Below are 51,874 nucleotides of genomic sequence, written 5' to 3'. Positions count from 1 at the left end.
GAACAAAGTCAAGCAGTGGAAATTGTTGCAGCTGAAAAGTAAACTGGAAAAAGAATAATTCTGTCTTGCTGCATCAGATAACCATGTGGTCAGGTGCAGAGAAGTATCAAAGCTCTTACGTAGGGGTGGGCTGGATGTAGACTCGATTATACCTCTCTACATAGCCCTTCTCATTCCAAATAGCCACAACTGAAAATAGTAGAACACTGAATGTAAAGTATAGCCTACTAGCTCTTGTTCTCCACTTCCCTCTCTGATGAGAATAAACATGTGGGAATGTCTGGTATTTCTTAGAGATATTACACTACCCAACATTAAGAAGTGCATTTTTTTTTATTTAGTATCAAAGAGGACAGGGTGATTTATTTTCTTGTGATTTAACTGTGCATAACTGTTTTGGTTTGGTTTTTGTTTGTTTGTTTGTTTGTTTTTTAATTAAAAGACATTTCATGTCCCCATTCCTCATATTTGAAGGCTGTTTCGGAACTTCCATGGATGATTAGAAATTTCCAGCTAGAACTCCAGCATCAGTTTATGCCTGATTTATTTTTTGCACACCCATATTATTTTATAACCTAAATGGATATATTCCCTTCAGGATATATCTGTGCAGAAATGTGTGTTGAATGGTTCTGTACACACACAGCTTTTCTTGTACTATGTGGAACTTACCAAGCTTCAGACTTCTCTTACAGGAGAATGGTGGTCTCCATTTACCCAATCATGTTTATCCACGTGTTTTGTTTTCTAATATATGAAACCAGAATTACACATGGTATTTCAGATGAGGCCTCAACAGTGCTTTGTACTACAGTCCCCCTACTTCTGTACCCCATGTACCTTTGTATTTGCAGGTGGTCCCTCCTGTGACCATCTTTGCTGATACCTCCTGGGATTCCTTTTGCCTTTTTGGCAAGTGCATTGTATTAGTAAGACAGACAAGTTTATAAAAACAGAATAAATAATGCCCTATGAGAGTGCAATTATAAAAATAGAGTTGTAGAAATTAAAAGGTAATCTGTGTGCTCTACAGACGCAGCACCAGTTGATATGCAGCTGGGCTTGTGAATGAAAAAAACCACTGAGAATTATCCCTCTGAGGACTTGGATTTCCTCAGCAGTCCGTGAAGGGCTGGGAAGCTCATTAAGGTCGTAGAAATTCTCGGTGACAGAACTCCTTCTTTCAGATCTCCACGCCAACATGCAGCAGCATGTGCTCTGAATACTCAGTGTAGAAAAAGGTTCTAAGCCTTACAGAGCACTAAGGCAGGAAATTAAAAACATACTAAAGATGGCCACATTGATGTTTTAACATCCTTTAGAATATATACACAATGCAATACGTTGTTCTTGCTGTGAATTTTGGCTTCTGCATTTGCAGGCCTTGTGGGTTTCCACCAAAGGCACCAAAAATAGTCTGGTGCCAGATGATATCAGTGATCCACTGTTCTATTATCAGCTGTATCCAAGAAGCAAAGGCTTCCAAAAATAGGTGAACATATTTTAGTATTGCCTAAAAATATATAGAGTGCCATAATAAATAAAGTTTGGAAGATTTTTGCCAGTTTAGTTTATACCATACAAGAATAAGATTTAATTGCCCTTCTCTTAATTCTCCTTAACTTGGTATGTGTGATAACTGCAGGTATTATTATCAGCCATAAAACTATTCATCCACAAAATTTACTTAACTGCCCAAAGCATTATTTTCCATACAACTATTGCAGGTAAAAATGCTTTTCTTTAATTTATTCTAAATTCAATGGACATAAATTTTATTGGATGAATTCCTTGGTTTTGCTGATAAGGGACATAAAAGTAGTGATTAATTTTTGGAAAAGGTTTCCGTAGGCTATGTCTATAGAAACACTTTATCTTATTTTTTTAATGCCTGTACTGCTTTCACTCACCTTGTGTTCATGCAGAAACAGCTCTTACTCATGTAAAACTGGAATTACCTTTGGGGTTTTGTAAAATTGTAAATTTTTAAATTCTCCATGGCTACTTCTGTGCCTGTTTCAGCTACTTCTTGAACTTTGAGCCTAAGCTTCTATCATGCAGTTTTTCTATCATCTCCCCTTCCCTCCCCAATTAAGACTGTGTTTCCCAATACAGTATTCAAAAAACCCCAAACCCTGTACTAATTACATTTAATTTTCTAACTTTTTTCTGATCTTGCTTATGCTTTCAGCAACTGCTTTAAAAGTGTGCTTTGTTCTTGTATTTGTATTCTGCTCTGTGATCCTTCCCATATGAAATTCAGATTTTTCCAGGGTCTTTTGGCCAGGTAAAACCTCTTATTTGTGAGCTTTTTATTCAAAGAGAAGCTTCAGGGTTGTTTTCTTTTTTTCTATTTTCTTTTTTTTTTTTCCCAATTACAACATCTAGTGAATTATGATAATTAGATTTGAACAGCTAGCCAAAGAAAGAATGCTGAAAAGCATCACAAAAGATAAAAAAGGGCAAGTTGAAATATACCAGAGAAGAACAGAAGTCCAGAATATTCCTGGAAGCAATTAAGGAGTTTGCTTTATAAAACAGTAAACAAGGGAGATGTTATTATAGGAAAAATAATTCTGGCAGAGATTTGAGTTTTGGCATCAGCTTTCTTGGTGGAAAAGTTTTTCTTCTTGGTGAAGGAAATATAAATGTCTGGCTGGCAGAAAGTGAACTACAAATAAGCCACGACCTTAAATTCATCAAAGGGGTTTTAAAGGTGATTTTTAAAAGTGGATTCTGAAGGTTCAAATATCTGGGTGTATTTTTCATTACAGTGTGGTGCTGCCTTGTATGAGGCTGTGGCAGAGCTGGTTTGGGGACACTTCAAGGATCACAAAGAAGTTGACCTTGAGCCAGTGACTTTATGCAGTTTAGCAAAGGAAGACAACGATTTATTGAACTAGAAGTGACCGTATCAGAGCTGCCATCTCAGGAGTTCCACTTGTCCACCCCTAAGGGTATATGAACAATATTGCAGGGGTTTTTATAAATAACATAGATCTGGGCAATTAATCCATGAGATTGTAAAATCAGTCAACCTACCTTTCAAACATTCCTTCAGTGTTTCTGCTTGTGTATACTTGTGTTTTCTACCTCTTCAAGCTTTCTGTTACCAAAGACAGTGGGAAACAAATACTTGTAAAGGTAAGCAGAGAGTTCCCTGTTCAATGAATAAGGTCTTGGACAAGTTTTTGACATTTACTCATTGTGGACAGCTTTTAACATGACTCTTAGTGATACGTTTGATAACATGATCAATAACTGCATAGTAATGGCTTCCCACTCTTTCTTTCTGATGTAGGTAGTTGCTGGTGGGGCCAGAAATAGTATTTCTGGTAAAAAGAGGAGGAAAGATGATTATCAGGAAAGCTATTAGTGTGGGAAACACTTTTAGAGAAACTAAAAAAAATATCCCAAGTTCTCTGGTTTTTTGCATTATAATGACTCGTAACAGACATTCAGAAAAGCTGCTGACTGGCTGTGTTGCTCACCCTAGGCATTCCTTTTATTCTGTAGATTAAATAAATTGCTGCAAAGCATGACCAAGTGATTTTTTAATTATTATTATTAAGAAGAGGGAGTTGGATTAGAAAAAGTCATTCCTCTGAGAAGTAACACCTCCAAAATAATCTTGCAATAAGAAAAAAACCCCAAACATCCCCCCCCCCCCAAAAAAAAACCCCAAAACCAAACAACCCAGAACCAAAAAGAGTCATAATTAACAGAGTAGCTGACATGCTGTTCTTTAAAAGTTAAAGACGTACATCAGTTGGAGCCAGGATATCAAATATCAGTAGGGAGAGCAGCAGGAAACTTTTTCCACTGGATGAAAGGGATAAAAAGAAGAAAAACAAGTCTCGGTTGCACGAACAGCTGACTAAGCTCCTGACATACTAGAAACACAGCCAATTGTAACGATACCAGGGAAAACAGTATCTTCCAAACAAAAATGCTGCTCACTTAGAAACTTAAAATCAAGATAAAAATGTAACTGTAAGAATAACACTGAGACAAAAGATACAGGGCTCACAAGGAAACAAAATGCTGCAGCTGCAACCGCTTGCAAAAGATTTTCTGCTGTACCCTGGGTGAACCTCAGCCTTAAGGATTGAGGGCAGGGAGGCCCAGCTGACATAGAAATGCAAAATTCCAGAGTGAGAAAGACTCAGAGGCATAGCTCTGCACCTCTGGGCTTTGGGGAGGGGGGTGCAGCCAGAATGAATATTCTTTCCTTTTCACATTTTAAAAGCTTTGTGGATTCAAACAAACACAAACCTTTCTGGTATGTCACATCTTCAAGTGCAAAGGCTGTAGAGTTGGATCTGCTGCACAAACCAAAATATTTTAAGGGAAGATGAGAAAGAAACAGAATCTAGGAAAGCTGGTAATGATTAAATATATGTTTGCTTACACAGCAATGAGGCTTCCAGTTTTCTTTCAGGGTGTTTTGATAAAACTTAAACTCTGAATTTCACTTGCACTGGGAGCTCCTAGTAAGACACAATGTTCTTGACACAGGGCAATTCTTGCTACCTTTCTCCTTGATAACCTTCCTGCTTGCTTAATGCTTGTTGTCCAAGCTGGAGGGAGCCAGGGAAGGAATTCTTCTCACCTGCAGTCTTCTGTGCTTCTGTGGTTGTTGAGCTCTACAACCCTATGGAAGGGAAGACAGAGAATTTGGCAAAGTTTGGCCCTTTACTTTTGGCATAGTTGCTATAATTTTCTTTTATTATATTTATTTTCTATCATATTATTGTTTTACTTTTCCAATAGGAATACATACCTTTATTATCCTTAAACTTGAAATGTAATTTAATTAATGTTCCAATCTCTCCCTTAACAAAAATACAAATGAAGCTGACTAATTCAGTAATTTTTCTATGCTTAGCAACAGTTGCAAATTGCAAACAGAGAAGTCTGTAAAAGATATTTACAGCCTATGATTAAATATCAGGCTGTTCTGAGCTGTTCTTCTGTTATGCCCACGGTACTTCTTTGGTAGGGCCCCCGAGACTCAACGCCTTGGGAGTAAATAAAATCTGTAGGATAAATAATGAAATAAACAATCCTGAAAACAATAATAACCTATAGGACTTTCAAAAGCAGCCTGAAACGATGACCTACAGCTTGTAGGCTCAGAATGGAAATGTGAGCCTGCCCCTCTGAAAGTCAGATTTCCTACTTCTCTATCCTCTTACGAGCAGGGTGTTTTGCCCTGGGGTGGAACCAGTGAGGTGCTGCCAAACTCTGGGGTTGCTCATGGGCTTTAGTGGCCTCCTCAGGACTCCCTTTCAGCCTCACCTGCCCTGCTCCTTGGCTGAAGAGTTGGGATGAAGCCTGCCCTGCCACCCCAAGGGGAGGCCCCACGCTCCCAAATCCCCGGAGCACTACGGGGTGCTGCACCCCAAGAGGTGGGTGGAATCTGTGCCCTCACTGGGTGAGGGGGATGGCAGTGAGGGAGCAGAGCTCTGCTCTGAACTTTAATCCAGGCTCATGTGACTGTACAGACGTAGGCAGCCTGCTTCACTTCATTTGGCTCCTAATGAAGTAAGCGCTGGTGGTGATCCTGGTGACGGCAATGGAAGCTGAACAGGCGGCTCAAAGGTCTGCTCCTCTGGCGTAACTGATTTTAACCATGCTGGGATACAACAAAAGAAGGAGAAGACTACAGGGAAACAGGAATTGGCTAAAAAAACCCCACAAACAACAACCCTCCCCCCACCCCGAGATGCAGTGAAAACCCAAGCTAAAAAAAAGTGTGTCTGTTATGGAGCAAACAAAAGAGCTCCAGAAAAAGAGAATGACTGCAGAGACATAGACTAACTTGGGGTGCTGTTGCTTGTTCCCTGGATGTAATGAACTCCTTCATTAAGGAGCTACTGCTCTACCAACAGGAAAGAACCAAAGCAGCAGAACACTACATGAGAAACAAGGCAAGGGGATCAAAACAAAGAAAAAGGAGGCATAGTCTGAACAGGTTATGCTAACTAAACTAGGTTATGCTAGTCAATTTTAATCTAGAGAAACTGAGATTACACACCTTTCAAAAGTGAAGGGATTTCTCCCTTCTACCCAGCTGAGAGAAAGTGGCAATTATAGAGACAAAATCTAAACAGGTTACTTCATTGGCAGTAAGAAAACTGGCAAAAGCTTAGCTTATTCTTCCTTGCAGTGAGAAATAATAGTAATTGTTTTCACCTGTTCAGTAATTTGCAGTTGCAGGATTTAAAACTGTCTTTGAGATTTAAAATCCCAGTGAAATTCTGAAGTTGCTCCTTCTCAAGTTACTAAGGGAGGGCAGACACAAAGAGACATTAACCTTAATTCAGGCTATAAACAAGGCTGGAAGTAAGGCTTAGAGAAAAGGTGCACACAAGTGCACCAAAACAGCATCCATCTTGGAGTCTACTGGACACACAAGACTCAGCACACAAACTCGAATGCTTATGAAAAGGATGTAGTGGTGTTGCCTCAGGGTCCTCCCAGTTCTCTGTCAACTTAATGTCAAGGAATTGGACATAAACACAATAATGCAACATAACTTCTGCATATTTTTGGTGGGTTTTTTTCAGTCCTTCACTTATTGAAACTACCAAGAATGTTGCTGGGAATAGTGTTTTTGTGAGGAAGACACTTAAGCCAGTTTAGTAATTTCTTCACAGGGCTGCAACAATTTCCTGCTCTTTTCTTCCCCTATTGTCTCTCATCTCCCCCCTTTGCCACCCTTCCTTTCCTTTCACAGAATCATGGAATGGCTGGGCTTGGAATGCGCCTCTGGAGATCCTCTAGACCAACCGCTCTGCTCAAGCAGGGACACCTGAAGCAGGTTGCACAAGATCAAGTTCAGGTGAGTTTTGAATATCTCCGGAGACAGGGACTCTATAGCCCCTCTGGGCAGCCTGTTCTAGTGCTCTGTCACCTTTAAAGTAAAGAAGTTTTCCTTCCTAGTCGGATATTCTGTGTTTCAGTTTGTGCCCAGCACCCCTTGTCCTGTCTCAGAGCACCACTGATGAGAGCCTGGCTCCATCCTCTTGACACCTGTCCTTGATAAGAGGGTGTTGATAAGATCTCTTCTCTGAGTTAAACAGGCCCAGCTCTACCAGCCTGTCTTCATAACAGAGAATCTCCAAGCTCCTAATGATGTCTATAGCACTCTGCTGGACTGTCTTAAGTAGTTTCTTGCCTTTCTTGATCTGGGGAGCGCAGAACTGGACACAACATTCCAGATGCAGCCTCACCAGGGCTGAGTAAAGGGGGAGGATAAAACCCCCCTTGACCTGCTGGCCTTCCTAATGCACCCCAGGATCCCATTGGCCTTTTTGGTCACAAGGGCACTGCTGGCCCATGGACAGCCTGTTGTCCACCAGGGCCCCCAGGTTCTTCTCTGCAGAGCTGTTTCCTAGCAGGCCAGACCCCAGCCTGTGCTGGTGCAGGGGGTTATTCCTCCTCAGGTGCAGGACTCTGTGCTTGCCTTTTTTGAACTTTAAGTTCCTCTCCACCCAGTTCTCCAACATGTCCAGGTCTCTCTGAACAGCAGCACAGCCTTCTGGTGAGTCAGCCACTCCTCCCAGCTTTGTATCATCAGCAAATGTGGTGAGGGTACACTTTGTCCCTTCATCCAAGTCACTGATGAATAAGTTGAACAAGACTGGCCCCAGCACTGACCCCTGGGGACACCAGTAAACCACAGGCCTCCAGCTGGACTCTGCACCACTGTTCACAAACTCCTGAGCTCTGCCATTCAGCCGGTTCTCAAAACACCAGATTTCTCTCTTCTTCATTATTGATTCAGTTTGAATGTGAAGTGGCAGTCATTTATATGTGATAACTGTACTCTCAGTCTCTTAAGATAATTCTGTACTCATTTTTTAATTGTTTTAATTTAGTTCAGCTATCTCGTCCCCCCACTCCTTTATGCTGTAAAATTGATTAGAGATTCACAAGAGAATACAGAATGACATTCTGATGGTACCTTAAAAATAGGAAAAAGCATTTTGTGCTTCTTCTACCAGCTTGCATGACATTTAAATTCATGTTTGATATTGTCTTTGTTCACAGACTGTGTTTTGAATTGCTGATGTTTGTAACTTTTCTTCATAGGAGGATGTTTGATTAGTCAATAAAATGTTAGAAAAGTGTAAATTTCTAGAAGATACAACTCCTCCTCCTATATTGCTGCAGGTGAATTTATTCATGTGTGCAAGGGATCCTAAATATGCTGAAGTAGACTCTTTTTGGGTACTTACACGGTATATGTACTTGTTGGCCTTGAGAAAAATATCAGGATATGGTAAATCATTGGACATGTGTACAGTTCGAGTTTAGTCAGGGATCAGTCAACTTGTAATTACTCTTTGTATTTTAAAATACAGATATGTCTACGAAAATGAATGAAGGCATTGGCCTTATTTGCAATTTTGTACTGCTTTATTTAACCTGTATTTTTGAGTGGTGTAATCAGTATGAAGATTTTTTTAATTCTTTCTTTATACCCAGTGGCTATATTGTTTTATAAATGTCCCTAAACAAATGCACAGCGTGGAGAAATTGCAGAATTCCTTGCTAAACTGCTCATTTTGATTTAGCACCTGCTTAAGCATAAGCATGTATGTGGTCCTACTGACCTAAGCAGGTTTTACCAGGTTTTGTCTGTTCCTGGTGTTGAGATTAATTAACAGATCTGTTTAAGGGTTGTGCTTAGTTAACAGGTTTCCTGCAGGACATGTAACTGGGTAACTTCTCACGGCAGTTCAGCCTATGAGTTCATGGACTTGGAGCCAGGGACAGCACAGAGGGAGGACTCCTGTGCATTCATCTGAAGAGGCCTGGGAGGTGACCAATCCTGTTGGCACAGATGTCCAGACTTCCACTAGAAACCTCTGAGATTTCCAGGTGAAACCCCAGAAAGTTGAAAGAGCTGGGAATGACTTTTCTATTCCCCATGTAATCACATCTGTTACTACATTACATTATGCACCACGCCAGTGCCACGTTGGAAAAAGGAGTTAGCTGGTCAGGAACTAGGTTATCATGTGGAATGTGTTAAATGAGTGTCACTAATTGGTAGCCCACTGGAAAAATAAGCCATAAAACTGCTGTGAGCATTGAGGCTTGTACTCTGCTGTTGTATATAGTTTTCAAAATATACTTGAAAAAGCTATAACCTATTATTGTGTCAAGCAGCTACACAAGAGAGCAGTTTTTACCATTTCAACAGCAAACCAAGCAGTATTGATCTTAGAGAAATTTCTAAACTGTCAAGATTCCTATAAAATAAACTATTGCAAGCTCGTCTTCACCAAGATTAAAATGAAATCTGTTTACTGAGTACAACAAATGTGACAGAATGATCAACTTTGTGTGTTGAGTGTTGCTGCTGGTAAATCAATACAGATGCTAGGCCACCACAAGCTTTAAAAACCATTATGATAAATAAATAAATAAAAGCATTGACTTACAGTTTTACACTGTCTGTAGAGAGATGTGATTCATCTTGACACAAACAATACATGCAGGATAATGAACAGAAATGACATGCTTGAAAGCACTGAAGAAATCCTGTGATCAAAGGACTGGACTGGAAGTTAAAAAATTGTGTTCAGGCCAGTTGTCTGGCTAGTCTAATGGCAGATTTAACCTTCTGATGACTCAGGTTTTTTATTTGTGAGATTAGAACGACAGAAAGTATTTTGAGACTCTCTGCTATGTAAAATGTTATAAAAATTAATTATGGCTAGAAGGGGTGAATTTTCCATTTATAGTCACATTTATGCAACGAGTCCTCCTGAAGCAATTACTGAATCACTGGCTTTGGAAAGCAGCCAGGTGAACCGCACCTGGGAAGTTAAAACTGGTTCTGGGTCTGATGTTGCTCTTCGTGCCCTTTTTTTTTTTTTTTTTTTTTTAATTATTTATTCTTTTTTAAAGAGCTTATAAAGCATCCAGCACTGATGTAAAGACAAGGTGGAAAATGTAGGAATAGATTAAATCGCACAGCCTGGTTCCTGACCAGCAGAAAGGAAGAGAATGGTACAACAGTGAGGATAAGCAAACAGGCTGCCTGGTAGACAGGCAGAGCACCCTGTTTTCTTCAGTTCCATGCTGTGTACATCTATGGTCAGCCTCAGACTTTATTGGTCACCTCAGTATGGTGTACCTACAGATGTATAAGGCGTTAAGAGAAAACACACTCTCTTTAATCCTGAGCCCTCACTTCACGTAACATCAGGTTTTCTTAGGACAAGTCTACAGCCGACCTGAATATTTTGTAGCTACTAGAGTTCCTGCTAAGGAATTTCACAGTTTGTAGAGTACAGGTGTCTAGAGGGGGGAAAAAGAAAAATGAAAATAAATTTTTCAAAAAAAGGAAAAAAGTACTATTCTTGGAACCTTGAGAAAGAGTCCCAGCCTTCAGAAAATGTTTTCTAGGGTTTGATTTGGACACAGCAAATATTTGCAGGAAACAAAAGGTAAAAAGGAAAGGAAATTATGTAAGTACATAACTATAACTTCTATTGAACTGTTTTAAAACAGGAATTAAGAATCCCCAATGTTCCACAAAGACAAGCAAAAAAGATATGTCTTTCTACCATGACCAAAAAGATGAGGGTATTACTGCCAAAGTGTTCTTGGTTCTTTCATCTACTTCAGAAATTCAGCTCCCATCATTCAGAAAAAAAAATCTAAGCACTATGGCTGCTCTAACTTCCCCCCTCTATGTTTAAAATACACTCTAAAACAACTTATGGAAATCTAGTCGGACTCGGGTAAGTTAGCAAGGCTTCTCAGAGCCTATTATGCTCAGCATTATCGAGATTGAATCTCTGTTGAGACGAGCTCTTGTTGAAATTAACATTTGGAAGCTGGAGCATTCAACCTTTGATATTTTATTTCTACAAAAACGTCACTTTGCCCTTAATCCATAAATAAATCTTAGTTTATCATCTACCAAACTGCCTAAGCAGAAGCAGAGGTCACATCACCATGTATCACATGCTTGATCTGGTAGAATGATACCATGTTACTATGGTAATACTGACTTATAGGGCTGAACAATGTATAAAGGTGAGCGTGTTTAGAGAAATCTACCTTTCAAAGTGTTTAACTTCCAAAATACTTTTGCTTTCAAAGAACAAAAAGTGGAGTGGGCTAATGGAAGAAATGGGTAGGTCCAATCAGGTGAGATGGAGAAGGGAGATTCTAAGAAAGCGTTGAGTCAGTGTACATAAATGGCACAAAATCATAGGAAAGAGGGTTATAAAACCTGAAAGAGTCTTTTTAGGGAACAGATTTAAACAAAGGCATTTTACCACTAGAAATGTACTCAAGCTATAACATTTATATCTGGAAATTTTATGGCATTTGAAATTTGGTTCAGACTCCAATCTTCTTACCTTTTTAATCCTCGACAGAAAAAAGATATTAATGTAGAATAACATATTTACACTAATAACACCAACCCATAAACTTTAAATTTTCATTTAAAATACAACAGAAGGAAAACTAGTTTATTGAGCAACAGAAATAATAGGAATAGAAACAATGGTGCAGTTACGTAGTGAAGTCATGCAAAACCTTTTGGTGATAAGGAGACAGCAGTTGTTGGTAAAAGACAAGACCCATTCACAAGTTGGTCGTGGGTGACAGCATGGGAAATTTGACAATGCAGTGCACTTTTGGAGAGGAACACACATGAAATTCGTGAGAACTAAACCTGTAGAACTAGCTGCTCCCCTCACGGCACTGTACATTTTGAGCACAAATTGTTTCTCTTTCCCCTGACGTGTGCCTATTTAGAGTCACAACTCTTTAGGGAAGTGACCAACCATTACTCTATTTACATAGTTCTTGTGTCTTCAGCAAACTCAATAAAGCTGTTTTTACAGAACTTCTTGTTCAGCGCTTCCTACGTGGGAAGATCACACACTGTGATGGAAGGCAGGTACTCATAGGAATATTAGGGGAAGCATCAAAATATTTCTGAAAAGGATTGGATAGTATTTTTTCTTGGTTAGTAAAATCCTGTGGTATAGACTGGGCTCTTTTTTTTTTTTTTTTTGGCTGAAAATAACCTCAAGGCAACAGGGTTTTCAGCGTAAAACAAGGGGAAAAGAAAGGAAGGAAAGAAGGTAACTGTCCTGTAGAAGAAAAGAATATAACTGTTCTGTAGAAGGACAGAATGTAACTGTTCTGTGCTGCTCAGGGAAAGGGTGACCTTTGTTAGGATGTTAAAATCAGGAATACAGATCAGGTGCCCCGAGGGACCACGAACGGTACCGAACCGCACCCGGATGGACTCCGGGAGCAGAGCGAGGTGCCGAGCAGGTACGGGCCCCGCAGGGCACGGGCAAACAAAAGGGGAACGGAGGGGAGGTGTTACGAAGGCTGGCACGCCAATAATGACAAAAAAACCCCAAGCGCAGCCGATAACCCCGGAGCCCGATTAGGATCAGCCGCTTGCCCGGGGACTGGCTGGGCGGCGCCGCCGCAGCTGCCGGCCCCGCATTCCTTCACGCCCGGGGCCGCGCTCCCGCTCCAGCCCCGAGGAGATTTGGTTAATCCCCTCCATGGCAGCCCCACGGCGGGCGGGGTGGTTCCGAGGGGCACCGGGAGTGCCGAGGGGCCGGGCGGGCAGGTGAGGGGCCCGGCGGCGGGCGGAGGGCAGGGCTGGGCTGGGCTGGGCCCGGCCCGGCCCCGCCCGCTCTCCCAGCCTGCTCCGCGCCGCCGCCGGGGGAGGTGGAGCCGCTTTATCGGGAGCCCAAGTGGAAATTTCCCCCTCAGTTGCCGGCACCGCCGCGGAGGAGACGCCAGCGAGACCTGCCCGTCCTTGTCGCGCCGCGTCCCGCCCCGCCGTCATGTCCAACTACATCCACGTCCCGCCCGGCTCGCCGGAGGTGCCCAAGCTGGACATCACCGTCAGCGAGCAGGAGGGGCCCGGGTACCGCCAGGGCGCCCTGCAGCTCCTGCGCCGGCTGCGCCCGCACTGGAGACCCGAGGAGGTGACGCTGCAGGTACGGCGGGGCCCGCGGGGGATGCGGCGGCCCCAGCCCGGGGAGGGAGCGGGGCGGCGGAGGAAGGAAGGGGGGAGGGCGGGCGGCCATTGTGCGGGGGAGCTGCCGCCTCGCTTCCTCCCCCGCCCTCCCTCCCCCGCTCTCCGCCGCAGCCCCCTGCGCGGAGCCCCATTTGCCAGGCGGCCCGGCGGCGGGGCGGGGCGGCCAGGCAGCATCCCCGGCCCCCTCCTTCCCTCCTGCCTTCCCGGCGCTCCTCCTTCCCACCGCCCGCTTCCCCTTGCTTCCTCCGGTGCCCTCCGCGCTGGAAACTCGGCTGCCCGCGTTAGCTCTGGCGCTGGGAGGGAAGGGGGGATGTCCCTGAGCGTCGCCCTCGCTGTACCCGTGTTTGTAAACCCGTCGGGGACCTCCCTCCTCCCCGGGGCAGCGGTGGGATCGGGCCTCCGAGAAGGAGGATGTGGGGGGAGCGCTCTCCCGGGAGCCGTGGGCGGTGGAGCCCTTGTTGGACTCTCCCTTGTCGTGCTCTCGCCGTAATCAATAAATATAATGAGTACGTGTCATGTATTCTCAGCAGGGTTGGGTTTGGGGCTGACGATATCTCGGTACGCACCAGCCCCGCTAAGGTCATCGCTCGCTTTTCTTAGCAGAAGTACCGCCGCTGAAGTCTTTGATGTTCTCTAGGTGAGCAGTCATTTGTATTGATGACGACTCATCTGCCGGAGGATTGGCTGCTTTTGTGCTTCTAGAATATACTTAAACTGGCCCCAGACAAGTCCTCAGCCAGTTTACTTGGCTGAAATAGCAGTTCAGTTGCAGCCTGCGGTTAGTTGAGCATTTTATTATACGGTCTTAAACTGCGTTATTCAGCAGTTATTATGTGGTGGTGTCTTATTTCAGTGAAGTTCCTCTGAAGAGAGCTGCTGAACTAATTTGTATAGAAATTTGAGCATGTTGAGGTAATGGCATGTAATTTGACTGAAATTTTCTCAAGTGTCTTGAAAGGAAAATAAAACTTGACACATGCCAGTCCAATTAGTATGAAAATAAAGCTAATGAGCTTTTTCTAAGTAAGTTCTTTGGGATCAGTGGCCGTAAGTTATGCGCAGTTACAGTGTCTTGAGGTGCAATGAAAGTAGCTTTACAACATGTAACGCTAAATAAGGTTGTTAGAGTTCATAGAATATCACGAGTTGGAAGGGGCCCATAAGGATAATCCAACTCATTGCAGGACTACTTAAACATGTTTTTACTTTCTTAGTTCTCAACAGAATATTTGTCTTCCTTTCATTCAGGAATGCTAATAAATGAAACCAAAATATTTTCCTGTTAGGGAGGGATGACTAATCTTTGGGGAAAGTTCTAGTAGGCTTAAGGAAAAAAAAATCCTTCTATCACCCCCTTTGCAAGAGGCAATTAACAGAATAAAAACCACCAGTACCATTGGTGTGGAACAGGGACTCTTTTGACTGGTCATGCAGTAGTGAAGTAGTAGATTAGTGTCTGTGGTTAGAGACATTCTGTCTCATTTCAAGACATTCTGTCTGAAAAATGTCTTGAGTTTAGTTTTAACCAAGTTACTTTAAGACCAAAACTTTTCGACTCACTGTTTTTCCTTTTGGGCAGCGGAAGGAAGTTCTATTCACAAAGCCCTTCAGTGGCCTTTTATTTTTAACTCTTTAGTTTGTGTTTAAGCTCCTGTGAGTACTTAAGCAAGAATGCCTGTGATTTGAAACTGGTTCTATTGCCATCACTGCTGCTGGGACCTGTTACACATACATGTTGCACATGCATCACATGCAGAAAGACGTCGAAATGAAAGATGTTTTGGTGAAGAGGATAGAGTGAACAGAAGGATGCCTTGGAGTCCCCTCTTTAAAGAGGCATGTGTTTAGGAGGGGGATGAAAATGAGACTCATATGTTGCATAGAGAATATGCCTAATCTGAAACAGCAAAGTGGGCAAAGAACAGTGATAGGTGGAAAGAACCATTACTTGCCTTGGTGAACTCTGCCGTTCGCCACCTTTACTCTTACTAATTGTTCTGACCCAAGAATTATTGAGTTGAAGAGTCCAGAGTTTGACTTGAAAAAGTTAATTAACTTCTCTTGCAAAAATTTACTGTTGTGTGTTAATTGTTTAGTCAGCTGAACAATTTTGAAACAATGTAGTTAAAAAATGTTAATGCTCAGTCCCCACTTTCTCTAAGATTTTTATGTAATTAAAGTCGGGAATATATTTTAACATTTAAAATTTTTTTTTTGCACCATAGCATAGAACATAAGTGTAGGATGGAGGGTGAAAATAAAGTCTTCAGTGCTTAAATTATTCTTTTATTGCAGTATTTATCAGAAAATCTATAGTATCCAGAAGCATTGCTGATTATTTGATGAATTGGAAGCAGCTATACTGTAATGAATCTCCTCTATCTCAAGTTATATGTGAATTTTATCCCTACTACAACAAAAGAATAATTTTATCCCTACAAGCATAGTACAAATATTCAAATTATTATGTTTTGATAAGGACAAGTTTTTTTTCTCAACACTCATCTTCATGTAGGTACTTTATGCAGATGTCACCTAAAGATGTATTAGGAACTGCAGAGAACTTGTTGTTATATTTTCTAACACTTAAATTCTTAATTTTTCTGGGTTTTGCAGTAGTCACTTTTGATTCTGGAATGTCTCCTTTTAATAATAACATTTTTCAGGAGTCCAGGTTGGAAAGAATCTCTGGAGGCCTTTCTCCCAACCTCCTGCTGAAAAACCCACTGCTTGCTAAATTCAGAAACTGGCTGTGGTGAACATGAGAAGCAGTTTTTTTTTGATTTCATAAACAAAGCTATGCTTCTTCAAAACAGGGTCTCTGAGTTTTCTAAGCAGCTTGAATTGTGACAGTGGACGTTCCAATTTTTATGTTTTGAACTATTTTTATTAATGAAATATAAAAACATTATTGTTTTAACTCTCTTTACTGTTCTAAAGAGGTTGTATCACCTCTACAGTGCTAGTTTGGAATGTGTTGCCCACCTCAAGAATTTTTTGTTTTTTCCTCTTTTGTGGAGATTAATTTGTGTTAGTATTTGAAGAAGGATTAGTGTTTCCTTGCAGTAGGGATGGTTAGTTAGAGCTGCAGTAAGTGCAGATTTGGGATTCTTTTATCCCATGACCTGTTCTACCTCTTGTAGGTCTGGTTGTGATGAAAGATTCAGTAGGTTAATACATTATTTCCTCTCTGCAGTGTAGTGTTATGATGCAGGAAAACCAATTTCTATTTCTTACTATTCTGAAGTAATGTTTAATAGTGAGAATAAAGGCTTCCTGCTTTAATTGGTGAAAAGGCTTAATATTAATAGTGCTAATTTCTCCCACTATTTGGGTAGACCAGCATGATGTGTATGGAAAAAAAAAAATCGGCTGAAAAGTAATTCAAAGATCTAAAATGATAAAAATGTTAGGCTGACAAGCAGTGCTCTTGTCCTGGCTGAAACCTGAGGACAGGTGGAAAAAAATCTGTTTTCCAAATGGGATCAAATTCTTCAATAAGACATTCCACCCCCCCCCCCCCCCCCCCAAATCCTGCAAGCAGCTATCCAAATCATTGTGATTAGGTTTGCTTTTTTGGTTCTCTGACATAACTGGACCTTGGTTGTTTTCTGGTACTGTGTCTTTTTTGCAAGATTTACGTGTCTTTGCAGTTATCAACACTTTGCATGACTTTACTACTGCAGCATTTTACAATTCTTTGCAAAGATTTGTTCCTGGGGCTGTGAAACGTGGACACAGGACAAAGCCATGCTTATAAAAAATTGTCCTTCAACCAGCAAAACAACCACCCCCCTATTTTTATATATACCAGATTAGCTTTTGTCCTTGTCTCTTGGCTGCTTCTTTTTGACTTGCACTCAAGAGTTTTTCTTCAGGCAGTATTTTCTGGCTGCTACTCTAATTTATTTGATTGTGTTGGTCTTGGTATTCTCTTTATAACAAACTATTATTTGATTCAGATTTCTGAGCTAGTTGTAATATCTCACAGTTTATTTAAACAGGCTGAGCGTGGGATTTTAAAGCATCAAAATAATTGAAACAAAAAATGTTAGTCTCTGGGAAAGTAAGTAAATTGTTTCTCAGTGTTGTTACATTTTTTCAAGAGAAATGTTCGCTGCATGGCTGGTTTTGGCACATCGTGCTCTTCAGCACTTGGGAAAATAGTAGCCATGTAAAGAGGAAGAAGAGAAACATGCTGAAGTGCTAATACCTCTAAATGGAGAAGTGATGAGTGAAGGGAAGAATAAGAAAAGTTGCAGAATGGGCTGCATTGCTGATGTGTTGTGGAAAAACTGTAATTTGAGGTGTGCCTTGAATGCAATGTCACATTGGGAAATGCAGGCAGTATTGGGTGTCTTCTGAGGCTGGATTGGTTTCTCCATTCTTTTTAAGCTTCTGAAGAAGATTGATGATGATAATCTGTTTTAAAGGGTTTTTATGGTATCTGGGTGGGGCAGAAATTGTGCTGGCATTTCATGCAGTTGATGTGCTGTGTCACAGTGCATGATGTAATGCAGCTGTGCATGATAGAGGTGTATCTCTTGATGACTCTGGTTCTAATTACAGAGAATCAATATGTTTAGGCACAGCTTGGATGTGTCTGTGTAAAGGCATGTAACTTGTGCTATAGATTTGTAACATTGGGCAGGAAGGGAGCTATCCAAGATGATGCAGTTCCTGTTTTTCTCCTCCATGCTGTTACGTGGCCATTTCAAATCAAAATACTCCAGAGGGAGGAGCAGCAAATTAATTTTTGAGTTAGAGTAAATCAAATAGCTCTCTTTCCTATTACCTTTTTTTTAATTATTATAATATATCTGTACCTGTTTCCATCAATATCACAAAATTTGTAAAAAAATCTTTTTGCACTTTAATAATCACTTTAAAAGTGTTAACTGGTTGCCTAATGTTGACTGTTTTCAGGAGGGAGTATATTTTTCAGAAACAAGATAAAAAATATGTAACTTCTTGTTGTTTCTTTTCCCCTGACATTTAAAAAAAAAAAAGCTTTCACATCTTATGCATTTAGATCAGAATCAGCCCTTGCAAGGGGTGACGTATCTGTAGCATTTTATAATAGACTGTTGAATGTAATTTTAATTGGTATTTATGTAGAGAATATGGAGGATGCAAAACTTCAGTTAAGACCTTAAGGAAAAAAAAAATAAATTGAAAAACGCCCAAAACCAAAACCCACACACACCTTAAAGCTGAAGCATAGATGGTTTAGTAGCCAAAAAAGAAAAAAAAGTTAAAGTGATAGCACCACTATCTATGGAATACAGCATTGTTTTCTCCACACTGCTGTCACGCAGATCAGAAAGAGTTCAGAAAACTACTAGGTCAGCCTCTGGCCAAACTTACTGTAGAATAGAGCCCTGAATTTACTGGCTCCCTGCTTGCCTCGATAATCTTGATGCCAAATCATCTTCATGATCATCTGACCATCAATGTCATGCAGACGTGGCTTTCAGATACGGAGTGTAATGAACTAGAGGATGTGGCTCCAGAGCCTGGAGACCTTTGAATGACGTTTCTTGTAAGCCTTGCTGAGCATATGAGAATTTACCCAGGGCATTTTCCAGTAGTTGTACTTTGTCCTTGTTTTATAAATAGCTACAGAAAGAAGAGAGAGAGAGAAATAGCTCACCTTGTCTCTAGAAATTAAGTTCTTGACTTATATACTTACAGGTGTGTCTGTGTAGGCTATACTTTCCCAGGAAAAAACAAAGTTAGACCTTACAGCAATAACTTGAAGTTTTGTGAGTATTAAGGAAATACATTGTTAAAGTCTGTTCCTTTCTAGAGATCTTAATGTCAGTCTGGGTTTCAGTAGCAGAATCTGGGCAATCCCTATTTACTTAAGCTGAAACTTCACCTCACTGTTCTGTTTTTACAGCAGTACAATACCGTTTCCTATATTCTCCTCCTCTAAATGTAATAACACATTCTAGAAGGAGAAAATCTGCTTGGTTTGATATCTCTTCTGAGTCATAAGTTTTTTCTACTTTGCCCCATAACAGTTTTATTTCTGACTGTTAGTGCTTGTTACACGTGACTGCAATTTTGCCCTCATTCTTATCGTTCTTTTAAATACCTGGAAAGGTAGGATTAGATATAAGCTTTTCATGAATCACTTGCTCATGAGATGGTTAACAAATCTATCATTATATATTGTATATATTATCCGTATTAGATTCCTTTTCAGTAATCTAATAACCTGATAAGAGTTTTTTAGATAAACTCTGTCTCAAAGGTGCTTCATGTCATGGGTTTTCTCTTCCTGGCTCACCTGGCCTGTCTTGTTTGTACCACGTGCTGCACTCTGAGACTGCATTTGAGAAACTCAAGCTTGTTTGTAGCTTTCTTACCTTCTGTTTGCACTTCAGTAAAGAGTTTATTTGTTCCCAAGGCCAGAAAGACTCAGATTCAAAGTAGGTCTCTGATTGTGGGCAGTATAAATGCAATTTCCAGAAATGTTTTCAGAATTTAGTTTTAGCTGTGTCACCTCACCTGAAAGTGTGTATAACAATGTGTTAAGTACACAAAACAGTAATTAAATATTTACAGATTACAGGAGTATCAGAATCTTGCTGCTGGATTTTTTTTTTTTTAATTGCATTGTGTTCTTGACTTCTGTTGCCTCTTTGTGTTTATTGATTTATCCCTAGAATTTTCTACCTGCTATACATTACATTCTGTAGGTTGTTCCATCTTCTTCCACACGGCCCTGAGAGTTTACTGATTCTTGTCCACGCTTTTAGAGTCTATTCTGTGCTTAAGCTGCTCCACTGATGCTTTTATTACAGAATATTGTGCTCTGCTCCGTCTCAGGTTGTGTTTTGGGCAAGGCCCCCTTAGCTGATTCTTTAAATGCTGCAGTAAAGGCATTCTGAATAAAAGAATAAAAATTATGTTGTTTCTGAAAAAAACAACATAATAAATATGTTGTTTTACTGGTAGAAAACACTGGATGTTTTTTTATGGTGGAACATGGAAATCATCTACTCTGAATGTTATTAGAAAAGTAAGCAAACCCTTCTGCTTTTTTAAGAAGGAATAACTAAAATCCTCCTGGCTATAAATAATTAGTTGTAGCAGCATGTTACGAATAGATGCTAATAAGTAGAGTTGCTAAATTATCAGTTGAGGGAGTCCAATTTCCTTGTTGCAGATTTCTTCTTATTAGCACTAATGAGACTTGTTTTAAGGGGATAATAGACCTGTGAAAGAAGCTGTGCAGTGCCCAGCAAATTTCTGTTCAACATCATAACAGCTCAAATTCTTTCTGTATCTTTGCGTCAGCACTACTAACATCTGTTGGGGATTTTTTGGTAGTATTGGTATTTCTGATGTCTTTAAGTCCATGTCTTTTTTCATAGAGCAATTTTTCTTACAAGTCATACTTGTAAAAACTATATTTAAGTACTGCTTGTTGAAATTAGGTAGCACTGTTCAAACTGGGTATCTATGGTGCTAAATGGAACAGTTTTCTTGATGAACATTGTAACATTTAGTTGCTATGAAGACTTTAAGATGTTTCATTTCTTGTCTCCTGAGTTATTAAAATAATAATCACAAAATGTGCCTGTAAATTGTGAAGTCTTAATTTTAGAGTCAGTCAAGGAGGCTTTGTAAGCAGGTTTATTTGAATTTGTGGTTTCTGTGTCTGGATGAAAGTTCTGTAATTTGCTGAAGCTACTTCTGCAAGATTGAGTGTATGTAACAGTTCAAGAAAATGGAGTACCTTTCTATCTTCTGATATTCTGCATCTTTCCTCAGGAATGTGAGCTATTTCTTATTTGTGATGACAACTAAAGCTTGCCCAGTCCTTTTCTGCATTTATTGGTGAATCTGTTCACCTCATCACATAGGAGTGTTGAGGAAAACAAGGTGTAATAGCTGAACCACAGCATTTCTATTGTAAAAGTCTTGTCTTTCCTAAATAGGGAGATCTTGCCCAAGTTCAGAATTTGTTTCTTTAGTAATTCAAAACCAATTGTTCCTTATGCTTGACTTCCCTAAACCCCTGAGATTTGGAAATAAGCTGTCACTTGTGTTTGAGTGGTACCACTTTACTTTTCAAAGTAAAGGCTATCTCTTGAAGAGGAGAGAAGAAAGAGCCAAAGTTTCTGAACTGAGTTTTGCTTTAAAAAAAAAAAAAAAGGCAAAACCAAACATAAAAACTAAACTAAAAACCTCCCAAAATTCATAATAAAAAAAGTCACACCCCAACTGTCCAAGGTTCTAAGGGATGATGATGTCTGTAAAGAAGTTGCTTGTTGTTGACGTGTGTTTTTAGTAAAAATACTTTTTTATTAACTATTAGGGTTCAATATCAGATCTGAAATGCAGCAGATCACTGCATTTGTCTGTGTTTTTGTTCTGGGCCTCACTTAGGGCTTGAGGGAGAAGCCATGTTGGAGGATGCCTCGATGGACATCAGGAAATAAGAAATTCAGCCTGTTGTCATCGAATACTTAGTATTCCAATGCTGATTAATAGATTTTTTAAATTACAATTAAGAATTAAAAAAAACCCAACCAAACATGGTGTTGCTGTTACCTTAAAATAAAAGCTGCTTGTAGCTTCATGGACCTGTAGCTTCATTTGAAAACGTTCTAATAGCTGTCTCTTGGCATATACCAGAAGTGACAACTAAGTGAGAATTAATGATGAAAGCACTCCCTAAAGAAAGGTGTTAAAACTTGCAGGACAAAGGGAAAATGTTTCTGTCTAGCTGTGTATTTTAACCAAGTTGAAGCTAATTCTTGCTGTGCACGTTTTACTGTATGGTCCTGAATGGCTGGTTTATGTTTTGTGGGAGAGTTTATTCTTTCTGAATTAAGTTTTAATTAGGGTTTTGAGGGCAACAGAGTAGAAGAGATATGACTTCAGTATAAATTACAGTTGCTGTGAGAACCTTGACTTAAAATTCTTTACTACTGAAGACTGCATGTGACTTTGAGAAGGTATGAAAGCATTGGTGTTCTTGCTTCTGGTGTTGTGAGAATATTACTTGTCATTCAGTCACTTACTTAACAGCTGAAGATAATATGGTTAGTGCTCATCTAGCAAGTCCTTAACCATTCAGGCTGAGTTGACAGAGTGCAAAGAGTAGCCAACATCTGTTTTCTACTGTCCCAGATTGTGGGAGGAGATGAAGAACCGCTGTGTTACCCCTGCAGGCATTGAGTGATGTCAAATGCCTGACTACATGCAATGGGATACAAGGAGCCCAGTCAGTAGCTCAGGATCTAGTCTGATTGCCAGGCAGCCTCTGCAGGAGTTCAGCCTGTCTAATGACTATTTTAGGTGTTATCATCAAATGTGAAAGAAGTGGCAGTTAAAGAGTGGGAGATTTTTTTTTGTCCACCCCCTCCTTTCCCTATCTGGGAATGTGAAGTTTCCATACCTCCATCATTATTTGAAAGGCAGCGAGTAGGTTGTCATTAGATGTAAACATAGTGCTCAAATATTGCTCTTATTTTTGTAGCAAGTCACTTGCTTTGTGTTCAGTATGTTCAGGCATCTGACAAGACTGGTCAAAGTCTAGTAAAGTGCAGGATGTTAAATTGCATTTATGTACATCCCAATGCTAAGGACTTAAAATGCTCTTTAAACCTTTTAAATGGTTCATACCAGTTATGAAGTAAAATGGGAAGATAGTGGGTCTTGTCAGCAGCTTTTAAATTTGGAATGGTGTTTAAGGCTAAGGTCTTGAATTTCAAGTACAGTCTCAAAATTGTAGTGGAGCCAAAGTGACTTCAGGAATTGTTTGCAATCAGTAAAACCTGAAGGCTGGTGGGAAGGTGAGAAACACTGAACTTGAACTGTTTCTTACCTGAATTTTGTTTTTTAAAAGGACTAGTTGAGAACTCCAGAAGTATCTTTTTTACTAGTTGTGCACTGATTGACAGATACTGAAATTCTGAAGTGCATCAAATTTGTCTTGTTTTTGTGCTACCTGTATTGATGGCTGTTTTAATACTGGTTTAGGCTTGGTGCTTTGTTGGGCTTTGATTTCAGCCGTGTTAAACCATCAGTTTCATAGCATCATTCATGTTGGAAAAGACCTCTAAGATCAACAAATAACCCAGCACTGCGAAGTCCAACACTAAACCATGTCCCCAAGTGCCACATCCACAGGCCTTCTGAACACTTCCAGGGATGGTGATTCCACCACTTCCCCAGGCAGCCTATTTCAATGCTTGAGAACCCTTTTGGAGAAGAAATTTTTCCTAATATATCCAATCTAAACCTCCCCTGGTGCAACGTGAGGCCATTTCTTCTTGTCTTACTGCTTGATACTTGGGATAAGAGGCCGATTCCCATCTCACTGCAACCTCCTTCCAGGTAGTTGTAGAGAGTAATAAGGTCCCCCCTGAGCCTCCTTTTCTCTAGACTGAACAGCTCCCTCAGGTGCTTCTTGTGGGATTGGTGCTCTAGACCCTTCCTCAGCTTCCTTGCCCTTCTCTGGACATGGTCCTTTGGAGTGGTTATGTGGAAACTCATTTTACAACATTGCCGTTTACATGTAGCATTTCTGTAGTTCACTGTAGCATGTTTTCAGATTGTCCTCTTCTGTTTCTGTGTATTACTGATAAAAATCCCTACAATTTTCACAATATTCCTCTGTCTTAAAGATTTCTCTTGTTAGTGCTTGATCTAGTAAACATTTCTGTTTGAGGAACTAAAGAGTAACCCAGCATGCTCCCCTTGCACGTTGAAAACACAGATCTAAGTTGCTTATGCATTATTTTTACTTTTCAGCTGTTCACTGATGGAATCACCAATAAATTAATTGGCTGCTACGTTGGTGACATAACAGATGATGTCGTTCTAGTTCGGATCTATGGAAATAAGACCGAGCTCTTGGTGGATCGAGATGAGGAAGTGAAGAGTTTCCGTGTGTTGCAGGCCCATGGCTGTGCACCCCAGCTGTATTGTACTTTCAATAATGGCCTGTGCTACGAGTTCATGCAGGGAGAAGCACTGGATCCAGAGCATGTGTGCAATCCAGATATTTTCAGGTAAGCTTTTTAAATTATTATTTTTTTTTTTTTTTAAATTTCAGAATTTCGTTATGCGTTTACAGAGTTCTGTCAGGCCTAAAGCATCTCAAGCACAGTTTATGAGCAGGCAAAAAATAAATATTTCTATAAGCCTGCACTGAGTCGATGTTCACACTCTTGACAGCTCACTGTGCTCTTAGTTATAGTATTTCAGTGCTGAACAAGAGATCCTTGCTGCCTCCACAGAACACTGTGTACTCATTAGAGATGTTTATTGTGAGTATTTAAAACGTTCATTACCATTAGAGAGATCATTTAACATGGTGGAGTTTTAGGGGGCTGGACTTTGTTAAGGCAAGTACTTTCAGCTCTGTTTCCAATACATTCCTTTTGTGAAGAGATCCAAGAGTCTTCCATTGGGATATAATTTTTTAAGCTATTAGCAGTGAACAGAAAGTGCCAATGTCTTAAGGTTTTAGTTTTTCATGTGTGCACTGAAATGTACTTGCCTAACAAGGGCAGCTAATTTGAATCAATTCTTCTAAAGGTAAGTAAGAGTAGATTGTAAATACAGAAGTATGTGTGTTGTAATGGAATTCCAGTCCTTCCCCTCCCACAGGTAGTGTTGGTAATGACCTTTTGAATCTAGAAAGATGCTCCCCTATGGCTGTGTTGCTCTTATTTACACCCTTCTTGAATTCCTGTGCTGCATTTTTTAGAATTTTTCAATTAAATGTATTGTTGTTGTATTGTTGGGAAAAATATGATAGTCTGTCAGGTACCCATTGACTGTAACATTAATTTAACTTCTGTTTTTCAGACTCATTGCTAGACAACTTGCTAAAATCCATACTATTCATGCACACAATGGGTGGATCCCTAAATCTAATCTATGGCTGAAGATGGGGAAATACTTTTCTCTCATACCCACAGAATTTGCAGATGAGGAAGTAAATAAAAGGTGGGTATTTCACTATGTTCTTTGCTGACTTTTCAATCCTTCTGGTTAAGGGGTAGATGAATATTTAGGAAAAAGGTTTAACTTTGTAAAATTCTGTGTTTTGTTGCATCTTGTGTATTGAAGTAGCTGTATATGTGTCAAATATGATAGAGGTTTTTAACTAATTTGGTACATTGTGTTTATATACATATAGCTCTTCATCTGATTGTATACTTGAATAGTGGTAGTTTCCTTTGCTCTTTTTAAAGAACCAACATCAACTTACCTACTTCAGGTAGTTTTTTCTCAACAGTCTTTGAGAGAACCATCAGTCTCAAACTGAGACCTATGTTCTGGAATGAATACTAAAAACCTGTTTCCTGGAGTTGCAGGAGTACTGCTGCTTGTCCATTTTAACCCCCATCTCTTATCTGTTTTGTATGTGTTCAACTTATAAATCTGTTCAAAAATTGGATGACATAACACTAAAACTAGTTTAAGGTTAGTTTGGGTGATAGGATGATCTCCCAAAGTGTTTTCCAGTGGAGGAAAAGGTATCCACAAGTCACTCAAGACTTTCACTATCATGGACTATGAATGGTTGTATAACTTGGGTCTAAGGGTTTAATTACGTTTTAGTTTTAGCATCTCAATATAGTTGTTGAGTTGCAAATCAAACTGTGGGTGTTAGGAGCTTCACAAAAAGGGAAAATATTTCCAAACGGTTCTACTGTCAGTCACTGGGAGATTGGGATGAGAGGAATGGCTAAACCAGGAGCAATGTTTAACTTAAATAAAATTTCTTGCTGTAATCTAAAGCTTGGGCTGAAGACAATGTTTCTCAGAGAGTGGAGATCCAACTTTTAAGCTAAAACTAATTTGAAAGTGTTTGCACACTGTTGAACTTCATATCACTCAGGAAGCAGATTCCAGCTTAAAAACATTCTTCATGTAACTTTGAAATCATTGATACCAGCTGCCCTTCTTGCTGCATTGTAATTAAAGAATGCTTTAGCAAATTTGCTTTTCTTTTACAACAAAAAGTTCTTAAGAAAACTGAGAAAACATGAGGAGTTAACGGAAAATCTAAAAGATAAAATTGTTACTTAAGTATATTTACTGAGACTAGACTGAAAATTAATTTTCTCTGTATAGATATGTAGTACCTAGTACTTACTGTTGTATATTCCTCTTGGAGGAAGTAATGTAACATAAGCAAAAAGTGAATGAAATTCCTGCAATAACACACTTAATCTTTGCTCCTTTTAAATGTGCAGGACTGTATTCAAGTTTTACTCCTGATTTTTGGACTGCTATCATGTTTACAGCACAGATAATCTCCATAGAATTTTTTTCTGGGGAGGACAGAGGGAAATAATTGTCATAATTTGACTGCTAAGGCAATGATTGCCCTGATTTGGGAGAGGGTCCATTGCATTATTTACAAGAAGAATGCTTGATGCTTGATATGGAACACACAGTACTAAGTATTAACTCTCAATCTTCTTATACATAAAAAGGTTTTTAAGTGACATTCCAAGTCCTCAAGTTCTTCAGGAAGAGATGGCCTGGATGAAGGAAAGACTGTCAAATTTAGGATCACCAGTGGTACTCTGTCACAATGACCTGTTGTGTAAGAATATTATTTACAACAAGAAACGAGGTAGGACTTGAACTAAACAGTGAGTAATGAGTTGGCTTTGTGCTGTAATTATATGAGCTGCATCAGTGGTGTTGTTTTACTGACTTGTTCAAGTGAACTCAGTTTGAGCTTTTAAGACCCAGTGCAATGGTAGTGATACCTCTGCAAAGACTTAAATTGCTTAATTAGTCTAATTCTGATCTGTATATTACTGTACAGAGGAAGAAAGTCAGTGTTTTTTTGCTTTTCTTTAATGAACTAATGAATTTGTTAATCCCCAGCTTGTCTGTATGACTAGGCTTCAAACTATGTAACTGTTGATCTTAATTCTGCTCTGGTTGTATAAGGCTTTTTGGAAGAAAAGAAAATCATGCAAGTATAGAAAATAACATGAAGATTGTCTCCTGTAATATGTATTTTGTTCCAGTTTGTGATTGTGGGAATACCCTTTCATAATGCAGTATATTAGTGAGATTTAATATTACATTCAGTAGCTCAATTTATTTTCTGCAGTAGGTACATACACATCTTAAATTTCTCTCATAAGTACATACTTTATTTAAACAGTTGTAGGCAGTACACGTCTTGGCAGAGATAAATTACTTTTTTGGTTCTCTTATAATACACTTAACTCATAATTCGTGTTATTAAAATGTATAAAGCTTCTGTTTTAAACCCACAGTTTATTGATTTCAGTGGTTTGAGGTTCAGTTACTAGGTGAGTTAATTAGATATTAAAACAAACAAGGCAAACTTGTCACACTGAAATGGCCATTGTGCAGTAAAAGTGCACAATTTTCCTCCCTTTTCAAATAGCTGAGCTTGGCTGAGGGCAACCAACTAATCAGATTGTTTTCTTTTGAAGTGAGGGTGACATATTCCTTCTAGTAGCTGTGTATTTGTTTGTGCTATTGGGTAAGATTGTTGGTATGTAAGCCCAGAGTGTTGAGGTGAATAACTGAAAGGAACTGAAGCCTTCTCCATCAGTTATTATTGGTCTTTGACCTATCAAACTTATCTGCCTTAAGTTCTAAAGAAAAACCTAATAAAAGCAAGCTGGAGTTGGTTCTAGTATGAAAACTGGCCAAGTGTTTTTAACACATTTCTGCATCATATGCATTGGGTGCATGTGAATGGAGGAAATTAATTCCTCAGGTGATTTGTATACAAGTTTCCCTCTGAGTAATACCACTTTTGAAGGGGGTTGCTAGTACTTTTAGTTATATTGGTATATACATATATATACACATATATACCTTTACAATGCTATTAACATAAATTTTAAATTCTAAAAATTCAGGATCAAGCTTCTGTGATTTTACTTAGTTTCAATGATAGGTTATAGCTCTGCTTAAAAAGAGGAGAGAGAAAAGCATGGGAGGTGTACAAAAAAATTTGACTTGTGATCTTACATACATTGTTGTGATGCTGTAGTACCAAAAATAAATCTGTTTTTACTGTGTGGGTTATTTTATCGCTGAAACTACCTTGAGTTGTAGCATTCCAGAACAGACTTGTTGAGGTAAAAGTAATTTTTATAGTTGCTTTTTGTAGCAGAACCACACAACAAAAGAGAGAAAAATCCGAGGAATTCCTTTAAAAGGTTTGCTATCGTGGTCAATAGACTTTAAATTCCTAATTGAAAAACAAATGCTATATGCTTTTCTTTTTGTAAACAGAATGGAGGAAAAAACAATGCCAGCAGTGCCTCACTTGTGAGCAATCCTACAGTAACAAGTGTGTGAGTGTTTAGAGTTTGGGGACAAGGTGGGGAGGAGGGAGGCATGTAAACTGCTTTGGCTTCAAGCAAGCTGTAAACAGCTGTGGGGGGAAGACTTGGAAATATGAAATAAATATATTTTTAAACTTACGTTTGAATGTTGCACATGTACTGTTGTAAAACTTGTGCAATCTGGGTACAGCAGGTACCATTTTCATATTAACCAAACCTCAGTGCCATCTGTAGAAAGAATGTTTGTCATTTGAAAGCTATTTCATATAGTGCACTTTTTACAGAGCAGAAAGTGGAAGCTGAGTTTTAACTGCAAAGAAATATGTGTATTGTGTTGCTTGAATTCTGTTTACCAGAGCAAAACCTTTTATTGGTATCCAAATAATTTTGCAAGAGCACAAAATAGAATCATTAAAGATGTGCTTCAGTATAAATGGCATCAAACTGTATGAAAGTAGTTAACAGCTTTGCTGATGCTGTACTCTGATTAATTTACTCTTCCATCTAGAAAGGCTTCCGTGAATCCAAAAGACCTTGGTGACCCTAAGCTGGAAATAAGAGAGAGAACTGAACTTCTGTATTAACTACTTTTTTTCTTTACTCCTCAGTAAAATTTATGCAAAGCTGGTAGCATTGTCTGGCTTTTCAGAAGCTGGCATGAACAAAACCTATTTGTTTTACCAACGCTGCCTTTATCATTTTGTTTGTGAATGCTTAATTTGCCCATCATGGGGGATGTGTATGTGTTTAAGCTACAGACTATCAACAGATATTAGGACTCATGTCTAATGCAGTCACAAAGAATATGGCTTGTCCCAGGGCTTTGCTTTAGGCTTTGTCCTCTGCATTAACTTCACCTTAAGTTTTCTGACTTGAAAGAAAAATCAGTTGTGCCACATACTGCGTTTAAGAGGAATCAGTCTCCTGTCCTTAAATTTTATTTATGAGACTGGAGTAGCATGTTGAGTGCTAACTTCATTTAATGGAGTTTCACTCATCTGATTTGAATTTGTTCCTGCTGTGGCTGAGAGAATCCTGCCTCTTGCTGTTTTGTTAATGTCCGTTCTCAGTCACTCAGGATATGAAAGTCTGCAAGTGTTACTTTACATAACTTACAATTATCACTGTTGTCTACTCTTTGAAGGATATAGCTTGGAGCTTCACATTGCTTTTAATTACAATTTTGACATCAAGAATACTAAAAATAGTCTTGATGCTTCGTAGTGCTTATTTATAGACCTTGTGTTCTGATGCTCCTAAATTTTTTTTTAATTTTTGATTTTTTTTTTAACGTAACTTGGGAGTTTCGAAAAATACTTGATGTTTTAAGAGTATTCAAATACTTGCTATTCAACAAGACCATGTATCAGAATTCTTTTGTCTGTGTCTGTATGTGCTCTTTTTGATTATATGAAAATCACCTGGCAGGAAGTTAAGTGTGTGGGTAGATGGCTGGTTTTGTTCTGTTTATTCCCTCTGCCTACCCAATGTTTTCTATGATCTTTGGTAGGAGTCTGTGGGTGCTCAGTGCTTCTGAAGACTGAGGTACGTTTAAGGCTTCTAGTTTTGATCTAAAAACTTGTTTTGCTTTGCAGAGCTCTACGGGGTATTTATAGCTAAAATTATTCTTTTTGGGTATATGACCCGTTTATGATTTGTCAAGTATGTTTGTAGCACAGATCATTGTTTTTGAAGCTGTCTTTTAGGGGCTCTGGCTCACCTGATGAGCAGGATGGGATGGAACTCGGGATACATCATCCAGCTGTGGTAACTACAGCCAGGACTTGCACCCTGGAAGTTCTTACCCTTATTAGACCATTAAAAGGGAAGAGCAACTAGAAGGAGAGGTGTCATCACGCTCCTACCTGTCAGTACCTTGAGGAGATCTATCTGTTGATTACCACTTGATCTATTTAAAATTTGATTTCTGGGATATAGAACACAACATATGTTCCATTTTGTATCTTGTCTGTGGTTTTTGTAGAGTTCATTGCATGTTGTCTGCACTAGGAGATCCCTGGAAGAAAGGAACATGTTTCAACTTGCAGTATTCAAGGCTCTTTGTGTATCTATTCCTGTTGATAACAGTGGCTTCTCCAGAGAGATGGTAGAGCTTATTTGTAAATCATGTCTAAGTTCAGTACCTCTTGTCTGCCTGCTCCCAGGGATATCAATGGGATGCACAGATTCTTGGTACTTATTAGAAACCTCAGAATAAAAGCTACCTGCTAAACCATTAAAGTAAGCTGTATTTTTGAGAAGTGGCTTTCTCATATGAGCTGCAGTAAATCTTAAAAGTAACTTCTAGTATTAAGGTTATTTAAACAATGAGAACTTTCTTCTGTTTCTTCTAAAACAAGGTAGCTGATACGTTGTATGCATTGTGCATTTATGAAGCAGCCAACTTATTAAAAGCTTTTGCTTTCTTTCAGTTTCACAGAAGGAACTGTGCATCTTTATTTTGAGCCTTCGTGCAAAAATTAACTTTAAGGTTGAGTTCCACAGTAGCATGAGTCTGAAAGGGATCAGTATAAATACAAGACTTTTTCACTTTGAACTTTTGTCTTATCAAATGTGAGTTTGCCAAATTTTCTTCATCTGCTTCAGACTGGGTATGCCATTGTTGCTGCCTTGTGGTGCCGTGCACCGTGCTACGTTGCACTGACTGAAAGCTTATCTCATTGTTCACATTCACTTCCTCATAGGACACGTGCCTAGTAACAGCTTCAGCTTTATCTTGCTAGATTAAATTTCTGGTTGTATGATATGTTCTTTATATCTGGAAGTGAGTTTTTTAAATGTTAGCTTTAACTAACCATGGATTTAATTAAAAATCCATCGTAGCACATGGGTATGTTCTAGGTGTAGTCTGCACATGAAAAATTTTAAAGTATTTACATCCATATTTTACAAGCAGACTTTTACCTGCTGTGTTGGAATTTTATGTCAAGAAGGAAGTAAAAACCCTTTATAAATACAGACAATATGAAATGTTTTGGGGGTTCAGGAGATCAGTTGTGTAGCAGAATATTAACCAGGGTTGGGCTGTGTATTTTGACTGGCTTGTAACTTAGAGGTGTGTCTTTTGAAAAGCAGCAATAAAGAACTGGTGGGAAGAGCAAATAAATGTATGAATTTGCCAGTCAGGCAGTGGCAGAAGTTCATTTGTGGCAGTATTGTAAGTATTTGTCCATCTGGAAAACATGAATGTGTTAATATTTCAAATACGGTAAAGCCGAACTGCATATGAAGGAACCCTTTTAACAAAGTTCTTCTGTGCTCATTTGGTCAGGATATTGGTGAAACTATTGTATTCGAGATGTATGATATTCCTAAATCTTAAGGAGGCAGTATTTTAGGCACTTAAAATCCTTAGTCTAGGAAATATATGTATGTAATGTACTTAATTTTAACATTGTTCGTGATTTTTTGTTTTTTACCTGGAGTTCTGACAGCATTGGTATCTGTAAGATGTTTTAAGTCATGTTAAGAAGATTGCTCTTTGTAATAAAGGAATGTTTTTATTAATTAAATTTGCAGATAGCCATCAAAAGAATGGGTATAGAGAGGGAGAAGGGTGAAAATTACCTATTCAGCAGAGTAGTTGAGAAATGCAAGACTTTAGTTTTTAATGTTCTAGTGCAAAGTTCTTATGTTTACCAGTTGCTTCCTTTTCTGATGTTTTTAGTCATTTTGCTGGTTTCCATTAAAATACAAGAGCTCTAGTTTTACTTATTCTATCTTGCTAATATTTTGACTTTTATGTGCTGTAGAAATTAAGTGAAGCATTTTCCTGGGTTACACTACAGGTAAAAGTAATTTGGAAACATTTGGGGCTGTGTTTTGCTGTTTTGTCAGACCTTGTTTACATAATACTATGTAGTTTGATAGTTTTGAGGACTGTCTGACAGTTTCTTGAGACCAGTTTAAGCCAGATAAAAAAAGGAACAGTTAAGAATAGTCTTCCTTTGTAAGTGTGGTTAGAGGAAGCAGGAAATATCAATGTGTTAGAGGAAATATCACCATTGTTGCAACGTGTTAGTACACTATGGTTTCACATTTGTGTGAGAATGAGCAAAACTGTTGTGTGTTTTTTTTTTTTTAAGTCAGGGAAAAATTGATCTGCTGTTTCTACATAAAATTTAAATAAAGAATGTGCTACTCCTTATTTTGAGGGTAAGGGGTGCCCTCATGTGGTAGAAGTTAAAATTGAAATTCTCCTATTCAGATTTTAAGCTCAGATTTTAAACAGAGAGAATTTTAAGCTTTAATTATTTAAGAGCTTTTTTGAATGAATATTTAGGGGAATCTCATACTGTAAAAATCACAGCCTTACCCTGGAATGTCTGAGTGCACACAACTGGGCACAAGAAAGACGAGTGCATGGTTTGGTTTTGTTTTGTTTTTCCCTGAAATCTTCAAAGGATACCAAAGGATTAGGGCTGTGACTTCACTTGATCTGAACTCTGATGTTGTTGCTGTTGTCTCTCACGTAGGTGATGTGCAGTTCATAGACTATGAGTACTCTGGATACAACTACCTGGCTTATGACATTGGAAATCACTTCAATGAATTTGCAGGTAAGAACTAGATTTCTGAGGTGAAGTTTGACTGGTTTGATGAATTAAAAAAATCCCAACTACCTCATTCTTGCACATTCTCTTTGTCTGTTTATCTAAATGCATGTTTACAGCTGTCAGCTCACGGTATCAGAATATGTTGTCTCATTTTGCAGGCCAGTTATGCCTTTCCTTTGCAGCTCTGCAAAGCCAGAAATGGCATTGTCATGTCCTGTGTGCTGGTAGAATTAGATAAATACAGAACCCACAGCTTTCCCAGGGGCCTTCTGTGAAGTGACACAGCAGAGACAGCCAACTGTAATGAAATACTGTGGATGTCACACTGTAGGTATATGTTGAGAATACTCTGTGTGGTTCCACAGTGCCAAAAGGCAGACTTGTCTGGTTTTTTTGTTGGTTTGAATGGGTGTGCTAAGTACTTGCCCTGTCCTAAAATGAGAGGTAAAGGTAAGACTGTCATAGGAAAAAGGTGGGATTTCAGAAATAAAGGAATAAGGTGTTTGTAGACTCATTTATTATCTAGTTCAAATTTTCTCAGTGAATGCCCATTCCATTTACTCCATAAGGGAGAAATAACCTCAAGTGTGTGCTGTGGTGTTTCAGAGCATGGGACAGCAGTGAAAACTTACATAATGATTAGTGCAGATGGAAAGCACAGTGTGGTGAAATCAGGAGCATTAATCTACCAGTTGTTTCACAATGTGAAGTTTAGATAACTTAAAGAAAAAATCGGGATGTGTACTTGGGAACGTAAGTTGTATAATTGGTAATTTAAACATTTGGAAAAAAAGTTAAATTCTTTTACAAAGTATAATTGGGAGCATTTGATTTTTGTCTTGCACTTCTCCAAGTCTTACATTGGTAAGAAGACTAAATGCACAGATGTATTTTTTTTTTTTACCTATGAAGAACGGTTGTGCTTCACTTTTACTCTCCATCCAGTAAAAATCTTAATTATGTTTTGAAGGTAAATTTGAGTAGATCTGACACACAAAAGAGTTTAGGTGCAAGGGGATTGCACTGTTCATAGTATAAGACTTGAGGAGAATTCCCAAATCCCTGGGGAGTAATAGTGGGAGTGAGCTGTGATCCAGGTTTGGGGCTCCTGCCAGATTCCCTATGGCCTGTGACTTAGCATCGCCAGTATAGGAAGAAAAACAGGATAAAAAGGGGTTATAGAGATAAGACTTCTAATTCCACCAAACCCTGAGGAGGAGAGAGACAGATTTGTAGTAAATTTTCTTCAGACATGAGCTTAGTTAGTGACAACTGGATATGCATCTGGACTCAGCTTGGGATGTTGTTGCATACAAGTGCCTTTTCCTACAAAATATGTAATATTTCATATATTTGAGAGCTTTTGTTTCATACTGCAAATACTTTTTCTTGAAGCTTCTCTCAAAGCCCAAGTTGTTGAATCTTGGCCTACAAGTAGACTCTAGGTGGCTGAAAACATAAATCAGATGTTGAACACTCTGATTTGTGTGTGGGAAATTCTTGACAACATGTAACTGATAAAGTCAGGTCAAAGTAAAAATGCTGATATTTGTCTACAGCAGTTTGTGCCTGTGTGTTGGGATGGGAAGGGGGAAGTAGTGTAGTAATGGACTTTTAAACATAGAGAATTGTAAGCTCTAATTATTTAAGAGCTTTCTTGAATAAATATTTAGGGGAATCTCATATTGTAAAAATCACAGCCTTACCCTGGAATGTCTGAGTGCACACAGCTGGGCACAAGAAAGACAGGTGCACAAGAAAGAATGATAGGTACTTAGGGCTTCTAATGGTCTTTTTAGGCTACAGAAGGTTCTAATAGGTATTTTTTTCTTTTCTAGGAGTAAATGAGGTAGACTACAGCCTGTATCCTAACAGAAAATTACAGGAACAGTGGCTGAGATCTTACCTTGAGGCCTACAAAGAATATAAAGGATTTGGCACAGAAGTCAGTGAAAAAGAAGTTGAAGTTCTGTATGTCCAAGTCAATCAGTTTGCACTGGTAAGTAACCAAACACTTGATTAGGCACACGATGGACAAATGTAATTCCAAGTTTCTTAATCTGAGCGCTGTGGCACATAAAGAAAAGCTTCTGTTAGAAGTAGAATTTCCTTCCACTTGCTGTTTAAAAATTGTCTGTAGAATATTCCCAGTGAAAGAAGCACTGGACATTCAGAAAAGGAGGAGATGAGCTTTTAGTGAGTATTTCTGTTGACTGTGTATTGGTTTGGCAAGTTTGAGTTGGCCAGAGCTTATGGTGGGTCTGTATTGAACTTTTGTTTGTAGTGGTAAGAAGACAGAAGAGCAAGTTCATAAAGGCAAACTTTAAAAGCCTTTTTAAAATAAGATGATAAAATTCTGTTAGAGTAAAACCAGGATATTTTGATTTTTATTTATTTGTTGCAGATAATTAGGTCACTCCAGAATCTTTCAGTACTGATTTAACTTTCCTTACCTGAGTGTCTCGGCAAGAAGGGAGTTGCTTTCAGATTTGTTTTTTATCACCTTTAGTGGTTTGAATTGTAGCAAAGTGCATATGGAGTCAGTCTCCTGGTTCCTCAGAAGTTCTAGAGAGAGGGCTGTCTGTATGAGTCTGCTTCCTGCTCCTCCAGTATCTCTGCATTATAAGCTGTTTCCTCTCTGTCAGTCTGTCTTTTGCAGACTTTGGCTGTAACAGCTTCAGTCTCTTGTTCTTTCCCTTTGAAAGGATGGAACCTGTTCAATTCTGACCTGACTTAGGTGCCCTGTCCTTCAGGAAAACAAACCACATCAAATGTAATTCATGGAAGTAGAACAAATAAATTCACATAGGTGTGGAATTAAATCTTTGAATGTCATGAGGATATATACTGTTAGAAGCAGTTTGAAGTTGTCTTTCTCTTTTTCTAAGCTTTATCTTTGTGTGATTTCTTAACAGATACTTCAGAGGTTCACATCATTTTTGTTTTTCAACTAACCCTGATCTTGTTTTGCCTAGAAGATGTGATTGGAAATGTTACAACAAAAGTTGCCTCTATTTTGTTTTCTCCTCAAGAATAACATGGCAAACTATTTGTAGGAGGACTTAAGTCTAAAGAAGCCACTCTAGCCTTATTTTAGTTCTCTTTCCTACTGATCCAAACACACTTCTGTTACTGTAATGCTCTGTTTTCTGGCAAAAGCTAATGGTTGCAGTGAGGAAGTACAATTCACAAGGAAATGATTATTAAACAAGTCTTTGAAAATAGCAGCTTATTTGGTGCTATTCTTTTAGAATGTTAAACTCGGCTGTCCCATTTATTTGGGAAAGTTAGAGCTGCAGTTAAGTAGGCTGGTGGTCTGTTTTAAAATATATAGCATTGTTTTGTCAGTTTGAAATGATGGTCACAGTAAAGTTTAAGAGGATAGAGTTGTGTTTAGAGAACAGCTCAAGGCTTGCCTATAGACCACACATGATGCTCAAATACTGTGTGACACTTGTGTCAGTTCGTGTGGGAAGCTTTGTTAAGAGAAAACATGACCTAAAGTTAATGGATGCTGATGTACAATGCTGAACTGCTACTCTGGCAAAGTTATCTAAACTAGAGATACAAGATTCACGTGGGCATATATTAGTTACCATGTTAAGATGCTTTTGGGTGCATGTGCGTTTTTGTGCCTTCTAAACTCCTGGTCAAGTGTTACATGCAATCTTTGGGAAGCCATTTAGGTAATTACTGTAAGCAGTTATTCACTGAAGTTTGAAGTCTGTAGCTTGTAACCTGGGTGGTCCAGAGACATCTTCCACAAGGAGACTGTCGTGACCATTACATGTTGATTTGGGGTATATTAATGATCAAATCATTAATGGTTTCAGTCTGGAAGTGAACATGGAAGTAAGTTTGGAACAAATGAAAAGTTTGTGTAAAGGCTAATGAGTTAAAGGTTTTTGTACAGCACTGCATATCATCTTTGTCCAAGTCAGCAGTGAAAGTGTGTGTAGTTACAGAGATCCAAGACTGTATTCAAAGATTCAAAAGGAATTTCATATTTGTACTAGATATGAATAACTGTGGAATAATATATATTTAATTAGATAGTAGATAAGACAGTTGAATTCCTGTGCATTTTTAAGGTATGGTTTATATAGTTGTACAACAATCTGCTTAATAGGTGACCTATTTTATAAATGCAATGTTATTTTTCTTGAAAATGACACATGGAGAGTTAGGAGTCCAATAGGTTTACTTGTAACTCTGATTGCCAGTAGTTTATTCTATAATACTGCTTACCAGTCTATTTGGTAAAGAGATATCAAACAACTTTACAAAAAGTTTGTGTTTTCAGTGCTCTTTTGTAGATAACTCTCTGTCTCAATGTAAGAATATGTCTGCATGTTAGATTGGAAATGAGGTTAATTTTTCACTGATAAATTTTTTTCCTTTCAGGCTTCCCACTTCTTTTGGGGATTGTGGGCTCTAATTCAAGCCAAATATTCCACCATTGACTTCGATTTTCTAGGGTAAGTGTGCTTGCTATGTATGAACATGAAATACTGGGGGCTGGAAGGGATCTGTAAGGCCATCTAGTCCAACACCCCAGCTGTCAGAAACTGAGACCTGAGAGACAGACCTGATCTATGTGGTCATACAATAACATCCTTCAGAGAAAACAGGATAGTAAAAGCTGTCTGTGCTTTTTGTTGCTGAAAGTTCTCTAATTAGTATGTGTCCCTGGATAAAACTCATGGTATAAAAAGGCAAGGAACATAATGTTTTGGGACACTGAGTGCTCTTTTTTATTAAAGAGACAAAGTCTTAAAAGCCAAGTGGGTCAGTGAGGTGTGCTGTCTGTCAGATCCAAGACCTACATTTTCAACTGCAGGAGTCAAAGAAATGGGATTCTTGTAGTAAACGAGCTCTTTTGTACTGATTGCATGGAGTGTTGATCCTGGAAACCCCTACTTTTTTAAAAGAGTTTTTGTAACACTGATGAATGTTAAGCCCTGTTTCCTGAGGTGCTGGCCAGGGTTGTTCTGTTTCAGGTGGATAGATGTGTCTTTGGCATTTTTTAAATGATCTTTTATGGCAACAAGCAAAGGAATTCACTTCTCCAGTGGGGCCTGTGTGAGGTGATAAAAGTAGTAATTTTTTCCTGGTAAAAGATCCCACTTTGGAATTTTTTTGCCCTGACTAAGCCGGTTTGCTGGGCTTAATTGTGTCATTTTGTCAATGAGACCACTCTGTGTTCCTGTGACTGATTATCTGCTGCAGCAGTACCCTTGAGTCACCACGAGATGGCGCGACAAACTCAGAGAAAACACGGGTCACAGAACCCCGAAACTTGTCAGCTTTGAATAAAATTCCATTCTTGTAATAATCGAGATGACATTTCTGTGGGAATGTAGTTGGACAGTCCATTAAGAACAACTCAAACCACAGCCACTACCTTTTGATAATACCAGAACAGCATCTGTTTTGCAAGCTGGGAGTGGGGTGAGGAAGTACCGGAACATCCATGTGCTGTTGTGAAGTTCTTCCTTTGGCAGCTGCTAAGGGTCAGTGTTGGAAACAGGGTCCTGGGGTTGGTGGTCTTTTGACCAGCCCTCCTTAGCATGGCTGTTTTCATGTAAGGAGTTACCTGCTCTTAACTTAGACACTCTCTCTCTCTCCCTTTCAAAAGGTATGCAATTGTTCGGTTTAACCAGTATTTCAAAATGAAACTGGAGGTCATGACATTAACTCTTCCTGAGTAACGAAGAGGAGGACATTTACCAAGTGGATGGACAACCCCTGGATCTTTTCTAAGAACAGATACTGGAAAAAAGCTAAACATTTGTTGAAGTGCTGTAATGCTCACTTGGTGGTTCTTGCTTTATAAATAATGCCTCTAAACAGTCCTTCAATGTTAAATTTAATATGAAGAGCATACGTACTGCTGTTGATATAAAACGGATTAGAAACTTGCTAAATCTATAAAAAGTTGTAGAAATGGCAATTTAATCCTTCTTTGTAATTTAACATATGTTGTATGTGAATTATTTATTATAAGTTTAACATGATTCCATTGCTGCTTTCATCAGTTTTTGTTAAAGTTGGGTGCAGACAGTGAAGTTGTTCCAAAGGATTCATTTAACAACTTATTTTATTGAAGTTGCATTAACTTATGCTAAAGAAGACTTGTCAGAGAATATTACCCTTTAAGATGTGTACGAGCAAAAGGAGTGACAATAGACTTGTGAGATCTCCAGTGTAACTAGGGAGAAGGGTTAGGATTGTCTTTTTATTTTTCCCTTTTTTTTTAAAGAAAATGGTAGCTTTCCATATGATGGTACTTTTCTTTTTTTTTTTTTTTTTTTTTTTTGCACAAGAATCAACCGGCTTGCTGAAATGATAATTAAAGTTTTGATTTTTTTTTTTCTTCTTGATGTGTTAAGCTGTAGAAATGTGAAAGTTCTGTGGCCATAAGGTTCTCTGAGGGCATGTACCATCTGTAACTCCTGTGCGAAAGCTGCTTTTTTATTAAGTGTACTCTTGAAAGCAAAAGACCACTATTCCAAATCTATATTCCTTTTTCAAACTTGATTCTAAATTTGAACACTATTCTGGTGTCTGTATTTGATGTGCTTCAGTAGGATCTAGTGGAACAGATGTTGAACTGGAGACGAGTGAGCAGAGATCCTGTTGCACTGGGGAGCAAGACACAGGTTTACAGTTCATGTGTTGTTGACATCTTTCTGCTTTGTCATCTTCTAACCTTGGATTCTAAGTCTTAAATGCCTGGTCCTGTAGCTGTGCAGATTCTGGTGTGTCTGGTGGTTCTTTTTTTTTTTTTTTTTCTGTCAACAAATAGCTTTTCGAAGTCTCCAGTCTGAAGGACAGTATGGAAAAGTGTATGACTTGAGCAACTGGGCTTTGATCATCACACACTCTTTCTTATTTCTTAAAGCTATTATACCAAGAATGGTCTGGATTACAAAATGTGAATTGAAAAGACAATGTTTACTTAATGGGACAATGTATAAGTTTGTGTGGAAAAGAGGCTTTAACTCTGAAAGGGGGGCGGGGTGGGGGGGACACGAGAGGGGGGGAAAAAACCCACAACAGGAAAATCAAGCTCACCAGTGCAGTGTGGAGCTGGGCAGGCACGTACTCTACTCTGATGATACTCTGAAAAACTTTGCACTTTGGTCACATAAGTGCCCACATGTACAAAGTCTGTGCGTGTGCAAGTACACGTGCAAACACAAACTTACCTGAAGAGTAAATATTATGGGGAAGTCTGTTGTACAGACTCCAGCAAAGATATTTATTCAAAGTTGCTTTATGGCACACTGCCGTGTGTGTATGTGTGTCTCATGTGTACACACGTATATACATATGTGCTTTACAAAAGCTTGGATTGATTCAGGACAAAGAAAATTCATGTGAATGAAAAATTTTCACCTTTTAAAGACCATTTCGAATGGCATTCTGTTCTTTTACAAAAGCACGGTTTAGGATTTTTTTTTCCTCCTGTTTATATTCATCTCTGAATGTTTCTGTTTTGTTTTTTTTTTTTATTTTATTTTCTTCAGTCAAAACCTTAAAAATTCTTATACAAATGGGAGAACTGGGATTTTTTTGTAACTTGAAATGAGGTAACCATTTTCATTAGCTGGAGGCTACTATACTGGACAAACTTTCTTTGTAGTTGAAACAAATAACTAAAATAGACATCTATAATTTACTTTGTAGCAGTTATCAAGGATGTTGCTAGAGCTCATGAAGGCACTGAAGACCTTGATCTTCTGTACTTTCTCCCTGTGGACATTATTGACATATGATGAATAATACCCTGCTCTCTTGTATTTCCTTTAAGTTCAACAAGATGTGCTTGGAAGTAAGACTGATAAAGATTTCTGAACTCTTTTATTACTATTTTCTTCCAAGTGGTGGCTTTATTTCTGACAGTGTTGCTTTGTATTTGTGAAATATTTGAAAGAAGGCAGTGAAGTTCACTTGGTTTTGGGAAATCCAACACTTGACAGATCCCAAGTTTCCCAATGGCTTGCAAGACACATTCCCTTTTCAGGTACCAGTACTACTTGCATTTGGAGTTAGTGTAGTTTTCGTCAGTAGTATTTTTGTTTGTATAGCTCAAGTAGCAATAACTGTAGGAGTGGAAGTTTTGCTTCTGCAGAACCAAAGCTTTTCCTGAGTGCAGCTCAGTCTCATCCTTGTGAAGTTCCACTGAATCCCGTAAAAGCACTTTGAAGCAGGTAGTAAATACTCCAAGCTTTTCCTGAGCCACTTAGAAGAAGCACAAGGACTGTCACAGGTTACAGTGGTTGACTTTGCAGTCGTGGTAGAAGATTTAATTTTGCACGTTGAAATTAATTTTACACACTTAAGCGCTGCTTTGCATCAGCTTTCCTTCAAGACAAGTGCAGATTAAACCAATTTGTCATCAGTTCTGAGGAAATACTGTAAAACATCTCCCAAAAGGAAATGCCAGTTACCTTGAGCCTTGTTCCACATCCGTTTGAGCCAGTAGCACTTGGATATTCTCACTTGCTGAGGAATATCTGCAGGTGCATTAAGTTTGAAGCAGTAGTTTGCAGTGGCATTGCAGATAAGGTAGCTTGAAACTGTGAATACAGGACATTCTGAATGTAAGTTAGGTACTAGAGAACATGTACTTGTTTCAATTAATTTATCTCAGTCTCTGTAATAGCAACATTAAGATATTTGAAGGAGGACAAAAAAATTGACTGAGCTCTAGAAACATCCTGTAGTAGTTTTGACTGTGACTTGCCAAGAAGATACTCTGTTGCCTTTATGTTAAGCTAAGGGCACGAATGCCAAAATTAATAATTCTTGCTGTAGTTAAGCCTATATTGTAAATATAAAGAGGATTATTAGTAATGGCATTCTTGCAGAAATAGCATCAAGTCAATAGACCGTAGTGGCCTGGTTGCTTTTGTAAAGCAGAATAGTGTGAATTTTTTTCTTCTCATTTCTGCAGTCAGATCTGGCTAATCCAGGCCTGATTTCATAGGTCACCCAAACACTAAAGATTTCTGAGCAGTACCTAGTCTCCTATCACATAATTTTAAATACCTTCATTTACACTTGTTTTGCATTTTAAAAGGACATACCAAATTTGCATTAACCAGGTCTGACTGTACGTGTATATACAACAGTGTAAATAACCATTTGTAAATTAGTGTGAATTGTACTGTATCTTGCATTTATGGACTTGTGTATTGCATTGTATTCTCTCCTATTTTGTAGAAATTTTGATGTAAAGAAGAAATCTTAATTCTGTGTGCGGACTTCTTTTGTTAAATTGACCTGTAACACAACATAATAGTTTTATGTTAAGGTATCCATTTATAGCCTTGGGCATCCAGGGTCTTTTTTTCCCCTGTTAGCTTTTTTGACAACTTGCTCTTGGGAATGATTCTAGGAATAAAGGAATTTATGCAGTACTTAGATTAAGAGAAGATCTGTTCTAATAATAGTCCAAACCATGCATCAGAGGTACATGTAGTACCTGTGGGATAGGGAAAGCTGTCAAAATTGTTTACTTAAACTTCCAAAAGTTTCCTATACATTTTTGAATGCTGGTGACTTCAAAACATAAGTGTGTTGAATTGAAGCACTCCTGAAATGTGTGCTCCCATGGGGACAGTGGTTGAGGTAGTTGTGATAGGAATCCCCCAACTCAAATATTTTGGTGGATAGAGCCTTATTTTAAGATTAGTTCCTAACTTGTAAATGCTTATGCTGAGTGCCCAAATCACTAAAATAGTTCTGCCAGTCAATTTTTGTCAATGCTAGAACTATTGGTACTCCCTTTAGATGATCTGAAACTTAGCTGAGGTATTTTCCCTGTGTGTCATTCCCTCCCCCTCTTCCCTGCGCTCACAACCCTGCTTCATTAGGGTAAACATAAATATAAAACTTCCTTTCTATACTTAGCCATCACTATTTCCTTTTTGGACTAAATTTATATTCTGTTTTGTCAGTACATAACTTCTCATCAGAATTTTTTTTGTATAGGAAGTCCCTTTCTGAAGAGGCCTTTAACCTTGGAAACATAGACAATGAAGCAATGCTTTTTCCCTGACTATATTTCATCACTGTTGCCTTTCACTGTCTATTTAAACCCCATAGTGCCCTTCAAGCTGTTAGTTTATTCTTTTCAGTGGTGTTTTAACTGTGCTGGAAAATGCTGTGCAAATCTCATACTCCATCTGACAAATTGATCTTGATACAGTTTGTACAACGTGTCAGCCTTACCTGTGCATATCAGTGGTGACACTTCAGATTACCAGGGTCCTGGGAAGTGAGTTTATCCAAGAAGTACTAGTCAAGAGGAGGGATGGGCTTGGTAAATGTAAGTAAAAGGAAATCAGTCACATGGAAACTCAAGCTTCAGCTTTTGGTGTAGCAAGGTATTGTTTATGCTTGTTTACTTGCATGTTTTAAGGACAAGAGCAAATTGTAAAGGGTAAAGTTTGCTTCAAAATAAAGTTCAGATTTTTTTAAAGCCTTAGGTAGCTAACAAAAGCTTACAAAATACTGTTTTGTTACTCTTACCAAAAGAAATCTTAAATTTGGGTAACTTTTTGATTAAATAAAACTTTGTTCTAAAACCCAGTGGGCTATAATCTCTTGCTTGGAGCAGTCCTTCCTGTAGTTTGCAGAGGAGGTTGACCACATCTTTCCTTGTCTGTGTTTTGAGGTGTCTGTGTGTCCTTTGTGTTAATATTTTCTGTTATTTACTGTGTTCTAAGTTGTGCTAGATTGCTAAACTACTGGAATTGGGAACTATCTCCTATCATCTTCCACACCAGACAGGTTGTAATCACAGTAGTAGAGCAGAAAGCATTTGATCAAACCTTGAGTTAAATGCAAGGCTGATATGGAATAGTCTTGCAGCTGATTTTTTTTACCCCCTTTTTATGACTGTGGGTGGCAAGATGATAGTTTTCAACAGTTGTGAAAGATATGAAAAGCCACGACCTTTGGTCTTGTGCAAATAGGTGTTCTGTTAGCCACACACAGCCTTTAAGAAAGGGTCTCTCAGCAGTGAGAAACCACACCATTCCAGATGGCTTAAACCACTTTGGGGCTTAGAGACCTTGAGTGGGAAGGAAAATGTGTGAAACGTTTGCACAGACCAGTTGTATGAAGGTGCTCCATCCAAGTGATGGAGTGAGATACTGGAAAAGGCATTGTTTGATTGATTTGTTTGTTTGTTTGTTTGTTTTTCCCCCCACTTCTCCCCCCACTCCTTTTTTAAGTGACTTTTCCACTTGGTCTGACTTACAGAGATTGTGTCATTAGGAAACCAGTCAACCTGGGGTGGGGGGAGAGGGAAGAAATGGTTCAAAAGATAATAATTTTAAAAACCCTCCAAAACCCCATGTAGTTGATTAGTTGGCAACACTATGTGCTGGGCTTTTGCCTGTATTTAATAGTGTAGGTGGTGCTCTGCACCAAATTCTTTAAGAAAGGGGTTTATTATTGTTGCAAAATGTCAGAAAATTGACTGGAATGGCCCTCAAGCCCGTTAGGATCTTGGATGGCCAGATTTCACCAGATTACCAAATTTCTGGTTCAAGGTTTTACACTTGCTGTTTCTGCAGCCTTCTAAAATGGTTGAGCTGCTGTTGTGGTTTCCCACTGATGCGGAATTTAATTCATGGACTTCCCAAATATGTTTGATTTGATATTGAAGGGAAGGATTTGATATTGATTTGAAGGGAAACTTCATGGAAATGTTGTGAACATTTAGAAAGCAAACAAGTTACTTAAAATCTAGCAAACTTTGACAAAAAATGCTGAAATAACTTCAGGTCCTGCACCAACCTATTTTTGTGGCATTGCAAGAGCATTTTTCCTCTGTTAAGTGGGGGTTTTGTCCCTGCATAGAGACCCATGCAAAACACAAAGTGAAAAAAACCTTGGAAGAGAAACGTGAAAAATATTGTATAAAATGCCATAAAACACAGTGTGAGCTGGAAAAAAAAATAAGTAAATGCTTCTAAGTTTTTGGTAGTAATAATTCCTAAGTGTTATCAAAAAATATGTGTCCAGTCTTCAGTGTGTGATTTCTTTTTTTATAGGAAGTTTCCATTTAACGTTTTGTATCTCAGATGCAGTCTGTGGTAGTTAATGCTGCTGCTTTGTACACAAGTGCTTTGAATAGTCTCAGCGCCAAGAATGTATCCAATCTTTCCTAAATATGACTTCGAGTTAGAGTCACTAGTTCTGTTTAAGCCTCTTAACACAGCTGTCCAAAATCCTTTAAACACTTGCAGACACAGGGCCACAGCATATTAGGAGTATATTCCATTTTGTGTCTTTTTTTTTTTTTTTGGTACTGCATATTATTCAGTGTTCTTTTAAGCACAAGTCCACTTGTGTCCTGTGAATAAACTAAGCTCAATTTATGAAAGAGCCTTTGTCATCTTCTAGCACTCTCATCCCCCCAGAAAGTCCCTATGACCCTTGTGTGTCGTGGAGTTTAGGTGCATCATTTATCCATTGGAGTGAATTGTATTTCTTTTGAACTAAATGTGATTGAAGCTATTCTAAGGCCTTCTACCACTGATTAAATGAAGTAATGTACCTTTCAAAGAGATTTATATTGTGTAAATAATTTCAAACTGCAACAATAAAGTTTGTTTCTAACTGCACTGTTAGCATATATTGTGATGATTTTGCATTCCTCAGGTTTGAAGACTTGATATGGAATACTTGAGAGTTCTTAAAGGCTTTTGACTTGTGTTCAAATGCAGAAGTCTCTCTGGGATTAACAACCCCTCTAAAAATAAATACTTTGAGTCAGTATTTGGCTTATACAAAGTTTACTCTTCACAGTTTTACATATTAAATAGGCTTGGTCATTGACCACTGAAGTTTAACATGTGGGAGGCAGGAATGAGATGGAACATGACTGTCAGGGGGAGTCACTACCATTGAGGAAATGGAAAGCATGCAAATTTTGGGCTGCTCTGATGTTTAATTTATCCCCATGGGAGCTGTGTTAAGTCTGGGGGACCATTTTACAGGGTGATCCATGATGCTGCAGACAGGCTCTGCATTCAGTGGGACAGGGTTAGATGCTTGCAAATCAGCTGGGATGTGTTCAAGGCCAGGTTGGATGGGGCTCTGAGCAACCTGGTCTAGTGGAAGGTGTCCTTGCCCATGGCAGGGGGGTTGGAATGAGATGATCTTTCCTTCCAACTCAAACCATTCTATGATTCTGTGTTTTGATGTGCATGAACAAAACTGCTTCCTCTATCTTGGTTGTGCACCCAAAGAGAATGATTTCACCAAGAGCATGGATTTTACTTGGGCTTCAGTTACTCTGTGCAATTGCTCGTGGTGGATTTTTTGAGGAAGATGTTTCTTGGACCCAAATCTGTGGTCCATTATGTGCCTGCCATCCTGAAAATGGCCATTTCCTCCATACCCCAAATACAAAATGTTGTGGGTTTTTTTTGTAGTGGGCTTGATTAAGGTGTTATTAGAGTTTGTGCACGTGTAGTAAGGGACAGATATAACAAGCAAGTAAAGCAGTGTAGGAGGCTTGAGCCCCATGCATCTTTGCTTAAGTAGGTTTCTTATGCATATAACAATTCTATCTTAAATTGCAAGGCCCCCTCCTTTTCACTCTGCTTGTTTTCTGGAAGTGTAATGATCACAGAGTAATGGTTTGTTCACATAATCAATGCAGCCTGAAATTCTCAAATACCCCAAGCATTGCTGGATCTTGCTGACCTAAACAAGTGCCCTATTCCCCTGGGCTTTTTGCTGCTGAAGTACTACTACTGCTACAGGGTGGGTGAGTTAAGAATTGTTTTTCAATTTCATAGAAAATACTCAGACTATGACTAGATATCTAGGGTTACTCATCCCTACTGAATTGCTGCTTAGAGCCAAGAGATGGTGTTTATCTGGCATCCACTACCCAAATACTCAAAGCTTTCCACAGGGAGGGCTAAGTTGTGGCTAGTTGTTGTTCACTGTTGTAATTGCAGTGAAAAGGAGATCTCCTGTGCCGATGAACTAGTCCAAGGTAACATGGAATCTGTCTTTTCCTCCTCAGGCAAAAGTCCTTCATTCACAGCTTGGCCAGAAACTGCAGAGCAAGCTCTTACTTGAGCTAGAAGTTGTCCATGGGAAGTAACAAGGAGTTTTTTTTGAGGTCATCCTAGAAAATATGATCCTGAAGAGGTTATTAATTTTCCTTGAGATAAAGAGCAAACTACAGACACAATAGGTGGGAAAGCAATGACGTGTGGTGGATTCCAACATGTAATGTTTTAAAATGTCAACTATATAAAGTGTGCATTTCTAGGAGATTTCCCTGAGTGAATTCACAATAGCACATTTGACCTTAATAACAATAGAAAGCTGATTTGGGTTATGTAAGATGTATATAGGATTATGGGTTAAGAGTTATATTTAATGTGTCTATATTGTTAATAGATATACTAAGTATATCTATATACGTTTCTTTCCCATTCCTTGTTAATATTCCCTGCAATTAGCCTGCAGTTCACTCTCATCCTGGTCTCTTGCCTTGCTATTTAAAATAAAGCTGCTCATCTGATTTTTAAGTTTTTAGGAGTGTGTTCAAGTATCAGCATTCACTTGAAAGGCCAGAGGTGATGTTTACTTGAAATTACTTTATGACTGACCAAGGCAAGTCAGAAGCACACTCTTACTTTTTATCCTTACTTTCTATGGATACCTTTATTTCCCTGTGCCCTGGGAGACAGAGGGGGATGACAGACTCCAGCACTTACCCGCAGGTGGCAATGGAGCTGCAGGCTCTCTCTCATTGTTGAAAAAGCTTTTTCAAGACAGCTTATTTTTGTAGTGCAGCATGTCATACAGTGAGTTAAACAGGAAAAAGGGTATTCTTTTATCTCTCAATGAGTTGCAGCCAAGATCTGTAATTGCCTTGCTCTTAATGTTGCGTAACTGTTAGCAAGACTCAAGCCAAGCATTAATGAATTTCATCAGAACTTCATTTTTTAATGAGCATCATTAATTGTTAGTCATGCGTGCTACAACCTACACTTCTCTAAAGTGGGGGTTTGCCAATCGTGTCGCACTATAAAAACAGCAGCATGTTCTCCCCAGATTTTATCAGTGAGACAACAACAAGACAAGATTGTGGAGAGGGTGAGATACAAAACCCTCATTTATTCGACCTTTTAAACACTTAAGATGCTCTCTGAAAGTTGGTCTCCAGCTTCAGCTCGTGAGCAGCTGTTGCTCTCTGGGCTGTGATAATACTGTGAGAGCTCTTGAGTTGCTCCAAGCCACAGTGTTGATCCGGCCTCTTCAGATGGACTCACTGAGCTCCCTCGGCTCTTGTTACAAAAATCAGTGAAGCTTTTAAGGTAAAACTTATTTTCAAGCTTGGAAAAACGATGACTAGTGATCTACTGGCTAGTCTCTACTCCTTTGGATTGTGCAACAGGATGTGTTTAAAAGCTGCAGAAGGAGTGCTGGGTTCCTGGCTGTCCCAGCGCGCTTGTCCAGATTTAGCAATTCCGGTAATTAGTGAGTGGCAATGTTTTATCTGTACCAAAATGTCTTGCAGCTCGTTCATACTTCCTCTATATAAAGCAAAACAGACTAACTTGCACAGGTGGGTGAATTAAGTTGTCATGCAGGTGTCAGACTGGTACAGCTTTACAATAAACAACAGCTTTTCCCATTTGTGTACACTAGGCATGCAGTGATGGCTTGCAACATCTCCCAAGCAACGAGTGACAGAGCAAGAGGAGGTGGCCTCAATCTGCACCAGGGGAGGTTCAGGTTGGACATCAGGAAGAATTTCTTTGCTGAAAGGGTTGCCAGGCATTGGAACTGGCTGCCCAGGGAGGTGGGGGAGTCACTGTCCGTGGAAGTGCTCAAGGAATGACTGGATGTGGCACTGAGTACCGTGGTCTAGTTGACAAGGTGGTGATCGATCAAAGGTTGGACTCGATGATCTTGGAGGTCTTTTGCAGCCTTAATGATTCTGTGATTCTAACTCTGACCCAAATGCTGCAGTCTCTCACTGCAGTACCAAGATTTCAGAATCAGATTAAAACAAATAAAATTAATAAAATGTCATCTAATAATACTGCACAACAATGAAAAACTATTTTCTGTACCTTATACAATAGACCAAGAAAATGTTTTGACCCAATCTTAACCTATATGAACAATGTTTGTGGTTCAAATGGAGTTGTCTGAGGTAGTGGTGCATGGGGGAAGAGTGAAATCATAGGATCACAGAATCATTGAGACTGGAAAAGACCTCCAAGATCATTGAGTCCAAGCTTTGACCGATCACCACCCTGTCAACTAAACCGGAACACTGACTGACACATCCAGTTTTTTCTTGACATATAAGGGATATTTGTATATTCAAATAAGGGATCTTCATTTGCAGTGATCAGAAAGAAGAGCATGTCTCTCTGATGAGAGGAGGAACTAGCACCATGGAGAAGAAGGATGAGGAAAGGATCTTGGGAAAGAAAATGGAAAAAAGTGATTAATGAAGAGGTAGGAGACAGTGAAAGGCTTAAAAATGGGGACATGAAATAAAAGGGAGCAGCAAAGATGAGAAGGAGAAAATATTGAAGAGTGGCAGGATTAGAGGTTTGCTGCACATAATGAGTTTGCAACTGAGAAAAAATAGGGACCTCCTTATAAAGGTGTCACAGTTAATTATTTTTATTGTTTCTCTGCCATACATTATCAAAAGCAGTAGTGTCAAAAGGTTTCTGTCAATTTTTAGCTGGTTTTGACTTTAAGTGCAGCGTGGTATCATTGCAGAATTCCTCATAGCCTAGTTTTCTATGGCTAAAATAGGGAAAATCTGCTGCAGCTGGTTTTGTGTTGTGAATGAGAAAGACCAAGATCTTTTTAAGTTGCTGGCTAACATCTGTTCTGGGAGGGGATGGAGGTGTGTGTGGAGAGAGAGCTGTAAATGTTACCTCTTACTTTGTGTAACCTGGTCCTCAGCAAGGAAGGCCAGAGGAAGCTGACAGGGGGAGATGGCTGAGAAATTCAGTTAGAGGAAATAATATATGGACTGTGTCAATGACCTAATGAGATGGAAGACACAGAGCCCTTCATGCCAAATTTTTTCAAGTCCTGTCATTCAGTGTCCTGATTTACAGCTGCTTCACTTGAGAAGTACATGCTTGTGTTAGGAACTTGTGGGTGGAGATTACTTGGAGTGACAAAAAGTGAGTGGCACTTGAAACTTTGCCACTGAGTAACATTCTTGTTGCTACATTATGATTCATAATGCTGGACCAAACAGGGTGTCACTGCTGCTCCAACCATTCCTTTGGGCTGGGAGAAAATATGCATTTAAACATTTAAACAGCTGGGTTCACTAGCAGGAATATGTATCTGCCTGAGCAACTGATGGAGTTTAACACCTTGCTCTGCTACTAAGCTCTTAACTAATCTGATCTGGACCAATTTTGTTTTCTCCATTTCTCTTTTGCTGCCGTATTTTGCGTATTTAAATTGCCAGATTCTTAGATTTGTCCTAGATACTGATAAGTAATGGCTGATGTCCCCTGTGTCAGAGATACAAACAGTTACTATTATCACAATTAAAACAAGGAAATCCAGTTCTTGATATGCAATTCTGTGTAAGAAATATAATATAGAAAATTATTGCAAACAGTGTAAACATACCTATAAATATACTAAATATTATTAAACTTCAAAATACATAGCATCAAATATAATTCTGTATGACACTATTACTAAGCATTATATGTTCTGTATAATTATGTGTATTATAATGACATGCAATTAAATAAATTCATTAAAAGCCGTCTTACTCTAAAAGCAAAACAATTGAAGACTTCTAAATCTGAAAAACATGAGTAGATTTTGAAAGCTGAAAATACCAGAAACTCATACAAAATTTTCTATCACTGTATTAGTTACTAGACTTAATTGTGAACAATGTTCTACTAACATCAGTCCAACCAGTATCTATCATTTGTACAGTAAAGAGAGTAAAAGAAACCAGCTGGCTGGCAAATATAATTTCCTTGCCATGGGAAATGATCTGAAATTGCAAAGTGTTATCTTGCTGTCACATTGTTCTGCAGAGAAACACATGCCATACAATAAATCCATTCCTTCAAATAATTCAATATTTTATTTAAATATATAATATTCAATTCATGGATGGGAAAGAATATCTCTAAGTTGCACTTCCTAACTGTTGGCTATATTTTTTTAAATAGAGCAGTAGAAGAACAAACATTATCTATGTCACAGATGAGCTGGTACCCAAAGCTGGTTTGCTTCTTCCTTTTTGTGTAAATGTACACACGTGGGGAAAGAGACAGTCTTCTGCCCAAGGACCTCATGATAGAAATAAAGGTCAGGTTCCCATTTTACATGTAGAGAAAAACATAATACAAATATAAATTACAAACCTAGCTTCACACAATGAGTTTTGTAGCATGAGCAGGAATTAAACACAGATATTATATTTATTAAGCTCCTCATTTCTTTCCTGAGGAGATAGTGCTCACTGAGAATGAAATGCTTCTACGGTAATGTCGTGTTTGCTGAAAATTTCCTGAGGTCTTGGGCGATGTCTGAGGCACCAGAGAAGCTTTAAATGGGGAAGGAAAGCAGGTATTCCTGTTGCATCTGCATGAGTCTCCCTGGCACCAGTGCAGTGATTCTAGATCAGCTCTCTTCTTCTGCCTCTAAAATGAGGGTTGAAAGCTCAGTGTCGTTAGATTTAGCACCACAATTTTGAAAGGTGGAAATGCTTTTGTAAAATGATGTCCAGGATTGTATTTTTACTCCAAACATCCACCTTTAACAACTGTTGACAATAGTGATGATAAATTCATGATTTTCAGCATAATTTGACTCAATTACAAAATCCTTGCTATCTTCAGGTT

The 51,874-nt window shown here is 38.8% G+C and overlaps 1 protein-coding gene across 1 annotated transcript; it reads left to right on the top strand.

The window, feature by feature from the left end:
- Positions 1-12,730: 12,730 nt before the first annotated feature.
- On the top strand, positions 12,731-45,607 carry ETNK1 (ethanolamine kinase 1). Its single transcript, XM_064654454.1, has 8 exons — positions 12,731-13,010; positions 23,828-24,087; positions 24,890-25,030; positions 26,530-26,672; positions 32,880-32,963; positions 34,799-34,959; positions 37,365-37,438; positions 38,599-45,607. The coding sequence occupies exons 1-8, from the start codon at positions 12,855-12,857 to the stop codon at positions 38,669-38,671; spliced, it is 1,092 nt and encodes a 363-aa protein (XP_064510524.1). The 5' UTR covers positions 12,731-12,854; the 3' UTR covers positions 38,672-45,607.
- The last annotated feature ends 6,267 nt before the right edge of the window (positions 45,608-51,874 follow it).

This window comes from Pseudopipra pipra, chromosome 5 (genome assembly GCF_036250125.1).
Source record: "Pseudopipra pipra isolate bDixPip1 chromosome 5, bDixPip1.hap1, whole genome shotgun sequence".
NCBI classification, from domain to species: domain Eukaryota; kingdom Metazoa; phylum Chordata; class Aves; order Passeriformes; family Pipridae; genus Pseudopipra; species Pseudopipra pipra.
The sequence above is the reverse complement of the archived record's forward strand: the minus strand, read 5'-3'. Positions and strand labels throughout refer to the sequence as shown.

Excerpts from the sequence above, each read along its gene's own strand:
- ETNK1 (XM_064654454.1), top strand. The coding sequence starts at position 12,855 with ATGTCCAACTACATCCACGTCCCGCCCGGCTCGCCGGAGGTGCCCAAG. Across the intron at positions 25,031-26,529 it reads GATGAGGAAGTAAATAAAAG|GTTTTTAAGTGACATTCCAA; the intron begins GTGGGTATTTCA and ends ATACATAAAAAG. Across the intron at positions 37,439-38,598 it reads ATTGACTTCGATTTTCTAGG|GTATGCAATTGTTCGGTTTA; the intron begins GTAAGTGTGCTT and ends CCCTTTCAAAAG.